Consider the following 72,089-nt stretch of genomic DNA (forward strand, 5'->3'; position numbering starts at 1 on the left):
GACTTTTTAGACAAGAATATTTATGTAAAGATAATTTGTCTAAAGATGGGAAAATTCTAAATAGTGAAAGAAGGTTTTGTAATAAAGCTACAGTACTGTGGTTAATGAGACAGGGGCGATACAGTCATGAAATACCATAACCTCAATAGAAGTAGGACATACAGCCATTTTTCTCAAACTAATTTTTTTCTAGGTGTTGTTTTAGTTCCATCTTCTCTTCCCAAAATACATTACGCACCCAAAAACGTTTTATCGTTTTTATCTTATAAAAATCTATATGGGGTGACCACATGGTGGGGCTTGGAACCTCCCATACGGAAAAAGATCTATTTTCACTGAGAACTGTCAGAAGAAATTTCCATAGAGAAAGAAAATAGACTAGAATTTTTCCTTATTTTTTATACAACGTTAATTTTCATATTAATTTCAATTCTTCATCTCAATTTAAGAAAATTTAATTTTTCTAATAAATAGGAAATTTTCCCTTCAATTCTAATCTTATGTCTAACAGTCAAGTACTATTGCAAACTAGGAGAAATGCGTGTATTTCGCTTAAATAGGATGATTTATCCTGAATAAGATAAAATCGATAGCTTAGTTAGGAGAAATAGCAGAAAAAGTTGATTTTCTGAACAAATTCAGAGATCTGCGTCAAGCTTTGCATAAATTTAAGAAATTTGGAGCCAGTATAGTATGCTTGTGAAGTCTGATCCATCAGGCAGCGTGCATTCAGAAGTTATTCAACTTTTGACAAACTTCAGATTTTATGCATCAAACTCTCTTAGTAAAAACTTTGCTCGTAACGATGTTTTGAAGAAATAGAAACTTAGATATAAATAAACTTATCCTATTGTAGTAGACACATTTGCGCAATTTATGTTGTGTGGTTTGTGTCAAGGAGAATGAACACTTTCTCGTCCTTCGACACTTTTCATTCACGCTCATATTTTTCATACGGCAAAGCGTGTAACAAAAGCATTATTTCTCCTAATTTGTATATTTTATCCAAAATAGGATAAACGTTTTATATTTTTTCACTCCGCGCTGATAAGAAGCTAACATTTGGCCTAACATGATCTTCTTTATGAGTATAATTGATTTAGAGAGTTAAAAAGACGCGGATCTCTGAAGTTGTTCAGAAAATCAACTTTTTCTGCTATTTCTCCTAACTAAGCTATCGATTTTATCTTATTTAGGATAAATCATCCTATTTAAGCGAAATACACGCATTTCTCCTAGTTTGCAATAGTACTTGACTGTCTAATCGACATCCTAAGAGGAAATTTTGCATAGTCCCTAAAACAGTGAAATTAGTCTAGGTAGGGCGATTTATATTATCATAAGTTTATCCATTATTTATGAGCAGGGTCGTGTTGAGAAAGAAATGACAATATTTTTACGTGCTATTATTACATCTCTGCAGTCAACCAAGGAAGTAAAATAAATGGATGGAAAAGAAAATTTCTGACTTCCTCTTCCAAACAAGCATGTTTTCTTTTGTCTTTCTATACAAACCAAATCAAACCGTATGTCATTTCATATTATTAATTGATGCGCCTTGAAAGCACACGCACCGGAATATATTTTTGTTCTTTTTGTAGTAAAAAAAGCCAAATCCAAAAAAACTATAAACATGCTTAAAGACTGGCTTCTTCTTGCAACGACCAACAAACAAAATAGTGCAACAGATGGTAATAATTTTGGAGAGCATTAGCCTGCTTTCCGTTCCCACCCGACTGGCGTGCCTATCTTGCCGACTTGACGACGGAAAGGTTTTTATACATCGGCGTTTATTAGGAGGAATAACCATGACACGATGAGGTTTAGAGAGCATCCCGGCCATTTTCCGTTTCCTTAGACAAAGGAAAGGACTGGTAATTAATTCAGCGATCTATATGTTTTTGAAGATAAACGACGGGCTCCCTGTAGATTTACCATATTCAAATTATCATCATTGGTAAAATCATTATCAAATTATTTTCGAATGGCGTTTGAAATAGACGCCAGGTTAGACGAAAACGAGGTTAAATGATCAATTATGCGTCGTATAAGATCAAGAAATGTCACAAAATGATAAAATATTTTAATCTATATATGAAAGGGAAAAGAAAATTAGATAATTTTTTCGCTATCTTTTCAGACTCATCATCACTTCTCAAATCAGATAAGCTGTCATTGATCAAATCAAAATATACTTGCGGTTTTTTCAACTGCACCACACTCTCCGTTGCGTTGGCGATTCTGAACATGACAATATATCCTCTCTCCACCACAATGATAAGTAGACCGGTCACCCCCCTAGCGGCCAATTTTTGGGGGCGCAAAAAGACGCCTTTGATTACTAATTTCCGCACCCCTTTGCTCTTTTACACCCCTACACCTGGCAATTTTCGACCAAAAAGAGAGAAAATACCCTAAAATTTTCATGCTCGCTAAAGACTTTTATACTTTTCATAGGGGACGCCAAAATCAAAAATCTTCTAACATTTTTCCCGAATTTTAGTCGAACTAGCACGCTACTGCTGTAAACCATGTAGGATTGGACAATGTGTATTGTTGTAACATTAAGGAGAAATGTATCAAACCATAATTAGAAAATAACATCGGGATACTTCAAAGGAAAAAAGCACGTTGTAAAAGTAATAAGCAAACCACAGTTTTAAAACTTTATGAAATTTCCATAGCTTCTCTTCCAATCTCTGTCAATCTAGAGAATTTAAAGAGGGGGCAAGGGGGTCCCAAGAGGCTTCCCCTATTAAAAAAAAGAATGATGCTCGAAGGGTTAATGGTGTTTTACGGCTAAACAAAATTCCTTTTAAAAACCTACACGATTCCGGGCATACCAGCTCTAAGATTTTTTTTTAATTGGGATAGTCAATGTTAATGCATGTAGCAGGAATTTCATTGCTTGCAGTTTTTCCAGTCTTTCAAAATACCTTTAAAGCACTTTTTAGTTTGCAAATTGTGTTTTTTTTTGGTTTAAAGAAAACTATTCATAATTTGGGTTCTTCAGTTAAAAAAAGTAAATTAGAAAAAAACAACAAAGTAAAGCGATTATAATTTCCGCTCAGCTGCATTTACGAATAAACTATATATTGTATCTCGATACAATATATTCTAATGATTGCTATTGGTCAGACCCTGAAATTACGCCACAAAATTGGTAATCTATTTTTTTCGATAGTGGATAATACTTTTTCATGTATGGAGTCTTTGAAACTTTGGCCCAAAACTCGCCTCAATTAAGTTTCCACCAAAATTTATTTTTTCCACCATCCGGCAAATGCAATTTGCGTCAAATTTATTTATTTCAACCATCTGCCAAATTAAATTTCTCGAAATTTTTGACCATTCATTTGCCAAATAAAATTCAAGCCAAAGTTTTGGTCCTTAGGGTATAAAATTTTGATTTCATTATTCACATCTTTTTTTTTAACAATGAAATCATATTAGTGTTCAAATTAAAATTTGCCCAAAATTTCGTTCCCGGAAATTCATATCCATTTGAAATTCAGTAAAAAAACTTTACTCCACAAAGGCCATCTCCAGTGGATTTTTGAGCTGAAAACATTTTATTCCCATTGTGGAAAAGTTAATTGGGGCCGTGAGACAGGTGTCTTCAAAATACTGACGCTTCATGACCTTTGCTTTTGTGCCGGAAGAAGTAGGAGCAATAAACAGATTCAACCAGCAATTATTTATCACACAAAACACTAGTTTTATCAGCCCTCCTCGCAAATGTTTTTAAAAGAGTTAATGGTAAAAGTTTCAACGCGTGCACATGTCTATGTAAGTAAAAAGTATCAGCTAAAAAGACAGTAAATCAAAAAATACCAGGAAGAGTGAAGAGGTATGGCTATAAAAGCCTCCCCCAGTCACCTTTCAAATCACGCAATTACGAAAAAAAATTCCAAATCACGTTATCACGAGTTAAATTTCCTTTCTATCACGATCACGTTGGTTCCTCCAGGGGAGTTCCTCCGATCACGCAATCACGCCATCACGAAACCGCTGGAGGGCCTTCTATAAACTGATACGTCGTAGTGGATACGTCACAAAAAGGAAAACAGAAAATAGAGAGGGAAAAGTTTCAGACACGGTGGTTGAGCGTTGGTGTGGCGGAAAATAATCATTTAACCATCCTTTAAATATCTCAAATAATTTCGAAATAGTTGACTATGATTAATTTTCGTAATGCATCTGTCATTTTGTTAAAAAGCAGATGCCTCATCATTTAACTAGTCATAGCTTTCACTAAATGCCCCCACATAAAGATCATGACATGCACTTATAAAGCTTTTTAATGCTTTAAAGATTAAAACATTAAAAAATAGCCAGGAATAATTGATTGATTGGTTGATTGATTGAGGCATTTGCTTGAAAAAAAATTATATTCCATTAACAAAATACTTGAAGAATTCGCAGCTTGATAATTTAATAAAATTTAAGGAAAAGCTGGAAAAGCTTCTCAAAAATATATTTAAAAAATTATGGTATCATTAGCTTACAGGTTTTGACATCTCCTGTTTGTTTTTTTCTCCTTAGTTTCTTTCTTACAACAATATATATCGTGATTATTATTCACTAAATAGACCTTTTCTGATAATGCCGCAGACATCTTAGATTGTAGGCAAAATATATAGTGGTGAATAAATCAACAAGGTAACCAATCAGAAATAGCTTGTTTTTTGCATTGGCTGCTATATTTCAACAATTCTCTATTGCAACTTTGCCTAATAAACAATAGTCAAGAGGATACTGTGTATGAAATTTATCAAAAAGTTCTGCGCCATCTTAAATAGGGTCAAATAGAAACCAATTCTAGTTAAGGCACTTGGGTACGCTGTGATTGCACTTATTCTCAAACAAAATCTTCTATTTTATTGGTCAAAAGAAAAATAAAGGAATGCCATTGTGGTCCATTCAGACGTACAGTCGAGAAAAGTTGAAATGCGCCTAAATTTTTTTTCAAGTGCATAGTACTTTTTCATGATGCAATCTTTTCTCCAAGCAGCGCAGACAATGAAGAGACGTGCCTTCAGGAAGCTTGACTTTTTGAGTTTATAGCTATATATTCTTTCACTTTATGGTGTTTCTGTATGACTGTCTGTGTACCTAGTCAAACCAGTGTTAAATGCCTTCGGGAAGGTCCATCCTAACTTGGAAAGCTAGAATTGGAGCTATTTCACCATTTTCACTGGAGCGTAAGATATTTAGGCTATCACAACTGCATGAAAAAGTTGAATGTGCGCATGTAGTGCAAGTGAGGTAAAACTATTTTGAAGACCAAAAGAAAAAGTTTGTTTACATTGATTGACATTCACAACATTCATTCAACCACTTTTGGATTCAACTTTACATATATGCATACATTCAACTTTTTTGTACTTTGCCGGTATCTTGTTTTACTAAGTTAAGAAGGACTTTCTCGAGTTACAACCATATGATGGTATTTAAAGCTCGAGATGTTATTTAATAAAATAAAAGACAAAGATAAATTAGAGTTTGAACAAAAATATATTGAAAACTTGAGCAAATTTCTTTAAAGATTCCGGAAAAAGAATTGAAATCATTGCTGAAGTGAACTTCTGACTAAATTACAGTAGTTAGTATTCAGTTTCAAAGACAAGAAACAAAATTTGACATACAAAACACTTTTTCCAGTCAATGAATCAGCTCATCATCATCATAACCAGTCTGCCATTTTGTTTGTTTTGATTTGCACAAGTAATATTGTAATTCGTGTTATATCATACACTGTTATGATTTGCATTTATAATACTTGCTTCAGCTTTTCAAAGCTAAATCAAAACTAAAATTGTAATATGTAATAATGGTAATAGCATATAATGTAATATGAATATGAAAATATGTATACTACCGTCCCGAAAAAAACCGAACATTTACGGAAGAGACTAACTACGGGGATGCTTGGGCGACGAAACAAACAACAAACGCAACAAAATTCCGAGATTCCAGTCCAATATCTATGCGTGAAACTATGAGTGCCTCCTCGTCGCTACGCTCCTGCGGGGGCAATAATGTTGTTGAAATTGATATTTGATAACAAAAGTACAAAAATGAGGACCTAATTCTAATAGTGTTGTAGACGATGTTATTGTTCATTACAATGATAGTAAAGGCGGGAAAATATGGCGGTATGGTGGTAGTGTTTTTGTTAGTGTTTTCCCCTTTCTATTTCAATGGAATTCACAAAGGTGGTGATGAATAGTTTTGAAACGAGGCAGTCGTTCCGGTCAAAATAATTTATGAAAAGGCCTACCTCTAAGTAACTTTTTGGCGGTATTTATCATATCTGACAGTACGTTAAATGTCTTAAATTACGATTTCTAAAATTGGAAAAAGTTTGAGTGTGTCTGCGAAAGAAAGCCCATTTTGTGGCACTCTGCTAAAGTACACTTAATTAGGGGAACATTATTCCAGCGGCAATTGAATAAACAAAAAATTGATACTTTTTTCTAATGAGAAGAGGTATATCAAGTTTGTGGTCTCCATTTTCCAAGTGGTTTTAAGATATAAAAAGCGTGGGTTTTTTAATAGCAAAATGTTATTGTTTAACTTTAAACATGTCAAAACAAGGAGTGACATAAAGCTTTTGTTAAACAAAACAAAAAAAATGTTATTTGTAACATTGACACTCGTCAGGCAGGAAATTCAAATGAAAATAAGCAACTTTGATTTTAGTATCTGCTTAAGAACATTACTTTGAGAAACAAGATAGCTATCAAAGCAAAAATTTAGCTCCCTTGGCTCAATAGGAGTCGAAGAGACATTAACATTCTTTCGAGACGGCCGCCTAAAATTTTTTTGAAGCGTCACCTTAATTACGCCCTTAATCATGGGATTTTAAAAGAGCCTATTCAAATATAAACAGAAAATATCTCGAGGTTTGAAAAAGTACCTATGCTGAGCAAAGCATTCGAAGTTTGAAATTTGAGGAAAACTCAAAATTACTGTAAGGCTAGACTATGCTATAGTCTAAGACGAGTTTCATCTAAGAGGAACAAACGTGAAGATTCAACCAGCAACGGGGATGGCTGTTGTCGTAAACACATAATAATATATTATACGGATGATAGCATCGTCTACTGTAAGGCTGGAGTTTATCCTCTAGTATTCTTTGTCATTCGGTGTTCTAAGGTGAAAAAAGTTAATTATTAAAATTAGTCAAAAAATGCAATGGTCAAACAATCTGCCTAAAGTTCTTGGACTAAGGCTGGAGTTTATCCTGTATTATTCTTTGTCAGTGAAGTCAACGGATTGAATTCTATTTCGGTGTTCTAAAGTGAAAAAAGGTAAAATTAGTCAAAAATGCAATAGTCAAACGATCTGCCTAAAGTTCTTGGACTTCAACGAACGATATCCATTTCTTATTCGTGATTTGATTGGTACGGCTTTCATCAAAGATCCTGGAAGATTGCACGTTGAATAAAATCGGGATTTGTCTTCACAGCATGATATGTAATATTCAACGCCGTGATATATATGCAGTCTAATATATTTTGGTACAACACAAATAACGAAATCCTTCTTGATCTCAAATCTGAAAGCTAGAGCTTAGAGAAACAAGTTTACAAGATAAGATATTCAGAAGACGGGTCAAAACCTGACTGAATTAAAATAACATAACGGGTTGACTTGTGTGGAATTATCACAAGGGACTAAATGATTATCAGGAATATCCAACGAAAATTTTTATCACAGATTTAAAGACTTTTGTAAAGGGGCTTCTAAAAGACCTTTTAAAGATTTTCGAGGATATTATAGTTGTTTTTCTTTCCTTATATTACTTGGGTAACATATCGTAACTAATTTCCACTATGTTTTCCTCATTGAAGTGCTCAATGTCCTCAATCAATAACGGTGTAAACTGGGTGAGCTATATGTGGACCCAAATGTTTTCTTTGACAAAGTCTCAACTGTAAAATTTGTTAGACACAACAAACTGATAGGGTGCTAGGAAAAACAAAAAAAGCAAAAAATCAGGGACATGTCGATGTCTCTAGGTCACTGTGAGGGATGATTGTTTGTTTTTAGAAAAACAAACGCATAGACACCATATAGCTTATTTTGTCAACCACACATGGTAAAAATAGTTCAGGGGGTTCGCAGAACAATTTTGAAAATTAAAAAATAGCCTTAAAGGGTTTCTATTGTAAAATGTTTTGAATGGTACAAATTAGGTCATAAAAATAAGCCAGGCATATTTTTCAGTCTTGTACAAGAAAAGAAGACCGATGAATAATTCAAGAGCTTTATTGGTGTCTACTTATGGGACCCTAACTGAGACTGTCTTTTACACTTTTAGACTAAAAGAAAGGACTAATTTTCCATCTTTTCCACAAAATAAGAGAAAAATAGACTCATCGTAGTCTACAAAACTAAATTCCCAATGAACAGCAGGGATCCAATGATAAATTGGTATAGAAATTTAATATAGAGAAAAAAAGAAGGTTCATTTAGATCTTGAATAGAAATAAAAGATCTACCTAGGGTTAGAGTGACTAATTAGTACTCATATGTACAAAAAGCCCAATATCGACGACCAGCATCTTTCTAGCGGTCTGCAAAATATTTTAATAGACTACTCATATTTCAAATTCCTTTAACAACCCTGTTTCACAGACCCGTTGGCACCCCCTTTCCACTATGCAAATTTTGGTAGAATTTTGTCCCCGGTGGAAAATTGACTTCTTTTTCACCCGTATTTAAAACTCAATGGCAAGAATGTTGCTCCGAAATCATCCTCACTGGATTTTTTCTACCTTGGAGCAATATAATTTACATATCCCTCTTGGGATTTTATTCTCACTGCGAGAAGAAGTTTCAACGGGTCTGTGAGACAAGGGGTGTGAATTTTGAGATATCGGAGATACCAATTGGGGGACATTTGCATTCTTTTTTCTGGCTGATGAGCTCGTCTAATCAATACAGGGGAATCGTAACAGGAGATTCTTTGAGAGCTTCAACTTTACATTGGACTGACAAGGGTCATAGATGACTTAAATTCTTCTGTAAAATTAAGAAATCATAAACTAATCTGGAAATTACAGGAGCATAAATTGGGAAAAACGGAAATTAAAGACAACAAACAAAGAAGTGTTTGAATCCGTTAAAGATTAGTGCGAGATTTTATTCCTTAGTTCAAAGTCAAAGGATTTACATTTGATAGATATTTAATCTTTTATATGAAGGTTTAGGATTATGATTGTTAATCTGCGCGTGCTTTATGATCTATACCGCACGCCTTGTGTGTAGACTTATCAAAGATTTTGTATGATTATAAGGTGCTATGTGGATCTAAATTGGAAAGAATTGTAGTCTTTTCTTCTCACTCTCTGAACCTTGATTTTACACGCTTTTTATAAGAACAATTTTACAAGAACACGAGGCTGAATCCTAAGAACAAATTAAGAACAATCCTAAGCCTCAGATTTCAGAAATTATTTAGAAAGTATTGGATTTAACAGATTTTAAACCTATTTTTAGTTGTTAAATAAAGAAACTAAGCGTATTAAGAACATTGCAAGAATATTTAAGCCTGAAATTTCCTTTCAAAAATTTAAGAAAAGCCCAGTCTGTACCCAAATTTACCAATTCTTATGATTCTTATCATTGTCACTGAAACTTCCACAGTATATTTTTTCATCAAATTTAGCTGAAAAAAGTATGATCACTTTTGTCACAAAATTAAACGGTGTTGAGCACTCTTGTGACCCATGTAATGAACATATTCACAGATAGTTAAAAGGTTGATAATCCTATCTGAGGAATCAAAAGTTTCAAAATAATTTTCACAATTTTGATCTTATATCATCCTTTCTTCTTTGGAAATAAATCTTCTAGATAGATAATAGTTATTTTTATTTCCATATTTGCCATAAAAATAATACTTTCTTTGGATTACAGGGGGCAGATATTTCCTATTCTATGATTAAAATTCAATTGCGATTTCAAAAAGGGACGTCCTATCGATGATTTGCAACTCATTTTAAGATTTTCAAGTCAATTAGCATTGTCGTTGCTGAAAAAAACTTGAATGAAATCGATTACACACACCTCTGCAAATAGTTTTTTGTCACTTCATCAACAAGATTGATGGCGCGCGTGCTGGCGAATTCCAGTTGTCGCAAACACAATAGACAAGCAAGTGGGAAAAAGTGCACTGTAAGGATGTAAAATTTGGGAAAAGACCAAATTTTGAGGCAAAATTTGAGAAATTTCAAAACATTTTGCCCTGAAAAGGGAAAAAAATTTCGATAAAATTGCACTATAAGGTTCGATTTTCAGTCAAATTTTTCCTACACTGTAAAGGTCCAATTTTAGAGACCTGATTTTTGGCCGAACGTACGGTCGAATGCCCCCCCCCCCGGGTAGACCCCCTTCTTACAGACCCGGCGGAAATATCGTCCCTAGTGGAAAATTATATTCCAATTGTTACCGCTGAAAATTATCAAATAAACAAATCCTCACAGTTTAATATTGTACTACTTTTTCCATCCCCACTGAACTTTCTTACTTGAAATCAATTGGATTTCAAGCGCCAGCCATGAAACGACTTCCAGATCGTTATTTTTACCCCACTGGCTGAAAAATAAGTATAATTTAAATATGGAAATGATTTTTTGACAAGTTTGTATGGGAAATATCTTTTTGGGGATGCGTTCAACTAAAATCCTTGACAAAATTTATAGAAAACAAGAAAGAAAATGAAAAACTCCTCATTAATATAAAATGACGTGCTAAAGATCTGTTTGAGGGGGGATTGTCTAAAAGAAAAAGGAGCTCCAAAAGTCACGTTGTCTGATTATTTAGTATTTCATCATTTAGCGCGAGTTTAATATTGAAAGGGTTTTATTAAGGGGTCTTAAAATTCAAGCAAAGTTTCAAAACGAACACAAAATCTACTTTCGAACAGACGTCACTAGACTACTATTAATACTGTCACAACGCACATTGAAACATCGCGACAGTTTGCTTTTATAAAAAACGTGTAAAAGTGTAAAAAAAGGCTAAATGATTGCAGCAAATTAATAACCAATGATAATGGCTCAAAATGAATTCCGTTTTAACTGAAAATAAATCAAATAAATCGCTAGCGGTCTTACTTTGGGGGTGTCAGTTTTGTCATCCCGTACAAATAAACACAATTAATCACATAGGTAAAAAATTTGTTGGCTTTATGTAATGAGGTAATTAAGGAGGTAGTTAATAGTTTTTCAATCAACTCTTTTTGAACAGGATAGTAATATGTGCTAAACATACGGCCGGATATTTGAAAAAACTTTCCGTTGGATTGGTGGATCTTGTACGTCTGAACTGAACTGAAAAATGTTCGTTTTCTAAAGTCAACAAAACTTTTGATAGTTGAGGTATTAGCTCGATTCAAGATTGTGGTGCATTTTGATATAAAATGTTCAACATCTTGGAATTCTGCGGATGTTCTTAACTTTCTAAATTCTGCGCCTAAAACTGTTCTTGAAATGTTCTTAACTTGTTCTTAATACCTTGGCAATAGTTTGTTCCTATAAAAAAACGTATACTGAAATGATAAAAATGAGAGTATAAAGGACATAAAGGGAATTACGACAGGAAGGCATGGTCACCCCTTAAATGGCACAATTATAATGTAAATTCACATTCTGTTTCAGAAACAGGTTGCGCAGTTTTCATAAAAGATGACTTTTTATGTGAGACAATGTCATGTCATTGACGAGGTCAATAGCAGAGCCGTCCTTAGTAAATGTTTCAAGGGAAAGGAACCTGCGGAGTGTAACCTGATAACAGATGTTCATAATTTTCTTATGCGCACGGTAAACCTCTGAAGGCGCTTGAAAATTATACATCTGAGGAAAATAGTCCTCCCAATGAAAATTCTACAACGAGAATCGTGTTGTGCGGCAGAAAGTCAAAAACTGATACGGCGTCCTATTCATAAACACAATCACGCAATTTTGTTGTCATTCCTAGTCCTTTTAGACGAACTCGGTCTTTACGATTTTGAGATTGCATATTCGTCAGATTGTTATGTTTTCACCCATCCCTTTAGAGCTTCAGCGTGGTGTGCAGAAAACAATCACAATCTGATCCCAGGTTAGCAGAGTGAGGTCTTTTAAAAGGTTTTGCAAAAAATCGCCGCAAAAGAACTATGCAGGAGCTAAAGAAAGGATCGAAAAAAGTCAATCGTCAATCAAAAGATATCAGCTGAATTTCATAATTGGCACCGTCGACCGCCAAAGGGGGCGCTAGACATTGACAGAATTTTGGTTTTTGTTTTCCTTATACAATAGAAATTTACCGAAAAACATAATTATTTAATGTCTATAAATAATCGCTTAAACACAAACAAACACAAAACATTCCTGAATTACGAAGACATGAGAAAAAGAAATTCAATGTAAAGGGTTTGGAACCTAAAAAAGATTCGGCCCGACAAAAAGGGAAAGAAAGAAAGAAGCAGTTGTAAAAAAAGTAAAGAAGGTTAACCAACAAAATTATAACCACCTATAAATCAAAGGTACACGTTTTACACCCCCTTCTCACAAACCCACTAGAACCCCTTCCCGTACTTGAAAAATTGGCCAAAATTTCGTCCCCATCGGAAAATTATACTGTAACATTTGCCCGGCCTGAAAATAATCAGATAAGTAAATCCTCATTTGCTAAATATTGTGCTATTTTTTCCATCCCCACTGAATTTTCTTGCTCGAAAACAATGGAATTTGAATCCCCAGCCATAAAAAGACATGGGAATATCGATCCCCATTGAGTTTTGGTCCGTTATCTTTGGTCCCACTAGCTAATAAAACTTCCACCAGGTTTTGTGAGAAGGGTGTGTTTTTAGTAGAGACAAAAAGGCCAGCCCTCCAAACAAAAAAGATTGAGGGATAACCAGATTCAGAAAAACGTCATAAAGATTTGAGGTCTGCAAAATGTTTATAGTAAATAAGAAAATCCTTTTCAACTTTCTTATCTTGAAGATAATCAATCGTGACAAGACCCTCCTGCCCTACCATTCGTTTCGTTTTTTCTGATTTCAATTTAACAATCGATCAATCTTATGAATTTGTTTTCCTGACATGTAATCATAAATCGTTCCCCGTCTTTTTGATGAATAAGAACATATTTTTAGCACAAGAATGAATTTTGAAATCTAGAAGATTGAGATCTCACCATCATTATTTTATCGTGGAGCACACCCCTTTTTGATTTATCTCTGAAACCTGTCGAAAAGACAACAAAGACTCTTGTTTTTCATAAAATAATTTTAAATAGATCCAGGCGGTAAGGGCACTGACCTTGACGGCCGACGGGGGTGTGCCACTGGAGTTCGATTGTTGACCCTGTCAGATATGAATTTTTGGTAAAACGGTGACCCTGTCAGAACGAAAAGTTGAGAATTTTGCAATTTTCACTTTGACTGAAAATTTTTCTATAATTTTTACCCTGAAAAATTGTCCAAATTATCATTATCATTATTATTATTAATTTATTTGTTAATGCAGGTACTATATCAGATATCTTCAGAGCCTAAAAAAGGAAAAAAGGGAACCTGACCAGCGGCACGTCCCATACCCAATTTTGCCTAAGTGCCCCCCCCCCCGGAGACAGCTATCTGAGCCGTCTTGAAAGGCAACACCGCAAGGATGTATTTGGGACTGATGAATTGCAAGTCTGAAAGTAAAAATCTGATGTATCTTTATAGTTTTGACTCGCACCCATTTTGTGGCATTTTGTTTCTTTTGTACATTGTGTAGACATGTCAGGATCATTTTAAGGTGGCTTCAGAGCAAAGTATGATATGTAATCAGACTACACTGTAAGCGTCAGGAACGTTCGGTATAATGCACTATAAGGGTACCTTTTCACTGCTCAAGGGCTGCGATTTAATCGAGCGCCCCGTTATGACGACGGCGTTATGCTCATAGTAAAAACATGTATGGGGTTATTTCTAGCTTTCCCCCACATGCCGAAGGCTCTTCCCTTAAAAAAGCGGTTGAATATTCAAATTTTTTGACTCAATGATGGCATTTCGAAATATGCAGTAAACTTAGCACTCCACGATTTTACTATATTGACTTTCCAATTGTGAAAAGGCTCTTGATGATAAATATGAACTTAATGAAACTTACACGTCTAATAATTTAAGACAAACATGATAAACTTTTGAAAATGAGATATAGAAACAGATAGAACTAATTACATAACTTCTACACATTACAACAATTAAAATAATTGTACATTGAATAATTTTAGTTGTCTTAATTGGCATAAGTTTTTCTAATGTTTCTAAGTTTCTCAATAGACTCAATCAACACATCAAAAAATTCAGTGGTTGATGTTTCCCCACCAATGTCCTGTGTTCTTGCTTTTCCAGAAGTTACAATTTTCTGGATGCACATATCTATCAAATGTGCATGTCTTGTAAGTCCTAAATGCCGTAACATAGCAGTCGATGCAAAAAGGACACTCATTGGGTTTGCAATATTAAGCTCAGCAATTCCTTTACCACTATTCCTTGTACCAGACTCAAAAACATTTATTTTTTCATTTGAATTTTGGCCTGATGGGATTCCTGGACCACCTACTAAGGCTGCAGCAATACTGGTAACAACATTTCCATAAAGATTTGGCATAACCATGACATCAAATTGCTCAGGTCGTGAAACCATTTGCATAGCACAATTATCAATGATCATATCTTGAAACTCGATTTCAGGGTACTCTTTGGAGACTTCTTTGCAACAGCTTAAGAATAGACCATCACTCATTTTCATGATATTTGCTTTATGTACTGCAGTAACTTTGCTTCGTTCATTTTGTCTGGCAAATTCAAAGGCATGTTTGGCAATTCTGGTAGAATGTTTCTCAGTGATAATTTTCATCATCTCAACAACACCAGAAATGTTTTCATGCTCAAGGTTACTATATTCACCTTCAGTATTTTCTCTAACAATCACCAAATCTACGTCACTGTGACGTGTTTTGACAGTTGGAAAAGATCGACAACGCACAATGTTAGCGTACAAATCCAAATCATGTCGAAGTGCAACATTAAAAGATTTTCCAGTGATTCTTCCAATGTCAGTGATCCAGTTACCTTTCAAGGCAACACCGTTACGTTGAATCGCCATCTTGACATCCTCAAAAGATGAGAGTATTTCTTCTGGTGTATCTCCAACCAAATCTACTTGTTCAAAGTCAACAGGTACACCTGCACTTTTGAAAACATCTTCAACTCCTGCAATCAGTCCTGGGTTAATGCCATGAGATGGAATGAGCGTAACAGTGTGCCTTCCACCATATGTAGCCGCAGGTAGATCACTGTGGTAACCAGAATGCTGAGAAACACTAGATGATAGAAGCGGTTGAAGGATCGGTCTCGCAAAATTTTTGCTGAAATTTCTTACTGCGGAGGCCGCCATCTTGAAAATTAAGATTAATGTTTTGAGAAGACACACCGTTCTGCAAAATAAACACACTTCTTTTTAGTTAAAAAAGCATACTTCAAAGGTACTTTCAAGCTTTTTGTACTTTGAATCGTTTGGGAAACGGCAAACTCAGAAGTTCATTGTGTGTACTTTTGGAAGGTGCTCAATAATTTTTGTAAACATCATGGCCGATTTCGAAAGTCAACTGCAAGGTTTGGTAAGTTTTTTTCCGAATTATTGTCCTATTTTGAAGTCCTCAATAACTCGCTTTGCTTGTTGAATGTAGTAGTGAATCTGCTAGATTGTATGAATTATGTTGAGGTGTACAAAGGCATCAAATTTTGAGCATGCATTATTTTGAAGATCTCCACCGTTTTGGGCTCTGCCTGCCGACGCACCGGACTTACAAACACCGGACACGCGAAAGTCCGGCGTAAATGAGAATTTTTTTTACCACCGGACAATCCTTACACCGGACTTAAGGAAGTCGGATGTCCGGTGTCGGAGAAGGATTATTTTACCACCGGACAATCAAAACACCGGACATGACCAGTCCGGTGCTTCTTAATTTTTGTTTCATAAATGTCCGGCGTCCAAAATTCTGTGTATTTAACACCGGACTGACACCGGACTTATTGCGTCCGGTGTAGCGAAAGGATACTTTTCACCACCGGACAAATACACCGGACAGTCCGGTGCGTCGGCAGGGTCCTCAAACAAACCCGTTTTTGCCTGCGTCTCCTTTTTTGGGACCTGTCCATATTCATTTGACAACACATAACATCAATTTGACGTTATCCTCTGAACCCCCACCCCCCCCCTCCCCCACAGATAACGTAAAGCCATATATGCCAAAAGTTGTCACCATTTTTCATTAAAGTTTTCCCGTTGTAAAGTCCGTAGTACGGAACAGGCAGTTAGTGACACTAGCGTCCTGCCAAAATGTGTATCAAAGATTAATGCTGCGAAAGGGCTATATCGTTTACTTGACTCTGAAGCAAAAAAATGCGCCGCAAAACTTCTAAAGGGATTCATGAAAAATAACCCGGCGCTTTTTACTGTAATGAAATTAACATTATCAAAAACTATGAGAAATTGCCTAAAATTTGAGCTATACCGTGAGAGGTCCTAAAGCCGACAGCCCAGCCTAATTCCGACCCCCCAAATAACTGTTATGAAAAAAAATTCTATGTTTACAAACATTCCCTCTCCAAGTTGAACGATAAACTATTGCTAGAACTCTCGAAACAAAACATCTAACAAGATAGCTGTAATGTCAAGATTTGTAAAAATAATTACCTTATAATTACCTTTTATTCTGGATCAGTTGCTCATGTTTAAAACGATAACAGTTTTGTAATAAAAGTGACTTGTGCGGGAAAAATACGAAACAACTTGGACTGGTTTCCATCAAGAAACAAACAGACTAAATTGTAAAAATGGCGCGAAGTTGAAAAAAGGGCGGATGCGGTAGCACTAATTTGAATAACAAACATCGAATCAATGAGGCGGCAACTATCAACGCCCTCTTTACCACCTATAAGTCCGGATGTTTATTTACGGAAGGCCCGCAATCGGACAGCTCTTCATTTAAGTGTACTCTTTGACGACATATATTATCTTTACTAGAATAGGAGCAAGGTGTCATGTAATACATAATAATTGTAATATACGTCGTCTATTTGTATTCTTATCATGTAATATATAATATAATGTAATATACGTCGTCTATATGTATCCTTACACAAAGTCCTGGCCCTGCAATCAAGCCAAGTGCCAGTGTAAATAGAAACCAGGCTTGATTACGTAACGTTTCAAAATGAGCACGCTCGTACACAGACCTCTTTTATATTCTCGTGTGCTTTGGAAAATCAAAACATCTCGTTACTTTTTATGATGCTTTTACTACTGTCATTTATGAAGTTGTGCATATTGGAATAAAAAAATATGTTTTGTTATAAGAAGCAATCATTGTTATTTGGTTCAATTGGTTCAATGTATCAAATCTCTCAGTTTAGTTGACACTTTGGTATCTTCGTTGCGTCACAGCGAAAGGTTTGTTTTTATTTTAGTTTGTATCTTTGAAAGACCCCATCGGCTTTAGGCTGGGCTGTCGGCTTTAGGACCTCTCACGGTAGTTGAACTAATTTGAGCCAAGCCAACCTTGGAAACTAATTTGAAGATCAACTTCCCAAGAAAAAGATCTACGGGGGAGACGGAACCCACTTAGATCCGCGCACCGCCGGATAGGCTATTTCTCGGAAATCTTGCCGGACCTCAAACAATGACCCATTTACATGCGCTGTCTCTGGAATTGAATGACAAAATTTGGTTGGTTGATATTTGGCTGCTGCACGTTCGCAATCTATTTTCTTTTGTCTCATTTTAAGTTTTTAAGTTTTAGTTGATTGTCTTGCATAGCTGTCAACTCTCCCGCATTGAGCGGGAGACTCCCGCATGTCAACGATTTCTCCCGCGTGAAGAAAATTCTGCCAAATCTCCCGCATTTTTGGAATTTTCTCCCGCATCTCCCGCATTTCCAAAAATTTTCTGATTTTGGAAAAACAAAACGGCGAAATTTCTGGATTTTGAAAGATCGGAACGAAAAATTCCCCAATTTCCCGAAAAAAATTTCCAATAAAATCCGATTTTACGAGAAAATTTCCTTGATTTCCCGATTTTCCGATTTTGAAAAATCGGATTATCGGGGAAAATTTTTCCGACTTGGAGCTCTCCCGCATTTTCGTGAGGCGAAGTTGACAGCTATGGTCTTGGGATCTTGAACTTAATTCAGGTAACTTTCATCCTTGTTGTTGAAATGTATCCTGTAGATGACTGATGTTGTTTTTTCTGAAAGCTAGATTTCCTAGTGTGACTAACTGACAGGGGGGTCTATGTACAATAAAGCAGCATATATCAGTCAAGAAAAAGTTCAAATTAGGATACCTTCAGCAATTTCTCCTACTTAGGAGAGTATCTTAAATTGGATACAAAAAAGTATCCAAAATAGCAATCAACATCCTAATTAGGATACTAAAAACCAAAAAACCTGTATTTTTCACCAACCAGAGGCATCCACGTCATCTTACCACTTCCAAGATGTAAATAATAAACAAATGAGATTGTGTACTGAATTTCATCGAGTTTGGCTGGCGGAAAATGCAAAACTATAGCCCAAAACCACTCAAAATGTGCTAACTAGCATACGCAAAAGCTTTTTTCGCGCGAAAATCACCAGGCCCCTTCTTTCTCTACGGCTACAATTTTGAAATTCGGACCGTAGCGGGCTGTTCCGTAAAAAGAAAAACAAATCTTTAGCTCGTGTTCGCAAAATTAGGCTCTGAACGGCAGATTATTAAGGATGTTAATTTTCAAGGAACCCGCCAGAGAAATTACTTGAAATTTTGGTCAGTGGTGCAAATCTCGATGAAGAAAAGGTTTGCATAGTTTTCCAAACAGATCAAAGCAGTAACCTCAAAAATTCAGGTCAAAGTGTCTGTTCTCCTATTTAGGATACCTAAATCTCCAAATTAGGCTACAACTCTTCTAAGTAGGAGAGATTGCCGACAGGTATCCTGATTTGCACTTGTTCCTGACTGTATATCATGGGGCGGGTGGGTGTTTTGAAAAAAATTTTGCTGCTTGGTATTTTTGTACTATACAGGGGGTGTTAGGGTCTAAATTCGTATTATCTGCTTAGCATCTGTGTAATATACATGGGGTTTTGGGGTATATTTAAGAGTTTGCTGGATAGTATTTTGTACTAAACAGTGGGTACAGTATTGGGGTATATTTGGGAGTTTGCTGGATAGTATATTGCAGTTTTTGTACTATAGGGGTGGGGTGGTGTCTAAAATCGAAATTTGCTACAATGTACTGATACATGCCATTGTTTTGTACATGGACCCCCCTGTATGGAAGTTGATAAAAATTGACCGTCAGTCGAACATGGTTTTTTTTCCTATCTACGATTTTGTGTTTTCGGGGGTTTTGTTGTTTGGAATTGATTAACTAACAGGTAGGGTCAGGGTTGCTAGTAACGGCTTGTCACTGTGTCAGGTGCATACTCAGCGCCTTGGGTCCTGCAGGGTTGCTAGTAAGGTCGTGGCTTCTTTATAAAGACGAAAGACAGATCTGAAAATTAGGGAAACTTTTTCTCCAAAATCAGAAAATCAGGGAAATTTTTCTCAAAAATCCAAAATGCATGAAAAAGTCAAACTTTTCAAAAATTGTGTGAGAGAAAGTGGAAATGCGTGAGAGTCTCACATCAAATCCAATGCTTGAGAGTTGGTACCTCTGGATTTAATAGTCTATATTCAGTCAGGGCCTCCTTGGTCTTTTATAACATTAGTTCGGATAGAATAAAAACATACCTGATCAACACAACCACACCGTCTGTCTTGCGTTTACTCTTTCCTTCCCAACAACTTTCGTTTTGGTTATGTAGGTTTTAAAATTCACAAGTAATGAACCTCTTATAGTTTTATCTCGTGGTGAACCGGTTTCCCCGATTTCCCGATAATTAAAAATTGGAACTTTCCCGTGGGTGCGATTGGGCGTACCGCCATTATGAAATATTTTTCGTGAAAATTTACCGTATTCTAACGCTAATATAATCTAGATAGGAAACAAATATTAAATTTGATTTTTTTTTGTTCGTATTTCTAAATTTCACGGTAAAAAGAACTTTTTACAAATGATTTTCTTTAACGGGCGTTGAATCGACATTGACATATTTAATGATGTCATAATCATTGCCGTGCATATTTTGTCAACATCATTTTCATTGGATAAATACCACAAAAATATACAAGATAAGTAAACATAAATTCATCGCCTGCTAGCGCAGCTTAGCCAAGCGCACTTGACACTTTTAAAAAAATTGATCCAGTAAAAAAAGGTTATTCCAATGTAAATTGCGTTCAGTTCTAAGGCGCAGGCAAAAATTTTTCAGATTCATGAGCCTCAATTTGAGTAATTGAAGCCAACTATTAAGCTGAATTATTTTAGCCCCCACGTTAAGTGATGAGATTTTAGCTCCCCCCAAGCAGGGGGGGGGTCGGTAGTAAAATCTCAGACATAATGACGTTTACTACCGTGGTGGTGTGACAAAAAATGGGAAAAATATTTTACTACCAAGGGTAGTAAAATACCAAAATAGGTGGTATCTATGTGTACATTTTTGAAAAACTTTTACTACCTGGGTAGTAAAACCAGATAAAATTAGCAAATTTTAGCTATTTTTTGTATTCTTTTTAATTTTTGGGATAACTTTTCTGAAAAAATCTGAAAATTTTTATAATTTGAAAAAAAATTCTGTTGGAAAATTGTTTACTGCAAACAAAAAATTCTCAATTTATTCTCAATTTTTTTTTCAATATGAAAAAGACTAATTCTAAGGGCAAAACATTAATTTTCGCACTAGGTGAAAAATGTGCCGCAGAAATAACAATTTTTTAAAGCTTTCTTGTAAAAGCTGTCCGAAAAGCAACCAAAAAATAGGTGGTCTCTATGTCAAATTGTCCCAAAAAATTTTACTACCAGGGTAGTAAAATACCTCTTCCAAGAATTTGGGTGGTGGTATGTAAAAATTCGTAAAAATCCTTTTACTACTCATATATGTCTGAGATTTTACTACAGACCCCCCCCTGCCCCAAGTACATAGGTCCCCCCAAAAAAGTGGTGTACTTCCAGCCCCCTCCTCTTTTAGGAAAAATTTAGGGTGTAGCCCCCCCCAACCACCAGGGGGGGGCTGACGCTATGATTATCGCGCGAGCTGATAGCGGACTAAGGTTATATGAAGATATTTTCAGTTATTATCCAAGGTAGGACAAACTATACATAGTTACCTGTATTTTTTAGTGCTCTTTACGATGATCAATATTTTTTTTAAATTCTATGTTTAAATTTTTCTACCCAGCCCTGTTGCTACCGTGAGTGGTCCTAAATCTGACAGCCCTGCCTAAATCCGACCCCCCCCCCAAATAACTGTTGTGTTATGAAAATAAATTCTATGTTTACAAACATTCCCTCTCCAAGTTGAACAATAAACCATTGCAAGAACTCTTGAAACAGGTCTAACAATATGACAATGTCAAGATGTCAATTAGATAAAAAATGTGTGAGTGTTGTAAAAATAATTACTTCTATTCTGTATTCTGAATCCGTTGCTTGTGTTTAACGCTAAACAATTCAGACAATTTTGTAATAAAAAATTATGTTTTGTATAAAAGCAATATTCTTATTGTTATTTGGTTCAATTGGTTCAATGTATCAAATCTCTCAGTTTAGTTGACACTTTGGTATCATTGTTGCGTCACAGCGAAAGGTTTGTTTTATTTTATTTTGTATCTTCGAAAGACCCCATCAGATTTAGGCAGGCTGTCGGATTTAGGACCACTCACAGTATCTCCGCGTGCCATATTGCTAAGACCTTTGCTTGAAATCAAAAGTGAAACCGAAATAATTTAGCGCACACCGTTCACGTAATATCGACAAAGTGAAAGGAAGCCGTGGCTGATATTATTGTAGATTCATCTAACCTCGACATGCGTCTTGTTATCTCAACATTGCTGTACGCTGGTCTTTTAAGCAAAAAATCAAACATTAACAAATACACACTAAAGTTACCAATCAATCAGTAAATTGTACTATCCCTATCACGTCACAGATTATTGATATGAAAAATGTTAGTGTTTGAAAACTTTAGCAATGTAGTTATTATCACTAAAAAACTAATTAGTATGCTTTCAACGAAGATATCCAAATCAAAACAACATTTTTTTCATGTGAGGAATTTTTAGTAGACCTTTTTACTGTGAATCAAAAATAATAAAAAGAACTCGGTTTCCTTTTGAATTTAATGACCGCCTTACTGCCAACCCAACTCTGCTCTGCCATCACGGCGATTGAAATGAAAAACAGGGAGTCGTATGTGCGTGCAGCCTCTTAGCGCCTAGAGCGTGTGTTTGTGATGAATAAGGACAAGGAAACCAGGCTGCCTTAGCGCGCAAATTATTTTTATCATGTGACTTGAAGCGTATTAAAGTTGTAAAATTTTAATGATGGACACAAGACTGCACAAGAACATTTGCATTCGTTTCATGTGTTGTGTAAAATTGCTTCTCTCATTTGGCTGTTTTTTTTCATGAAAGAATTGCAATGTTAACTGAACTTCTTGTTTGATAGATGAACTTGTTCAATGAGAATAAAACTAAGAATTTCATTAAAGGTTTGTTTTAACTATTTTGCTGATCCGGTGTCGAGGTTAGACGAATCTGACACCTGATCTGCAAAATAGTCAAAACAAACCTTTAATGAAATTCTTAGTATTATTCTTATGATGTCGTAATATTTGAGAAAAAAAGGAAATCCACCGGGAAGTTTTGAAACCACAATCGATTTGTAAGTGCTCTAAAGTAGGCTGGAAGGGTAGAGTTTTAACTCTGAGTTTTAACATGAGACTTAAGACTTAAGACTAGGATCTGAGCATCCAAAAGTTCAAAAAATGGTCCAATAAGGCTCATAATATAGCATAGAGGTCTATAAACCCGAGCCAAATTGAAATATCCGATTGAATATGAGAGATGGCCCAAAATCAACTTTCTCGCCCGAACTCCAAATTTCAAAAAACAAGGAAATAAGCTTAATTCTCAATAGATTTCGACCATGATTGTAGAAGTTCAGTAAACATTGCAAAATTCTTTCAATAAAAAAACTAGCCTCGATACCCAAGCTGTAAAGTTTTTTATATTTTATGTTCTGGTTTACGACCTGGTCTTCCAACAACAAAGGGCATATAGAATTGCCTTCATGCTAGAGTCAATTCTTGTAGAGGAAAAATTAAACAGATGAAATTTAATGTGTGATGATAATCTAACTAGTCAAAAGGCAAAATCGCAGATATAGTATTTCACTTGAGGGATCGAAAATATGTTTTGTCCTTGGTCTCTTTTGGTTGATTACCATTCAAATTCATTTGATTGTCCACAGGTGTCGCCCATATATTAGCGAGTTTATGTATTTGCACTTTTGAGGACGGTAGAGTGACTGAAGCGATTTGGAAAAACCCGCAATTCCGCCCCGCCAAATCAAGAACGGTAAAAGTGCTGATTTACCGTCGTCCTCAGTTGGTCATGATCTAGTCAAATTAGAACCTTACCGTCTCCGTCGCTGAAAAACACACATACATAAACTCGGTATTACTAGAACTTAAAAGAAAAACCAGAATAGTTTACCATGTAAACCAGTTATTAAAGCAAAGACAAAAATCTATCTATTTCCACATATTTTCCTGGTTTAGGGTTCTGCTGGTGCACTGCAAGTAGGAGCTGCCCTTCAAGAAGATGCATCAAATTATACCAATACGGTAAGGCTAGCAATACTAAAAATTTTTGTAACCTTCTGTTCAGCTAAAATCTCTATTCTCTATCTCTATTCTCTCCAAAAATAATACTGTAGATTTTATTGTCATTTGTTATTGGCATGGTGACAACTTTCTCATCATTCACAACAATGAGCTAAAAAGAAGAACTTATCAAAGACTTCTCCATCATTTTTATTGATTACGCTTTCACATTTTAGTCGCAAGTAGAGCAATTTTGGGCCCTGAAAACACACAAATATGCAGAAGTTTATATGAAGGTATGAAAGAACAACCTGTAATCAGCATCTTTTACTGTCATGTCACTTTGACAAACTAAATCACAAAGCTTCTGCCTGTAGCATTGTTTTCTAACCTTTTTCAAAGTTTTAATGAATTTTACTATGGTATTTGTACTGTTTGCATGAATAGTGACTGTTTAAAGATGTTTCTAGCCAAAAGAGCAATTAAACAATTTTTTTGAAGATTCTCTAAGAATAGTTTTATTTCAATCAATTTAGACCTCTTTCTTTATCACCTTTAGCTAATTGAGACGGTGGATCCAAAGCTGATAAAACTGACCAAGTAAGGTTAAGTATCTATAAAGATATTCAAGTGACCAAGCGTTTTTTGAATTTAAAAGTAGAGTTTAAAAACAACATGCATGATATGTAATATTGAATTGTATTACATTATATAACATGTAATGACGTTGTCTTTTTCGTTTAAACTTTCTCACTCTCGTTTTTATCTTTTTTTCCTAGGTTCGATGGCATAATCTATCGACAATTCAAAAGATATTTTAAAAGTTTAAAGGTGAAGTTGAAGATAAATTTTCTTCTCTGAAAAAAGCCTTATTTTATTGATTGTGTTTTCTTGTCTAGTACAAATACCGGGTTACTCAAAGCCACTTTTCCAAATAGGTTTCTTTGACAAAAAACCTGGAGATGAAAAGCATTTTGCTCAACCATGTTGTTTTTAAATTGTAAATTTTGTTGACAATGGATTATTTGTCTGTAGGCAGCAACTATTTTATGAGTAATGACTACTGCTAATTCTCGACATCTAAAGATAGTAAAAATATCGAGGAGATCATGTTCAAAAATAGTGTGACATTTAGGGAACTCAAAAATTGATAAAAATATAGTATTTCTTGAATAACCTTGGGAAATATTTCAAATAAAACGTTGAAATTTTATATGATGATCGGTATTTACACAAAGAACATATTTTGATGAAAAAAAATGGTAAAATGAGTAAAATGTGTGGCTCCAGGTCCAAATATGTCCAAATATATGTTTTGTCAGCCACCTCAAAGGAGGAAATGGTTTGTTTGAAAATGACACTTGAGTTGAATCGGTAACTAGAGGTATCATATTATCTCAAAACAGATAAAAGAGCAACATTTTGAAACTGGTTGGTTTCAAAAAGCCACCAGTGTTGTCAGCCACATAAACGACTCATAGCTTATCTTGAAATATCTTGTAACCTAGTGAGCCACTTAATTTCGCTCCAAAACAATTGGAAAGGTTAATCGTTCTACTTATGCTTGGTGAAAAAATAAACTGTTAGCCACCAAAAATACTCATTTTATTAAAAAAATTGTCAGCCACTTTGAAAATGTCACAAAACAGGCCTTTATTTTTGAACACGATCAGGAACTGTAGGGATTTCGTTCTTTTTTGGTGCGCGATGAAACTTTTAAAGTATGATTATAAAAATAATTATATCTTGTATCCATTAGATTGATGTTCTCAATGTTGATGACTTTAAGAGTGACGAATCCAAAAAGGTACATGACTTGCTTTTGAATTAAATAATTCTCTGAAGAAGAAGAGACTCGTTGAAGAAATAATTATTTTAAAAACTAAAGAAACATTAATCAAATTTATGGCATCCTTCTTTCCTAGTACTCGTTTGTGTTAAAAATTATGCGTAAGTGCGTTAAGTGTACCTAAGTGCGTTTATCAGGTAGGCTCACTTAATATAAACTCCATTTTAAGTACCCACTCTACAAGGTAAAATAAGAGAAAAAAGTTCGGCGTAGTTAAACGCGAAAGAAAAATTCCCCTGTTTTAAAATTCAATAATAATTGAATAGTGTTTACACCCATAGTCTTTGATGATCGTTTCGAATTGTCAAAATTTATGATACCTGTGTTTAAGTGGAAGGCACCTACCGTTTGAGTAAAGGTCTTATCTGATATATTCCCTTACTCTCTTAATCGAGTAGTAATGTAATTTTACGAGTGTCTTTTCAGATTTGGAGAAAGTTTTGTGAATCATTCAAAGGAAAAGTCGAGAATTACAACTTTGGATCACTATTGAGGTAATATTTCATAATGGTTTTACATTTCAATATTCTCAAAAAATATACATTCAAGTAGTTGGAGATTGGAAATGATTTAGGACTCAAGCTAACCGTAGATTTCCATAAAAATCTAATGGTTTTTTAGTCTGATAGAATTAGCTCAAAAATGGCCTAATCTTCAAAATAATAAATTTGGCAAAAGCTTTTGTTTGGATCCTAGAGAACCGCCAGAAGAAGCAAAGCCAATTCGAAAATTTTTAGATCCATTTCGGGGCATTTACAAAACGCCCTTCTAAAAATTCGTTTCGCCGACTTAATTACATAGTCACGCCCATCAATACACTGGGCTTACAAAGAATTCGCAGGCCTATAATCTATAATTCCCTGGACTTAATTTTTCATTCGCCAGCTTATCAAAAACAAGCAAAACCCCTGATTTTGGGGATCTATTGTATAATGTTGCGAAATGACCATGCATCCGCTATTTTCCTTGTGACGTCACCAACTGGCCAGTGAGATTTACATTTTCAAACCAGGCTTTTACTAATTTAAAATTTAAGGCTCAAAGGGCTTTGATGGCTATAATTTTACCGAGTCAGCATCTTTCATCAAAACTTGTTATCTAGCCATTGAAACCTTATGAACGATGCCATTTTTAATTATAACGTTTCAGCCTAGTTTGAAAAAATAGATCTTGGCATCTGATGACGTCACCTGTAAGGATGGTGGTTTCTGGCACTTTCAGGGGTCAATTATTGACAAACCTTTTTTAAGGACACTTTTCCATGATCTTCAGAAAAAGGGTTAAAATTTATTTTTGAAAACCTTTTTTTTAAATTTTGTTTACCAGGGTTTGTACTGGAAATTGACGTCTCAAAAGATATTTCAAAAAAGGGTTCAAATTTTTCAAGTGAACTATAGGCTTTAGTTCTATAAAAGGGACCTTTGTGCAAAGTTTCAGCCAGAGATTTTTATTTCAATGTAAAAAAAACATGATTATACTAGACAATTTTTTCTCGCGGCAGATAAGGCCATAATTTCGAGCCCATTTTTTGTGATTTTTATGTCAAGAAATGAAATAAAAATAAGTGTAAAAGGATCTATTTGTTGTGGAGGTCTCCACAAATCTTTTTTGTGAAAATTCGGTTCATTTCTTCCTGTGATTAGCTTAACAAAATTATTAAATAATACTGGATTTTTTAAGATCTGCAGTTCATCTGTAAATGATGAATTTATGGCACCTGTTGTAAAATGCACTGATGATTGTGATTGGACTTTCACACTATTTCGTTATAGAATCGACTGTAATAAAGATTTTTCAGAAGATAATACGTTATTAGGTAAGCAGGTTTCATTTCAGCGGTTCATTTTAAGTTCTACCCCGGAGAAAAATATACACAAATTGTTCGATTTGTAGCTGATTTTTTTAATTATTTACATATTCATAAAAAAAGTTGATTAAATTGATGGATATAGATGGTTTGATTTTTAAGTTGTTTTTTACATAATTTTCCTTTTTCATATTACCAGTGACACGTATTCAATTTTACGCCATCGAACTTGCACGAAATAAACGAGGCTTGAATAAATTCTTTACAAGAAATGCAAATAAAAACCAAGAGGAAAAACTGCTGACTCAGCAAATGAACGAGCTGAAAACTGAAGAAGAAAGTTGCAGGTAGCAAAGACTGGGACTAGTCTTTTTGAAATTTTGTTTTTACTTCAGTATAAGTCGCTTTTGTATATTTTTGTATCACTTTGTTTTGATAAAGGGAAAAGATTTGGTTGTTCTAAAATGAATTTATGAAAGCAAATAAATCTCCTTTCCAATAAGCAATATAGGTGTTATTTATAGCCTCAATGGTTTTTCTCAAAGGGCTTTTTGGATCCTAATGGTATACTTCCATACAATCTATGTTTACAAATTAAAATATTTAGAGGTTTGTCAAGAAATTTGAAAGTTACCAAGTGTTTTTTATATCCATGAAGAAAAGAGTAATATTTTCTTCTGTTTTAAAACAAGAATTTTCCCATGCTTAACACTTTCTTCAACTGTTCTTCTTTTGTCTGTTTTTGCATTTTGATTGCTCGTACCCACGATTTTTTTGTTTTGTTTTACCACTTATAGAGTAGTGCTAATGCTGTTTTTGCATTTTGATTGCCCGTACCCACGACTTTTTTGTTTTGCATTATCACTTATAGAGTAGTGCTAATGCTGTTTTTGCATTTTGATTGCCTGTACCCACGATTTTTTTGTTTTGCATTACCACTTATAGAGTAGTGCTAATGCATTTTTAATGGATGGCAAGTTGAAATTTTTGTTTTGTAGAAATATTATTTTTCCTTCTTGTTTTTCTGATGAAAGTGAAAAATTCCCACCGGAGTTCAATAGAGTTCCTTTTAAGCATAGAATAATGTTACCAAACTATACCAAACTGTTTTTGCAAGTTTCTCTATCATATTTAACCAGTAACTCAGATAATTATTCCGGTGAATATTATTCGTCAGGTAAGGTTTGTAAGACATTTTCTTGTATTGAAGGTTTTACAATCTTTGAACCGCTGTTATGTTTTCTTCATTTGATGAAATGCTCTTTTCCTGGATAACTGATTTTGAATTGTTCCCTTCTTTGCTCTCCATATCAAATCTGTGTCGAACTACTCTTATACTATTCACATTGGTAATATTTGTGGATGTTTCGGAGTTCTGAATTCTTCTTCTCAGCATATCTTTTTTGTGGCTGTAAAGAAAGACAGCTGCCTTGATGCTTATCGTGAAGATATAAATTCGACCTATATACATCAGGATCTTTATTGTCGACTGAGAAATCAACCTCGAAACCACAAAGTACATTACAATGTGGATTAACATTGGAATTGATGTCAAAGCGGTGAGAAAGAGTGTCGTTTTTTGTAGCTTTTTGACGGTGATCATAGTTCGCCTTGACGAAGAAGTTAGGGAATCATCGGTTGATGCGGCATAAACATTGACCTTGTAGGCTTTGTAAGCAAGTACCAATGACCATATATTCATTGTTATAGAAAATAACATACCAAAGCCAATGATGATCTTAGATTCAAGCGCCATTGCTAATACAGGTTCTAATATAGACAGCAGAATCAATAAGACTAATGTACCAATGACCTTTCTGTTTTGTTTCTTTTTCGAAGCCGGTGTCTCGATTACTCGTATTCCCTTAATTTTCATCATGTTCAACTTCATAATAACCATTAGAGATGCAACAGAGAGTTTTGTTGTAATACTATGGAAAATGTAATTCATTTTGATAAACGAGCATCGACTTCCAGCAATTTTTTTATCCTCTGTCAATGCAGTGAAGATGAAACCCACTAGTAAACCACAATTTGCCAAGAAGAAAACTATAAATAGTTTAGCAGTGATTTTTTTATATTTCTTTCTGTAAATCAACAGAGCAATTGTAAGTACTTGCGCCAAAAGTGAAACAATGTAATACAATAAGAAGATAATATTGTCGTCCCATCCTTCGTCAAATTTTATGAAGCATTGTTCTTTCAATGTGATAGTGCTTGTGTTATTTCTGGTAACCATAACTCTTCTTGTTTTTGTGTTACCGGTTTCCTCAGAAATCTCTTTTTTCGGGATAGCTCAACAGTGAATTCCTGAACTTTTCGGAAATTAACACTATCGTCTTTGATACTCCGCAGAATTCGTCCAAATTTATTTTTGAAATTTATTGTCTATCTTTACTGTTTATCATTCCACTTTATTTCATACGTAAAATTCACCAACACAGGAGTTGGCACTTATTTGATATAGTGCTGATATCAACCTAACTTTTCTGTTATCTCCCCACCTTTTAACTCTTCTCTTTACTGGGTTTTCCACAATCGTTCCATTGTTGCCTTAACAATAGATTTTGAAAGATCTCGAGCCACTTACTGCATACTGTACCTCAATTTTTCTCACTAGAAAATTAAATTGAAATTTATTCAAAGGTAAACTAGAGTTAAAAACAAAAACAAGACGAGTGCTCTAAATTTTGCTTTCCCTATTTTTGTTTCTACCCTTATTTTTAATTATTTCAGCTGCGTTCATGAAGCACATCCTTTTTTTCATACCTCGACAATATTTAATCAATTTTTTTTCGAAAAACAAAATACCTTAAAACTCTGAGCTTTCTACAATCCTTAAATGACAAAATTCTTAATGTGTAGTTTTAGCCAGTGGTTACAATTAGCGGGAGTGAAATGGAAACCACGGGGTGAAATTCACTTCACAATAAAAGTCATAATATTTGAGAAAAAAGGAAAATTCCTACGAAATCTTATAACCACAAACGCTTGGGAAGCGCTCTAAATTAGGTAGGAAGGGTAGAGTTATAACTAGTAAGTAAGTAATGAATTTATTTGTCTTAATAAGCGAGACGAGCTACCACACTCATAGACATAAAGTTAAACTAAGGAGCCCCCCCCCCGGGGGGGGGGCACTCGATTTCGAAACGACGGTATATGCCGCGCAAAATCTGCTTTTTAAAATCGCACCCTTACAGTGCAGTTCAATATGGCTGAAAAGGTACCCTTTCAGTGCATTTTCTCTTGATTCACTAAACCCATATAGTGCGCTATATTTCTCAGCTGTAAATCTGCGTGAAAGAAGAAGATTGGGAAATTTTCTGTTTCAAAGAAAAACTGAGAAAATTATTCTTGTCAGCTGTAATTGTCAGACAATAGAAACTTTTTCAAACAAACGAGAAGTAAAAACCTTTCTTTTTAACAATTATTTCGAATTTGTTTTAAAATTCGATCCTTGTAGTGCAATCTCACAGAAACACACCCTTACAGTGCATTTTTGGATGCTGTAAAACCCCACCCTTAAAGGGGCTCCTCGCTTAAAAATGATAACAAGACACTCACTTCATAATCATATGAAAAGCAACTTCCCAAATTATTAGCACGCAAAACTCTTTCTTCGCTCCATAATTACAAATTATAAATTTTGATGTTCACTCAACTTTCAGAAATTTCAAATGGCTTCTGAAGGCCTTCGAATTTTCTCGCGCTTTTGTCGCACCAAGTTGTCGACACAAATGCACCGGAAAATTACAGTACGAGTGTAGAGGCCAGCTCTGGTTTGAACAGTCTAGAATCCGCGCTCTTCTCCTAAGAAAAACCCTTTGCTTGGAGTTGAGTTGCAGGTTTATGGAGAATCGGTATCGGCTTCAGAGCTCCCAATGAGCCCCGGTTGTGTTGGTTTCAGTCAGACGGAGACGCCATACTGTTTTCAGAGGAATTTTTCGATATCTCTACAGGAACTAGCAGTAAGTTTTATGTTCTTTGAATATGCTGTTAGGGGTTTTTGGACCAATATAAAGTCTGTCCAGATATAATTGGCAGTGGAAACAAGAATGCCTGTAACTTTTGATAGTTAAATATAATTATGGAAATTTTTTTTGCTTGTTTTAGAGAATCAAAAGCGCTATATTTGAATGTATTTTTGTTTGAAAAATTCGCGATTTGTAGTGGTTAAATTTGCGATTGTAAAAATTGAGCTTTTTTTCTACTTATGCTATAACGTTCATTTTTACACCAGTGGTAGTTCAACCTTGGGTTAAGAAGTTTGATAAATTTCAAGGCAAACAGAAAAGTCCTTCGGAAGATATGGGACCCGAAATACCCCTTGGTAGCAATTTTCTGTGAAATATCAAATCTCCAGGTTATTACTAAAAACGGGGGTAGTGATATGATTGATAAAACAGTTTTTCGATCATAACACATTTTACGATATTTTTAATGACCTCATAGCCAAACTATGTTTAGTGTTTTGGGAATTAGCAAAGTTCTTTAATGACTTAAAAATAACGAAGGCAATATAAATTCATGCTTATCTTTTCAATAAAAACAATTATACTGTGATTTCACTTCGTTTCGAAATAATCAATGGTCGTGTTCACACTACAGACCTTCCTTAATAAAAATGTAGTTAGGAGAATCTTTTGTTGACTACAATACAGAACGTGCATTTAACAAAGAGTCGAACACGTAGTATTGTAATTTTTAATCGATCTTCCTTAATTAAGAGTCGTAAGCTCTATTGTCTTAAGGGTAGGGTAGAGGCTTCCCTTAAAACAAAAGATTTTATTAAGGAAGCATAAACAAAGAATGCGTGCAGTGAACAAAAAGTTTTACGATTTCAAAAACGAATGAACTGAGGAAAAAATTAGAAATAGTGCAAACGGTGTTGTTGATGTGTAAGATGAATGCAGTTAATGAGTAAAACCATTAGAACAAATATGTTTCCGGATTTCAAGTGATGTATGGATACCAATATCGACCAATCACAGGTGAAATCGAAACTCTCAATAAAAAATCAACCAATGAGAAGCCTAAAGCAAAATCAATTACCGTGTTATAATAGATCTCGTGAACCTACAAAGAACTGTAATAAACCAGTGTATTCATCCATCATAAATCTCTTTGTTTAACTTTGATAGATTTAATTAAGTAAACTTTCCAGTGTGAACGCGCCCAATGATACCAATAATACCAATGCACCAACACTTAACATTTTCCAACTTTTAATTGCACTGTTCAAAAAAGATAACATAACCCCCGTTTTTAGTAATAAGTTAGAGATTTCATATTTCACAGAAAAGTGCTACCAAGGGGTATTTCGGGTCCCATATCTTCCGAAGGACTTTTCTGTTTGCCTTGAAATTTAACAAACTTCTTAACCTAAGGTTGAACTACCACTGGTGTAAAAATGAACGTTATAGCATATAAGTAGAAAAAAAGCTCAATTTTTACAATCGCAAATTTAACCACTAAAAATCGCGAAATTTTCAAACAAAAATACATTCAAATATAGCGCTTTTGATTCTCTAAAACAAGCAAAAAAAAATTTCCATAATTATATTTAACTATCAAAAGTTACAGGCATTCTTGTTTCCACTGCCAATTATATCTGGACAGACTTTAATACCAACTTTTTTTTCGATACCAATTTTTTTTTCAATACCAACTTTTTTTTAACACCAATATTTTTATTACAATTCCAAAGTTGTAAAATACAAATTTTTGCCTCGATGAGTAACCATTCAAGTGTAAAGGGACCCTTAATAAAATACAAGAACGAGAGAGATGGTGCGGAAGCACATACGTGGAATTCCTGGAGCATCAAGAGCTGCTGGGATTATTTTTTCCTATCCGATAAGATCGGCATCTTTTATTTCAAAAAAAGTATTTGAGTAAAAAAGAAAACTCCCGCGAAATCTTGTAGCTACAATTTAGATTTCCAGAATACCTGACAGAATTTAGTTTAATACCCCACGGATAGTAAAACCACAAAACTATAAAACCACAATTTCCCTATGTTGTTGACAATTTTACCATGTGAATGAATTCACCGATCAAATACACGCGCAATGCATTTTTGCGCATGCGTGTTATAAGCCTCGAGTAATCGAGACAAAAAAAAGTTAATATCGAAAAAAAAAGTTAATATTAAAAAAAGAAAAAATTTAAAAGTTGATATCGAAAAAAGTTGGTATTGAAAAAAAAATTGGTATCGAAAAAAAAAAAGTTGACATCAAGAAAAAAGTTGGTATCGAAAAAAAAAGTTGACATCAAGAAAAAAGTTGGTATCGAGGGCCAGGGCAAACCAGTCCAACATTTCATCCAACGTGATTTTCCAAAGTTGGATGAAATGTTTGATGGAAAAACTTGCGTTGGATGAAGCGAAAATCAAGGCCGGGGCAAACCGATCCAACATTTCATCCGACATGACTTGGAAAAAAATGAAAATTCAAAAAAATAAAGAAAAAAGTACCACCAAACCAATCCAACACGAAAAATTACACAATTCAATGAGAGAGCTTCTTTGATATCGCCGCAAATGTTGGATGAAATGTTTGATGGCGATCAAACTTCATCCAACACCGTCCAACACGATTTTTTTCTTCTTTTTTTGAATCTTTTTCTAAAAATTTGAATTGACGCAAACCGGTTCAACATTTCATCCAACATCAGGAAAACGACATGTTGGATGAAATGTTGGATCGGTTTGCCCTGGGAATGAAAATAAGTTAAAATCTTCACTCTGGGTTGGAGAAAAAGTAACCGACGTGTATCCCAAAATGATTTTACCCCGGGTTGAATCGTTCTTACGTTTCACCCCAGTAACGTGTAACATCCAAGACTTTAGTCGCTGTGTCACTGTGGAAATTTGAGTTTTATCGTTTCTTCATCATCCACAATATGAAATTAAATTCCGTAAAAATTTCTTCCCTTAACGAATGTTTTCTTGCCGATATGAGTGCCTTGAGTGTTTTCTGGAGATTTTTTTTCGGAAAAACACTCAAGGAAAAATGAAAAATCAAAAACAATTGTACACCAAAGTTGATGAGATAAAAACGAGGCTCGGAAATCCCGAGTCAATAAACCGAGTTTGTCATTTTGAAATATCATGACATCATTCTCAATTTTGTAACTCAGTTTTTTTTCATGCTTATAATTTTCCCTTTTTTCTTTGATAACTTTGATGTTTCGAGTTATTTCTCGTTTCAAGTTAATTTTAGTCACCCCTTGTCTCACAGCTCTGGTGGAAATTTTCCCGACAGTGGAAATATTTTGTGTCATTTTAATCATCAGTACCCTCTTCGCCAATTTTTCCTCCTTCTCAACACAGCTCCTATTTATGCAACCACCAACATCAAATATCTCTTATAAAATGCATCCTTCAACCGGTAATTTCTTATTCTTTCTCAGGGGTGAAAAAGTTTAATTTCGTACCAATTATGCAATTTTACAACGGAATTCAGGCTGTTAAAAAGCAAGTGAGACTAATTATTTCTATTTTCGTTTTTCACCCTTTCCCTTTTTTACCTCTTTCCTTACTTTGAGAAAAACAAATATCAAAATATTTTAGAAAATTATATACCTACACACTATAGCGCTTCGAAGAAGCTCATTTTTCCTTCTTTTTTTTCTTGAACGAATATAAGGGCGTTTGAATATCTTTCCAACGACACCAAACTTTTTACTATATACAACAAACGCTTGAAAAGTTATCAAATCAAAAATAAAAACGCTTGACACCTTTTTGATAAAGACTTTATAGTAGATCTGATGATCTGATGGAGTGATGAAAGACTCTTAAATCGGTTTAGGGTACAAAATTTTTTACTATACATTGAAATTTCATATCACTACAGAATACTCAATATTATATGCAAAATATTACAGAAATTAATATTATTATAAATAGCATAATAGAGGTCCCCCAGCAGACCCAAATTTCACACATTCACGCAACTTTTTTCCGAAATTCACGCATTCACGCAAATTTTTCACGAGTTTCCGAAAAACTTCGGGAAATTTGCACATAACCGGCGGAAAAAGAAAAAAGAGAAAATTCACAAATTTATACAAAAATAGCGCAGATTCGCACATTATCGCAATAAAGTGCATTTTCACGTTCACGCAAGTTTTTTCAATTCGCGCGTTTTTTTTTTCAATTTTAACGCATTCACGTCCAGCCGAAAAAGCGCATTAATACGCAAACCGCTGGAGGGCCCCATATTACAAATCAAGGCAATATAATAAAACTAGCCGTCCCGGCGTCGTCCGAGACGACTTCTTACTCCTTTTAATACGCTCGCTTCGCTCGCTTTTCTATTTTTCAGAAACTTGTAGGGATTTGTATACAAATGTACTTATTTTGCGAGAAGAAATGTTCTTAAATTTAGGCCTTTTTCGTAAAAATTGATGTTTAAAATTTTTAAGGGGACACTAAAATTAATGCACATTAAAAAATATGGTGAAAGTATTTTTAGTTGAATTTTGATTTTTCTTCTCCTTATTAAATTGTATAAATTTGTTATAATTTCTTTTGTTGAAAACCTTCAAACAATAATGTTCTTGACTCGCTAAAAATAATGCTCATGCAAATATTGGTGAAAATTGAGTTAAAAATTTCTCGCGAGAAATCGGTCATACTTTAAACGTGCTTTTTTTTGGGTTTTTGGGAGAGGAAAGACTATTATTTTCCTCACGCAAGGATGAAGATAAAAAACAAATAGAAATTCAAATTCAGTATTAGAGGTACTTGGCAACACCGATCACTCCAAAGACCACAGTGCTTTACGGTGGAATATAAAGAGTGCCTTTTTCAATACCTCTTAACAGAGTCAACAATTATTTAACAATTAAACTCAATGCGTAAGTAAAAGCGTTTTCATTTTGCTATCTCAATAGAACAAAAAATAGCAAACATTGATTAAAAAATTTCATAATTGAATTGGGAATAAGTCATCAACTTTTCTCATATTGTCAAGTCCATTAAATTGAAATGTTTTTATCAGAGTATCAAATAGAAGGGAAATGTCATCGGAGCTTTATTAATCTCAAGGGTAATCATAAATATGATGTCTTTTTGAAAACTCAAATTTTATCTTCGACGTATTCCCATGTGAATCAAAATTATTTCATAACCGACATAAACTTTTTTTTAAAAAACTATAAATTATGCTGATAGTGCTATTGCACAGTCAGTTGTGTTTCTCCATCAAGGAGAAATGTGCTCTCTTGAATGGAAGTGCACTTGGCGAATAGAATTGAATATACAATCAAAAAGGCGCGAAAAAAATTGCCGTGTATTTAAAAATCGCTAGCGAAAAAGCCTCATGCGAGAATGGGAGAGTTCCGATTTAAGCGTATTATAATATAGATGTTAAAAGAAACATTTTCAAAGATGAAACCAGCCTGATTTTGTAAATCCCTTCTCCAAACTTCAAACAGTCGTATTTTGAAAAAAACTGAAGCTTTTAAAGAACCAAAAAAGCCACTCGAAGAATTTTTCGAGGATAACTCTATCCTGGGTAATTGAAGATTGATGTAATAAGACAATTGATGAATGACAACAATAGTATGAAAATGCAGAAGAGTACAAGAACAACTCGATAAATTCAAGAAATTCGGCGATTCTCGGCTGTTCTGGCGATTTTTAGAAAGTTCCTGTACCAAAATCAGTTTCATTGAAAATTGAACCATGCTTGATCGTGGACAAAGACATAAATAAAACGAAAAAATCTAATGAAAATCTGCAAAAACGGCAATTTCCGGCATTTTCGGCCGGAAAAAAAATTTCTCAAAAAATCGAAGTCGGTCATGTTTTGAGCATTGCGAATACGCATCTTTCTGCAAAAAATCAGAAAAAACTAAGTATGAAAATTCGAGAAAATGTCAAAAAACCGGTTTTTCCGGCATATTTCCAGCATTTTCGGCCGGAGAATTTTTTTTCGAAAATCGGGCTCCGTCACGTTTTAGGTATTGTCATTTTGCATCAGTGTGCAAAATTTTATAAAAAAATATAAAGTACAGCTCGAGAAATTCAAGAAATACTGTCTTTCCGGCGATTTTTAAATAGTTCCGGCTTCAAAAATCAATATTATTGAAAATTGAAACATGCTTGATGGCGGGCATTGCTAGTAATAATGTTTTTGAATGAAAAAAACAACTAATTATAAGGAAAAAGTCCAATGAAAATCCAGAAAAAAAACCGGCGATTTCTGGCATTTTCGGCCGGAAAAAAAAATTTCTCAAACAACGGACTCGGCCATGTTTTGGGCATTGTTAATACGCATCTTCGAGCAAAAAATCAGAAAAAACTAATGATAAAATCTCGAGAAAATGTTTTTCCGGCATATTTCCGGCATTTTCGGCCGGAAAAAAGTGTTTTTCGAAAATCGGGCTGCTTCACAATTTAGGTATTGTCACTTTGCATCAGTGTGTAAAATTTCATAAAAAAGTATAAAGTACAGCTCGAGAAAAGCTGGTAACAGACGAACGGACAAACGGACGGACGGACCACCAGTCCACGACCTCTATAGGTCGGTCCAAAAAAGGCAACAATCGTTTTTGTAAGTGCTGAAACAACTGAGTTCACTTTTTCTCGGGAAGTTTGAGATCCATTATGATGGGCTTGTTGGAAGGCTTATAACGTAAAGTACATATTGAAGCATTGATATATGTCGTTGTGCTGTCCGTCCAAATACCATATGCTACAAGAAAAATATGAAAATACATTCCAACCACAGCCTACGTCTATCTTATCAGTCCTAATTACGTTATTTATGTGTTAACAATAATCAGTTTAATACTTTCTGCATGAGGATTAGTATAAGACTGGTAAGATTCAAAATCGATTATGAAGAGCTCTCCTACCCTTACAGTGCTCTCTCTACATAATCGTTTTTAGTTGTTCTGGGAAAGTTTAGCTCTACACGATTTTTTTTATAAGAAGAAATTATACAAAAAATATGTCTCGAAGCCAAAATATTAAGAACAAGTTAAGAACTAGACTGCTTGCATCATCTAACGAATTCGTGCTTCTTATACTATCTGCGGTTTTTAGAGGTCTGCGATTCAGACTAGTTAAGAACATTTTTAAAGGCTTTGCAGACTCTTAAAGCCATTGACATTTTACATAGTTATAATGTATGTTGATTCAGCAGATTGAAATAAATAGAATCTTTTGTAATGAATAAAGAAAAATGTGGAGCAAGATTTTTTTCTTCCTTTTATTTACAAATTTGAAAGGACTCTTTTATTAAAATTTTGCTGACATCAGTTTCAGACGAGTCGGGTGTATATAACACCGTATAATTCCTTTAAGAAGCCCGATCTCTTCAAGGAAAATGGACAAAAATACAAAAATACAAAAATACAAAAACGTTGAAAATGAGAACATGAAAATGAGCTCAAAAAGTCAAGACTTCAAAAATGTTCGATGTTCTTGTAAAAGAAAATGTGTGGTTTCGAAAAGGGATTAGGAACAGGTATTACCTTCATGAATATGTCCGAAAACATGGATCATTGGTTTTACCCTATTTTGAATGGTCGATAAAAGTTCTGCGCATCCCGCCCTCATTTGACTCGAACAGTGATCACCATAGCCAAGGGGCGGTCCGTGGGTGACAAGTATATCTGTATCATCAGGGATGAGATCCCATTTTTCTAAACAATCAGCACCACGTTTCAAATTATACGCCCATCCACCGAATTCTGGTTGCCTTTATGAAAATCAGAAAATAAATATCAAGATATTCATGAGGTAATGTTTTATAAGGAGGCACCCAAAAGAGCCCGGACGTGGGCACTAGGTCTATTGGTTATATATTCATTAATGAGTAGCAAGTGTTTGTACAAAAAAAACTAATGAACAGATTTTTCACATAGTCCAATTGGCATTTTTGGGCCCAAATCGGCTCAAAAAATAAGGAAAATCTAATGAATGAACTTTTCACAAAGTTTAAAAAACCCTAATTTGAGCATTTTTGGCCCCAAATTGCTCCCAAATTATTTTTCTTCAAAAATCAGGCTGCTTCACATTTTGGCCACCACCATTTTGCACCTTTGTACCAAAAATCAAAGAATTCCTTTGATTCAATCCTGAGAAAAGTTGGTAACAGACGGAACAGAACGAACGGACGAACGAACGAACAACGAAATTAGTAGGTCCAAAAAGTGACCGGAAATTAGTGACAGAAATCTAACTACACAACTGACTCTACCTTCTAAGAACCAAAATAAGGTATGAAGCTCCATAGACAAACGAAGTCTGCGAAAAACACTAAGTATTTCAATACACCTTTTCATCCGTAGTCGCGCGTGTCACTCCATTATTTAACTTGCCACTTAAACTCGATCCAATCCTTTTTTACACTTATTTCTATTGTCTAGGTGGGAAAAAAGACTGGGACGACTTTAGGGTAGTAAAACGGACAAAAAATGCCCGCGGCAATTGGCGGCTACGGTCGAAAAGATGTATTAAATACTAAAGTTATAGTCATCTCTTTCACAACTAAAACTCAAGCTAAATTCCTAGAAAAACTACCTTACGCTTCTATCTTGTGAAATGTTTGAACTGTAAACGTAGCATTTTACATATTCATGAGATAAATATAAGGAAACATCGGATATTTGAACCCAAAGATTAGAAAATGGTGGCAAATCTAATTTTAGATGTTTACAAAAACTATACTAACCAGGGCGATCCATAGATTTTGAATCCCATGACCTCAACAGCTTGGTCTTCAATAAATGTACAATTTGTTAATTTCTTTTTCATCTCTTTATGATCCAAACCTAAGCAGTCTTTTGGTAGCAAATAACCGGCCGATTCTGCACCAAAAGGATCAAAGGTTAATTCGTGGTTTCCAGCAATGACTATTAGGTGTTTATATTTCGGTTGTATACGACCAAGAAATTCATTAAATTTATCAATTTCTCCTGGTTTTCCAACATTAGAGAAATCTCCAGCGTGTATTAAAATATCCCCTTCTGGCATTTCTAGATTGTCCGTTTGACTGTGAGTATCTGATACAAAAACAAATCGGACATGTCCCGGTTTTTGTTCTTTAGGTAGTTTGACATAGTCTTTAACATCTAATTTCTTCTGTTTTTTATTTTGTCCTTTGACTTTGATTTTATCCCACAGTTGTGTTGGTTTTTGTGTCATGGGATGGACTTTAATTTTACCACTTTCTTCTGCCATCTTTATTTTGTTAGTATACTAAATCTAGAAAAGAAAGAAATATATAATCAGTCATTTACATGAGCCATGTATGTAAGTAGAGTCAAACTTGTTAAAATTTGATCTAACTGTCCTACATTGGCTACATTGTGTAGCAAATAAAAATAGATTGAGATCTTTTTTAAAGGATGTTAGATGAATTAAAAATGAGAGAGTTTGCGATTAAAAACCAATTAAAGGACATATCACTTAACGTATTCCCTAAAACTTGCATACACGGCATTTTTAAACAAAAGAAAAAGTCAAAGTACTCCTCTCCCACGGCGCGCGAGCACAAAATTTGAGAAATCATTTTGTTCATTCTGTTTTGTCAGCATAAGAGGCGAGCCTCCTTTCTTTATCATAACAAAAAGATTATCTTTAGACCTACATGTCAAGCAAGACAGAGTTTAAGAATATTGTACACATACATATTCACTAGAACTAAAATTTTCAGAAGTTTAATAAGAAAAATAACATTTCAGAAAATGACATTCTATATGATGAAGGAAAGTATTGCATACGTAAGGCGTAATATTATCAAAATATGCTGACGTGTTTTGTTACATTGTGCAAAAATATAAAGTACATAAAAATAGTTTACAAACTTCTTATGTGTATATATGCTGACGAAATCAACAATAAGGAAATATGTGCTTAGCTCAATATTTCTGAGGCCTACTAAGAGCATACTTGAAATTTCACATTTTATAACATAAAACCTACCATATTTTAAAACCTACCATATTTGGTTTTATTTTGGTCTTAATCTTAAGATTAACTTTACACTATAGACTATTATCATACAAAAATATTTAAAAAAAGACTGTTATTATCATAATATATTCCTAATTACAAATTTTAAATTAAATTACAGTTTTAAATGGAATGGGAAGCAGTAAATATTTGGCTTAATTCGTATAAATTTTAGACGTAAATGTTTTAAATTAAAAGAAAGAGAAGAGAGAAGAGAAATTTAAATTTAATGTCGCCCGTATGGACGACAATCATCAATTAATTTGAACAAGTTCTGATAACATCGAGCACTCTCGGCAGAAAAGAAAATTGACTTGTATGATGTAAATGTTTTAAATATATTTAGTTTCCTTAAAGGGGATTAAATTTCACGTGGATTAAATTTCACGATTTTCGCGAATTTTTGCTATTTTCTCGAATAATAGTTCTCGCAAAAAAAGTAAAATCCCTAGGAAAATGAAAGAAATTAGGTGAATAAGAGGCCGATTCGTGAAAATTTGTCCAAGCGAAGATCTTAGATTCTCAATTCAGGTCTTAAAATGCGACTCTGGTTTTGGCAAAATTTCAGTCTTACACACATTATTCCTATACAAAGGTTGATATGACAGTGTTACGGTTGATCGTGGAAAATAATTGCAAAATAATAAATTATAAAATAAATAATAATGAAATCAATTCATTTAAAAAAATATTCAATATTTACTCTAAAATTAATAAAAATGGGTAACTTCTGATCGCTTGAAATGCTAATGCACGGAAATCACGTTTCCATAAAGTTTGTTCAATTTTCATAGAGTTTTTTCTTGTCTAAGTGAAGGGATTCGAAAATCTCTTTAAAATGCATTATCATCACTTGTTACTCATTAATCTGTGTACTCATATATGCATCCGTTACATCCTCGCGAACCAGGGCCGTTAAACGATTTTGCGACCTAAAGAGGTCAGTGCCGAAAAACTGGAAGAATCATTTACAGCCCCCCCCCCGTCAACGCGTCCATCAGAATTATCAATAGCGTAAGGGGGGTTGTCAGGTGAGGCCTAGAGTCGAGGGTACATCGGTTATCGCTCTGTGTAAATCTATATTATAAATCCACTGAAATGACCATTCCAATAAAACTTAACTCTTATCAATCAGCCTATGCAATCCAGCTCAAATCTATGACGTCATTGAACAAAATCAACCAATCAGCATTTGATTCTTAAGTGGACTTTTGAATTTTTAACGGTAAACTACAGTTATACACTCTCTTTTTTATAAGCATACGGGAAAATCGGGTCGAGGCTCAGTATGCTTAGCAGAATCTCATCTTCAGCCTTAATTTATGCTTATTTATATGCTTAGACTTGTTGATTTTTTCTGGCCCATGGAAATTTCGACTTTTTAAGTCGGAAGATGGATTCGGCTCAACAAATTACAGTCATTTGTAGTCATTTAACGCTGCAGGCGAAAATCTTTGGTCGAAGAAAGCTAAAGCAACTTTAAAAGATTAAAAGTAACCCTAAAAAAAGTCAGTGTTTTAGAAAAGCAGCCAAATCTGTTTTTTTTTGCATTTCAGGAGGTATGCTTAGTATTATGCTTATTTTTTTACCGAATTTGAGCCTAATTATGCTCATAAATGTTATGCTTACAAGAAAAAGAGTGTAATTGAGGTTGCACACACCAATAATATCCAATAAATGAGTTAATCGACTTCGTATTGGATGCTGAAACATGGTCACCATTGGGATATTTATATTTTTTTGACAAATCTCCAATATTAGATAAGAGAATCAACATCACCTGATTTAAATCGTTTCAATCCCATCCAGAACATTCGGTAAGAAATCGACAGTTTTTTTCTCGATAGGCTTCAAATCGATGACAAACGGTAAATTGTCTGACCGATAACGGCGTGTACAAATCGATGCGTTGAGATACGTTGTCGTTTTATCCTTGGCAATGCCGTATGCTATGAAAGAAAGGGAAAAACCAAGAACGATTTAAGAAAGCCTAAGTGCAAAGGCAACATAGAATGGTAACCTGGATGAGAAAAAGGAGGCAACTGCCCTTCCCCTACGGCAGATCTTTCGGGGCGCAAATAGGCAAGAGGTACCTCGTTAGTAAAATTCTTTTGCCGGACGAATATTTTACAAAATTAAAGAAAATTGCATCATTTGCTCAGTCTATTGGCGTTTCGCGGCCTTATGATTTCTCTAAAAAGCTGACTTAAGATTTTTTAATTGCCGATGACGTTATTTTTTAGCTATTTCCCTTTATAACTTTTCAAATATTGATTTGTGTGCTCTACTAGTATCAGGTGTTCCCATTTCTTTTTGTTTTGCTTTTTGTCCTGAATAAGCCAGAAGGGGACACGAGCATTTAATTTTCCGTTTTAATTTCCACTGCGTTTACTGTGCTAATCGGCTAATTCGAAACCTTTTTCGTTTAATTTTTCGTTTTATTGTTTTCGACGATTATTCCCCGCGGGATTTTTTTCATCAATTTTATTGTACTGTTTTAACGTTGTAAATATTATCGCTACGCACCTATTTTTATTAAATCTTTTTAACATTTTCTTTGGTTTATTCCCTATAGAATTTTTTCCTTTGTTCATTAGAATTTTTTATTTCTCGCTTTTGATTTACGCATCACTGATTTTGTAGCATTTAAAAATGTGTTAACGCTTGTGCAGTATCATACCTGATGAAGTTCTGAAAATAGAACGAAATATCGTAAACAAACTGTGTTGATTTTACTTTTTGTTCACTGATTTTTAGGTATATGTTGTGATATTTTTCATCCTTGGATAAATATCTTTCATTTGAGCCATATTTAAGCTTTTGATTTTCACTTTCATTTTCAAGCCCCAGCGAAAGTGATGACGTCACTAGGGGATCAGCAAAATGGTCAAAATTTTCTCACCACTCGTTTTTGTGATCTTATGGACCTAATTGATCATTTAAAAAAGTTAATTTGCTTTTAACAAGTCTGTGCAAAGGAAGAACATTGTATCTCTCACTAAGAATTTAGGGCTGCTTCTTTGTGGTCTCAAACGATTTCACTTTTTGGCTGCTTAAATCAAAATGGAGGACCTTTTATAAAGAGATTCCTGAACAAAAATCTAAGGTTAGTAAGTATGAAATCAAGATTTAGAATTTCTTCTTTAATATGGTTGTCATATAGTAGAGTAAGATGTCAACCCAAAAGATTTGGCTTTTTTTGGATGGGCTCAATTTCAAATAAAGGGATTCCTTTGACAAACATTAACGATATGTACCCTCGGGTACCTAATAGCGGCGGGTTTAGAACATACAGAGTGGGTGGTAAAATTCTCAAAACTTAATAATCCGCCGGGGGGTTGAAATAAAAAATGTCATGGGTGTAAAATCTTTGAAAAAGAGGCTAATACAGCAGAATTAGGGCAAAAGAGGGAACTTTCAAAAACATTTGCCCAAAAATTAATAAGCAGGGGGGAGTTGGAAGGACTGTTAGCAGGAGGGAGCGCTTATTAATAAGTAATAATAATTTATAACTTAAAAAAATGCTTTTTATATGGAAAATAGCTGTTTTATATTAACAGATAATTATTTTCATTCTAAATCATTTTATATTATCTAATATAATCCAAAAATGAGTAGATGATAATTTGCTATCATGCTAGACAATTAACACAAACAGCAATAAAAAATGCAATAATCATTAAAAGAGCTAAAATACCCAACAAAATTGTCCAAATCCAAAGCCCAAAAACTCCAACATACATTGATATTTGCAAAAGAAACGTAACACCTCCTTTAATCTGTCCTCCATAGAGATCCATCAAAGCATCAGGTAAATAAACCCATCCAGCTAGTGTCACATAAACGGGAGCATAACAGATAGAACATGCGATAAATATGACGATTGGTGTGTACATGATAGCTAAAAACAAATAAAAACAAGGTTTCTCTTTCTTTAGAGCAATGTTGTAAAGTACAAAATCAATTAATGATGTGACAAAGAAGTTCACCATGAACTCGAAATGTACCATCATATCCTGAACATGGTCTTTCCATTCGATTTTCGGAATCTCCTTCAAAGCGTAACCTTGTGAAACTAACATTGGCATTTCAAAGAAAAATGCAATTAAAACATTTGCAGCCAACATAACAAAAGCACTTTCTTCCATTTTGTCTTTACAAAACATATATATGAAATAATACATAAAGCAGTTTCAATAAGGTTACAAGAGTAAAGAAAACGGTGAATGATATCAAAGCTGGCTTCATCTCATCATTACTGTCAGCAAACAAGTGAACGATAGATGCAATTGTGTTACAAAAATAAAACAAGTACAGAAATAATTTCAATGTAATGTACCAATATCTACAAGCTAAGCTACATACATCAGGAAATCGAGTCTGACACTTGAAGCTTGATATTGCCTTCCTGAATCTTTGGGTTGTCCCTCTCGGTAGAAACTTATTTGTATGTCCTGTACCATAGGCTAGAAAACTGGTTATTTCTCTAACTTTAGAATCAATGGTTGGTTTATCTGCTGTTTGGTTCATATCTTTGACAATGTTTAAAGTCTCTTTCCAACGATATCCATCAGCTTTTTCGACAGTCTCATCACCGATGCTTATACCATATATAACACATCTCTTTTCATCTTTCAAACAATATTCAGGGAAAGCATATGAAATAACCCATCCACCTTGTAAGCTGCTCCATGGAGGGTGAATTGAAGTTGCAGAATCATAATTTCCTTGCCAGGTGCATCCAGAATTGTTCCCTAAGTCTACGGTTCTTCCCAAGTTCACTCGACAATGCAAAACAACACCTATACCACCACCGAGATCTTTAGAAACTTTATTTTTTGAGATACTTTTAGCTTCATCTAAATCTTTAACAAAATAAATTCCAGGACCTAGACGTAAGCGTCCACCTTTACTTGGTTCAAGACCCCAATTCGTAATAGGTCCAAGACAGTTTTCAGCTGTGCCATGATACAGTGTAAGGCTTTCTGGACATTGATTACAAAAATGATCAGAATCTTTATCCTTGCAAAGCTTGCAGTAATGTCGTGTATGTTTTTCTTTACATTGTTGTACTTTACATCCCATATTTCTTCCATGAAAATATCAAATGTATTCTAGTTCTATCAGAATTCTAAAGAAACAGTCAACAAATTCACAAGATTGTTACACAAACCACTCATAAACGAGCTTTTCATGTACTAAAAAATGTCTAAAACTTATTATTGTCTACATTAACAGTAAAGTATTTTCTCGGAAAACCATAATGTACATCACAAATGACAACTGGTCATTTTATAAGAACTTGAGTTTATCGATAAGCATTATTTTATCAGAGCATTATTTATTTTTTCAAATCAAAGCCAAACATTTTAATCAAGATATAGTTGTTTATAATGAGTTTATAATAACTTTCAATGACCAAACAATGCATTATTTTAATAAAAACTAGATAATCTCTACTAAGTGCTTATAAAAAGCATTGTACTGATTAGTGTGTGTTGTTGACACTTAATGATAAATATTATCCTTATTAAGACGTATTGGTTAAGAATTTTTTGAGTTGATGGTCCTCGGCACACGATGAAATATACGTATTGTCTGTTTCTCGTATCTTTTTTTATAAAAATGCACCTCCTTCTCACAGATCCACTGGGACCCGCCCCTTCCTTCCCACAGGGAAAATCAGCCAATATTAGCCTAGGTGGAAAATTATCCTCCAATTTTTGTCCCCACTGAAAATATCAAATAAACCAATCCTCTCTGCAAAATATAATGCTATTTTCACATCCCAACTGAATTTTATGCTTTCCGAAGTGCACAGTAAGGGTCAAAATCAGCAAGATGAGAAAAACTGCACTCTAAGGGTGTAAAATTTCGAAAATCTGACCATATCTTGCCTGAAAATGGTCAAAGATTTTTAAGAAAATGTACCGTAACAGGGTCGATTTTTCGCTCAGATTTGCTCAAATTTTTCAAAATTTTCTTTGCACAGTAAGAGTCCGATTTCAAAGGCTTGATTTAAGGCATCACGTATGGTCGTTTTTGAATCGAGTGCCCCCCCCCCGGATTGAAAACAAAAGAATTTAAATCCCTAGCCATAAAAAAACATGGAAATATCAATCCCCATTGAGTTTCAGTCAGTTATATTTACCCTCAATTGGGGTGTAAGAATAAAGGAGGTTTAAGAATAACAAATACATTAAGATTTTCCAGTTTATAATACTGAAGAAATATGATAAAAGTGGCAAGGAAAAAGAGATTAACAAAATTGAACCATACAAAAACCATACCTTCATGAATGTGTCCAAATGCATGGATTCTCGGTTTGACTTTCTCTTGAACAATATACAACAATTCTGGACATCCAGCATGCTTAATATGGTGACCTTCATCACAAACACCATAAGGCGGTGTATGGGTCATGAGGACATCAGTGTCGAAAGGTATTTTTTCCCATTTAGATAGACATTCTTCACCACACTTGACTGAAAAAGCATCTCCTACACGGTGCTCTGGATGCCTGAGAATAAGACATTGATATTAAATACTTAAAATATTTTACACGGGAATTTTCATATCAAACACATGTTTCATATCAGGACAGTGTCTTCCTATTATTATATCGTGCTGATAAAAGCAAAACAATATTTTTCTTTTCCTTTTTCTGACCAATCTTGCTTCACATCCATGTCAATTCAATGTGAAAAAACTTGTAAATTGAAATTGATGAGTAACCTAACGATAACACTCTTATTTAAAAACAAAACCTTTAAGCTACAGTACAGAAATTTCCAAGAATTTACCTATTTTTTGCAGAATCAAACAAGTTTTTTTGAAGAGACTTTGATCTGTTTATTAAAGCAGTATCTTACATGAAAATATTCCACCCTTAAGTTAGGAGATCTAGAACGGCTTTAGTTTTAAGGACCTTAGAATGAAAACAACGAAGGGGAAAGTTTTTAGCCGAGTGTTATGTGCTATTTTTACTATTTTCTTATAGAAGATTACAATTTCATAGTTGAATGAGAAACAAATATTTGATACTTTTAAAAAAAATAAACAAGCATGATTATTAGAAATACCTACCATGGTGTTCCATAAAACTTGATTCCCATCAATTCAATTCCTTCATCTTCTAAATAAGTACAATTACTTAAAATTCGTTGACATTCTTCTGGTCTAGAACCATTCAAAGATGGATCCATCATAAGTTCGTGGTTCCCAGCAATGACCAAAATATGTTTGAACTTATGTTTTATACTACCCAATATTTCATTGAATGATTCAACTTCTACTAAGCGTCCATGTAATGTGAAGTCACCACAATGTATTAAAATGTCACCATCAGGTACAATCTCAGGGATTTTCTTTGTACCATGAGTATCAGAAATGATAACAATTCGAACAGAGTCTGAATCTTTAGGATCCTTTGGTTTAGAGTATTCACCCAAATCTGACACCCTGTGATTTTTATCTGTGTCTAATTTTTGAAAATGCCTGCGCACACTTCCCAATGCCTTTTTCATCTTATTAGCTACAAAAGTAATAATAAATAGAATGATTTTTTTTCCCATACAAATGGGTTAAGGCAGTAGCCATTTAATTTCAACTATTCTATTTTAAATTGAATTAGTTTTTTAAATGAGATACTTACCTTACCCACTAAAGTAAACATAAACAGGATCTTTCAAACCTAGCCAAGGTGAGACAGTGTGCTAGCAATTTCAAAAAGTTACACATCAAGCGCCTAAGAAACAGTCCCCCAGTCTTTTTCCAGTCCAAATCTCTCCCATCCTATTAGAACCCACAATTTAGTCATTTTTATAATAGTTTACTTTGATGGGATTAATTTATCGGGGAATAAATTTCGTGAATGACAACATAAAAAAAGTCCCAGTGGAAATTTAAAGGTCTTATCCACGAAATTTTTTCGAATTAAATTCAAAAAAATGTCAAAAGACCACTTTCAACATGTTTAACGCCATATTTCACAACATACATGAATAGTTTGGCAGTAGAATGGCACAAAACTGTTAAAATATTATCTCATATTTGAGTCATCTGAGAAATTTAATCCCATTTAAGTAGCTCAGTGACAAAATACTCGGCACAAAAGGGAAATTCACCGGGGTGTTTTGAAACCACAATCGATTTGTAAGTGCTCTAAAGTAGTTTCGAAGGGTAGAGTTTTAACTCTGAGTTTTAACGCTAGACTTATTAAGACTTAAGACTGAGGATCCAAAAGTTCAAAAATGGTCCAGTAAGGCTTGAAATATAGCCTAGAAATCAATAAATCCCTCCCAGATCGAAATAAGCGATGAAATCAAGTTGAAGGCCTGAAATTGACATTCTAGCTCGAACGTCAATTTTCGAAAAATGGTAAATTAGCCAAAAGTGCCAATATATTATGGCAAAAAAAAAATCCGATTTCCCGATCGATCTCACTTTGATTTCTAAACTTTCTTCCGATCGGGTTAACTTTTTGGGTACTTTTAGCGTGCGTTGTTTTTACAGATCATAATGTGGTGTTTCAAGATGGCGGCTCAAGCGATAAGTCAGATGTGATAAGTCAGTGTTGTACCAAAGTATTTCCAGTGTAAATCTTTTGCAAGCTTCAATTTCTGTCATTTATTTTTTTAACTCGGCAAATCAAACACATGATTTTCATCAAGGGGATTCTTTTTCTACTTCTTTTGATAAAGCCTGGATGCAATCGTGCTTTTTTGGACTTGGTTTGGACGTGTTTGATAAGGCGAATCGCAAAAAATTGTTTGGTTCCCGTCATTTCTACTTTAAAAAGTGGGGGTCATTCGGTCGGTCGGTTGGTCGAAAATATTTTTCTTTTAAGAAGCAGCTACATCTTGTTGAAAGGGAATCCGTGTGGACTGATCCGAATTAAGAAATTGAGAAACCGTGGATAAACTGGTTTTCGGTTTACTCTCCATTAGCATGCGGCTCGCTACTTTGATTTGAAAACTTGTAAACACAGAGCGTGCAGAGGTCGACAGTGGAAATCCAGCAAAGCAGTGGAAAAGCTTTCCGACTCTCCAACTCTACCTGCTGACCGTAAATCAGGGTCGGTCAGATGACGGGAACCAAATGATGACATCACATCTCCTATTATTGGACTTGCAAAATTATGGCAAATGGTCTTTGAAATTTGATCAATTATATTAATATTAATGTATACAGTTCTTGTTGAAATTGATCTAACTATTTTTCACGCAGTTCCGGATGCAGATTGTGTTTTTCTAAACTTTTCTAACCTTGGCGCACGTTTTGACTGAATGATGGAATGGAATGAATGGCGATAACAGTTTATACATATCTCTTATCAAACTTGCAGAAAGCGGACTGCAGAAAGTTATGAAAAATGGTTTCTAGAATTTAATGAATTATACCGTTACACAACATGCACACTCTCGTCACAACTTGCACAGTCATAACAAACAGATCCATCTTGTCTTCATTTAACATTGTTTTAAAGTTTAAAAAACACTGCCAGTGCTTGGCACAGAAGAGAGGACTCCCAGTTGAAATTAATTGCTACTCCGCTGCCCTGTTGAATTTATTTATTATGGTCGTGTGTTTATTCCGCCAAGGCGGTAAAGCGATCGCCCAAATTCATAGACCAATCAAAAGGGAGTTTAAAGCAAAATGGGGGAAAAATGAGCTTCCCCGCATAGTTATGAATTTTCAGTTTTGCTTTCGATTATCATTTGCGACCAGCAAAGTCTTCAAGATGGTTGTGTGCATGTTGTGTAACTTGACGGTACTAAACTACAAAATTTATTTACGAAGACTGGATGTAAATTATGTTTTTCTGACCTTGCCAAATTTTGGCTTTGACTGAATAGCAGTCAGTTTTTACGTACCTCATTGGCCTTGCAGACAACTGACAAATGGTTTCTGTAATTTGACCAAGTCTACCAAAATACAGTTCCTGTTGAAATGTTATAAATATGAACTACGTTTTGCAAAGATTTTGATGCAAATTGTGTTTTTCTGGAGTTTGCGCTTTGTGACTTAAAGTTTGTAGCTTGTTAGTTTAAAGTGTTATTGGAGTTTTATCAAGTAAAACAAAAAGTACAGTTTCTATGTATATTTGATGGATATCTTCATTTTGGTTCTGACGTTTTGGCAATTTTCTAATTTATTTCTTGATAACACTTTGGTCAGATATGGATATTGTCTACATCCAACAGAAAAAATGTATCATAACTGACTGGAATGAAATTAACAAAAAATTTTAATTACACTATGTTTCTCTTTTATTTTATAGTAATGAACTATAGCTTAATTGTTTGATGTCGTAGAAAAAGTGCTACAATGCTAAAGAGAAGTATACTTTGATCTTCTCGTGGGGGGGGGGGGGTTGGAGGAGCTCTCAGGCTTGTTTTAAATAATTTTAAATCAAGTTATCAAATGTTTCACATTTTGTACATTATTCAACATTTTTAGTCTACTCTGTTTCAGTACATCTCTTACATCTGTTAACCCACTTATTAAAGCTATCTAGCTAAGCTCTATTGGCTGACCTTCCAGCCTCCGCTGGTTTATTTTAACTAGATTCAACTTATTTTTGGGTTTTAGAGTATCCAACCGACCAATTAAAGTCACATTTACGAACAAAGAGGACAAGAACACAGTGTTGCAAGCAATAACAAAAGAAAAAGGCTTTCCTTACGGAGTGACAGAGGATTTGACCAAAAATGAAAGACAGATAATTAAAGAATGGTGTAAGGAAGCCGAAAAAATGAATGCTAAAATCAAGGAAGACAACACAAAATGGAAAGTCCGGGGGAGCCCGCGAAAAAAACTCTATTTCAAAAAGATCATTGTAAAAAGTACGAGCGGTTTATAGAGGCCCATGTGTCTTCACGGTGGCCTGCAAACCTGTAAAGCTTTATTATTATTATAATTATAACCCTGTACCCGCAGCAAGAACCAACCCCCCCCCGTTTATTAAAACTTAACCATTTTTCGATTCCTTTTATTTCAGTAAGTCTGAGTATGGTAATACAAGATATGTTTATGTATGAGAGAGTCAAATGTCAAATCTATAAAAATTTGAAATTTGATTTTCACCGTTTTAAACTTTTATCACCTTAAAATTAAGGAGCAACCTTTTTTGGATCAAGTGAGCTCCACTCGTGCTTTGAACCTAGATCTCTGGGTTAACCTTTTGAGTATCTTTGCACCACCCCCAAAAAAGCACTAAACTTTTGGTAACTTTTGAAATTTTTATTAAAATTACTTTAAATTTTGCATCAAATTATTTCGTAACGTCATCATTCTTTGAAAATGCCGAAAATAGGACCCTCCTTCCTCGACATTTTTTTATTTTCTTCTTTTTTATATAGGTATGTTTTCTCAAATTTTGTGAGGCAACTCCATGTGACATGTATTTTTTATCACAGGATCAATTTTTAGCCACCTGCTGGTATCATGTATTTTACAGACGGGCCCAGTAGGGGGGGGGGGTTTCATGGTTGGCGGAGGAGCGGAATCGGCCCTTTTTTCGGACGGAGTGGCGGAATTTGGCGAAAATTTAGACGGAATTACGGAAATTGGGTTCTCTGACGGAGACGGAAAATTAGACAATTTTAGTGCGGAAAAACGGAATTTAGCAAAAAAATTTGCGGAATTTCGGAATTGGTAAAAGATATTCAAAATTTGCGGAATTTTCGACAAAAATATTGAATTTCAAAGGAATTTTCGGTTACGGAATTTTGGTTCAATTTAAGACGGTTTGACGGAAATTGGAGAAAAAATTGACGGAATTGCGGAATCGGGTACCCCCTGAAACCCCCCCCCCAGTAGTCAGTTACTTAGATCCTTTCCCTAAGGTCAAAGATCCAGTTATATCTGGATTTGGTTCAGGTCACTGTGCTCCCAATGGTGTTGAGGTTTGCCAGGTAACCTCCTTATATAAATACCACTTGTTCAACGGTATTAGGCTTTTGATTCCGTCATCAAAACAGGGGTAAACAGGACGCCTGTCATTAAAACAGGTCAAATACACTCAGTTGTAATCTTAATGCATACCCATGGGATGCATGTTCAATCATATATTTTTGCCAATAATTTTTTTTACATTTCGAAATGTCCTGTTTTCGTCATCGCACACATATGTCTCCATTCAGTTAGTCACACTAGGAGATCAAGCTTTCAGAAAAACAACATCAGTCATCTACATGATGAATTTGCATCAACAAGGATGAGAGTTACCTGAATCAAGTTCAAGTTCCCAAGACGATTAATTAAAACTTGAAAACTTTAAATGAGACAAAATGATCAATTGCGAACGTGCAGCAGCCAGAATATCAACCAACCAAATTTTGTCATTCAATTCCAGAGACAGCGCTTCGCTTTAAGCCTTGTTTATATGCTAAAAAGTAAAAATCATTCCGCACATGTAAATGGGTCAGTGTTTGAAGTCGCCTGAAATAGCCTATCTGGTCGGAAGTTGATCTTCAAAATAGTTTTCAAGGTTGGCTTGGCTCAAATTTTTTCATTTATATCTCAAATTTTAGGTAATTTCTCATAGTTTTTGAAAATGTTAATTTCATTAAAAAGCACCAGGTTATTTTTTCATGGATCCCTTTCAAAGTTTTGCAGCGCATTTTTTTGCCTGCAAGTCAAGTCAGCCTAAAGAATTATGTTAACTTTTTTGCAAAGTTAAAATTTGCCGTGAGATAATGACTATACACTCGATGTCCCAAATCAACAAATCTATTAAGAAGGCTGCAAGTACCGTAGAATCGTCCAATATCGACATGCGTCTTGTTATTTCGACATAGCTGTAGGCTGGTCTTCGAAATAAAAAATCAAACATAAACAAATACATACCAAAGTTACCAATCAATCACTAAATTGTACTCTCCCGCCTAGAGCGTGTGTTTGTGATAAATAAGGAAACCAGGCCGCAAATTATTCTTATCACGTGACTTGAAGCGGAATAAAGTTGTAAAATTTTAATGATGGGCATGAGAAAGATTATTAAAGTTTGCGTTTTATGTTTCATGTTTCATATGCATATGTTGTGTAAAATTGCTCATATAAGTTGGCTGCTTTTTTTATTGAAAGAATTGCAATGTTTACTGAACTTCTAGTTTGATGGATGAACTTGTTTGATAAGAATGATACCAAGAATTTCATTCAAGGTTTGTTTTGATTATTTTACAGATATTAGACGATTCTACGGTAAACGATATAGTGCTTTCCCAACATTAATTTTTGGTACGCATTTTGGCGGGACGCTAGTGTGACTAACTGCCTTTTACACCCTCTTTTGCTCATATCCTTAGTGTCAAGATCACTGTATTAAAAAGTCTATTCAAAAACCTCTCATATAAACCTTCCCCTACTTAGTCCCCCTCCCAGGTTCTCTTACTTTGTCCATTGTCTAATTTGAGACATTGGAATTGATCATATCTTTTTAACGCACAGATTTAAAATATTTTTTCTATTTTTTGTTAAAATTTCTTTAAATAAAGAAAAGATTTAACGGTAAAAAGCACTTTTGATTAGCCACACATCATGACCATAATTTTTAAACAATTTGATTAATACATAATATGTAATGACCACCAGTTAAGCTGTAGCTGGACGCACTAAAACTTTTAGTACGTTCAGCTACAGCTTAACTGGTGGTCATTACATATTATGTATTAATACTATTTAATATTATGTATACAACTATAATAAAAGTCCTTTGACCTTTGGATGTTGTGTTATAGTTGTCTTTACACACAGAAAACAGAAAAAAATAACTTACAGAACAGGAGAACAGACTACTGCTATTAACATATAGATAAACTCAGCCTACCCCTAGGGGTAGGGCGTGTTGTACGGTTAAGTTGTAGGGTCCTAAGCTACAGTTGTCCTATCTGCCTGGGCTGCCTATTTTGATGCAAAAATCAGTTATATAAGTAAACCATCCAGGATCCTGCCATTCTATAAGCCAGCAAAAACTAAATGACACTTGTAAACTTAAGTTTCTTACTGTTTCCCATCGAAAACAACCAAAAACATTGCTACTTCCTTTAAAGCCGGAGACCAAAACAAATTATCTTCCAAGATTATGGCGCCTTTTTGGATCTATTGTTAAGGCCATCTAAAATCAGTTAGGGAAACCATCCAGGATCCTGCCATTCTATAAGCCAGCAAAAACTAAATGACACTTGTAAACTTAAGTTTCTTACCATTTTCCATCGAAAACAACCAAAAACATTGCTACTTCCCAAAGCCGGAGACCAAAACAAATTATCTTCCAAGATTATGGCGCCCTTTTGGATCTATTGTTAAGGCCATCTAAAATGGTGGAAAGAGTTGCGGAAAGACAGAGGCGCCCGCTGCTTCGAGGGTGGTAACGCCAAAACGCTGAGTATGATCTTCCAACAGAAGGCGAGTTAGTTGCCGCGCAAGTTATGTCACACACTCCACCTCAGCGCACAACGAACGGTGTTTCAGTGAATATCAATAATTATAAGAATATCTTAAGTGCTTTAACTTCAGTAAACTTTGAGTGCTTCAATGAAGATGAAGAAGGTAAGAAGATAAAAAATGCGCTGGATAATTTTCATTATATAACAGTTTGTCCGACGTGAAAAAATATTTCAGCCAATTCAAAGTACAGTCACAGTGTGCTTATACTTACTTTGTTTAGGCTAAAAAAAAGTGAGAAAAGACACAAACATCATTTTTTAAGTGTTGTTATGATTTTTTTGATTGCGGTCGCGTATACAGAAACTCGCCAAATGGGCTCTTCTAGTTAAAATCTGTTACCAGGGGGTGGATGACAAAAATTTCATACATCAAAATTGTCTCGGAAATGAATTTTTTTTTTCACAAGTTACGGAAATCCGCTGCCAATTTTTAACTCGCCCTCAGAAATCCGCTGCCAACTTTTAACTCGCCCCTCGGAAATCCGGTTCTAAAAAATGTCGTGGTTGACGACGGAAATGTGATTCGAAAAAATTGTATCGGAAATCCGCACCTAACAATCATCCGACCCCTCGGAAATCCGCACCTAACAATCATCCGACCCCTCGGAAATCCGCACCTAACAATCATCCGACCCCTCGGAGATCTGCACCTAACAATCATCTCTACCCCTCAGAAACCCATACTCTATTAGTTGATTAGCCTAACTAGATGTCACAGTTTTTTGTTACGCAGTAAACCAACTGATTAAGTTTAGGCCGTCATTTTGAGAATTAGTTGGATCAGTGCTGGCAGTGTAGACCTAAAGCTCCAAAACAGCATCTAATAACATGAAAACCAGAATATGATTCTTCAATGGGAATAAAAACTATAAAGTGCACTTACAAACATCAATTTGTCAGATCTAACAAAATTAATAACCGCACTGTCATCATTGACAATAAAATAAACGATTTTCTGTCAAGAGCCTTGTAAACATTCCAACAACTTCCATCGAAATGATCTATCACAGCTCAGTCTACCATTTTTAGCGCGGTCCGAGGATTGAGCCGAGAACGCTCCGCGAACTCCTGCGCGGGTGAAAAAATTCAATCTGTCAATCATTTTCTCAAGCGAAGAGTACGCGAAGCGATTCTAGCTTTACGATAGTGCCGTGGGTCATCAATGGATAGTATTCAATTATCATTATCCCTTTATTTTCATTCCTAGAACTTTTGCAAAGAAAAGGAAAAATAGAAAAGTTGTATTTTTTACTGCTCTATTCACATACTGAATTTGAAAGATCTTCTATGTGGCGTTTTTTTGCAAACTTCAAAAAACTGATTTTTGTCCTGCCTTTGCGGGACTTTGGCTTAAGTGCTTGAGTGCAGCATAGGGTACAAAGTCCAAACATGCGTTTCCCGTAATGTTTGTGTGAAGAGTTAGGTCTATACTGGCTGGTCGGATCTGACCGTTCATTTTGCCTTTGCCAATCTGGAAAGTAAGGCATGTACTCCGGATATCTCCGGCGCAGACTTTGGATTTCATAGGCTTACACAAAGGCTACGCCAAGAAATCTCTGGCGTAAATATTCTCTTCTTTCCAGACTGGTGCCTTTATCGTTCAAAGAATGCTACGGTGTTGTGGGTAAATCAAACTAGTGTTTACTAAACCAATAAATGATCGAAATCGCAGAAGCTACCCCCTACAGGAACTTTGTTGAAGGGACAATAACTGAAAATAGACCTTTTTTCAAAGAGGCAACCCTGTTGAATAATTATGTAGTCCAGCCATACAAACAATGATACAGCAATGCATAATTACTGTTTCATGCATATTGTAATAATTATGCATGGGTGTATCATTGTTTTTCTGCTGGAATACATAATTATTCAACAGGGTGGCCTCTTTGAAAAAAGGTCTATAAAACCACCCTATGCAATGAAATAAAATTTCCAAATTTGCACAGAAAATGGTATAATTGTTAAACCTAACGAAATTAGCTCGAAATTGTTGATAAAAAAAATTTACGTAGAGAAACTGACAACCGAGAGAAAAAGAAATTGACTGCTCTACCTGCTTCTTTCACCTTCTTTACCAAAATGAAGCCAGCGTCAGCTTCGCAGCGTCAGCGTCAGCGTCAGCGTCAACGCGAATCAGATTCAAATCGAAAGTGGTCATAAAAAGTGTTCTAGCCAACTTGGATCGAACGGTATGGCTCCCATCGAAAGCATCCACCGAAGGAGGACTTCAAAATATCTGTTCTGAAGGCACGTTCCAGCTGGATATGGCGGTCTGTTCTTACCGAACTAAAGAAAAAAGTCTGCTGGAAAAAAGTGGTCTGTTCTACTGAAGATTGGGACCAGCTGGAAAAATATGGTCTGTTCTACTGAAGATTGGGACCAGCTGGAAAAATATGATCTGTTCTATACTGAAGATTGGGACCAGCTGGAAAAATATCATCTGTTCTTATGAAAAAATAGTCTGATATCTTATATTTATAAATAACGTGTCTAAGAATTTCCTATCTGTTCTGAGGGATTTTAAAAAAAGTCCTGAATGTATGGTTGCCTGGAGTGGCAGCTGAAAATTCTCCATCTGTTCTACAAAACATCTGGAAATTGTGGATCTGTTCGAACTGTTAGCTGGAAATTAAGTTTCTGTTCTTAAAAGTCCTTCAATGTCAAGCTGGAATTTAGCGATCTGTTCTTATAAGATTTTGTCAGCCCTGGTAGATAAGAACAGTTAACTTGCGTAAAATCAATCGCCTGGTAATTTCGTATCTGTTCTGAAAGTATTTTTACCTCCTAGCTGGAAAAATATAACTGTTCTGAAGTAAAAATTTCTCGCCTGGAAAACGAGGAACTGTTCTTAATTTCGTGGAAATCCTTCCAGCTGGCAAATCAGAACAGATATTTGCAAATTTTAGGTCGGTGGCTGCTTCTGTCCCATTTATAAATATGATGCAACCTACACCCATTAGTGACCTTTTACAAAAAAAATGAAGTTCATAGCTCCTTCCAATTTTTCAGTTAGTCGAGGAACGTGTCCCTAACTGACTTTAACCAAAATGTGAAAAAGTGAAATTCGGGCTTTCTGGCCAACTTGGATCGAACGGTATGGCTCCCATTTATAGATATGATGCAACCTACACCCATTAGTGACCTTTTACAAAAGAAATGAAGTTCATAGCTCCTTCCAATTTTTCAGTTAGTCGAGGAACGTGGTCCCTAACTGACTTTAACCAAAATGTGAAAAAGGGAAATTCGGGCTTTCTGGCCAACTTGGATCGAACGGTATGGCTCCCATTTATAGATATGATGCAACCTACACCCATTAGTGACCTTTTACAAAAAAAATGAAGTTCATAGCTCCTTCCAATTTTTCAGTTAGTCGAGGAACGTGTCCCTAACTGACTTTAACTAAAATGTGAAAAAGTGAAATTCGGGCTTTCTGGCCAACTTGGATCGAACGGTATGGCTCTCATTTATAGATATGATGCAACATACACCCATTAGTGACCTTTTACAAAAGAAATGAAGTTCATAGCTCCTTCCAATTTTTCAGTTAGTCGAGGAACGTGTCCCTAACTGACTTTAACCAAAATGTGAAAAAGTGAAATTCGGGCTTTCTGGCCAACTTGGATCGAACGGTATGGCTCCCATTTATAAATATGATGCAACCTACACCCATTAGTGACCTTTTACAAAAGAAATGAAGTTCATAGCTCCTTCCAATTTTTCAGTTAGTCGAGAAACGTGTCCCTAACTGACTTTAACCAAAATGTGAACAAGTGAAATTCGGGCTTTTTGGCCAACTTGGATCGAACAGTATGGCTCTCATTTATAGATATGATGCAACCTACACCCATTAGTGACCTTTTACAAAAGAAATGAAGTTCATAGCTCCTTCCAATTTTTCAGTTAGTCGAGGAACGTGTCCCTAACTGACTTTAACCAAAATGTGAAAAAGGGAAATTCGGGCTTTCTGGCCAACTTGAATCGAACGGTATGGCTCCCATTTATAGATATGATGCAACCTACACCCATTAGTGACCTTTTACAAAAGAAATGAAGTTCATAGCTCCTTCCAATTTTTCAGTTAGTCGAGGAACGTGTCCCTAACTGACTTTAACCAAAATGTGAAAAAGGGAAATTCGGGCTTTCTGGCCAATTTGGATCGAACGGTATGGCTCCCATTTATAGATATGATGCAACCTACACCCATTAGTGACCTTTTACAAAAAAAATGAAGTTCATAGCTCCTTCAAATTTTTCAGTTAGTCGAGGAACGTGTCCCTAACTGACTTTAACTAAAATGTGAAAAAGTGAAATTCGGGCTTTCTGGCCAACTTGGATCGAACGGTATGGCTCTCATTTATAGATATGATGCAACCTACACCCATTAGTGACCTTTTACAAAAGAAATGAAGTTCATAGCTCCTTCCAATTTTTCAGTTAGTCGAGGAACGTGTCCCTAACTGACTTTAACCAAAATGTGAAAAAGTGAAATTCGGGCTTTCTGGCCAACTTGGATCGAACGGTATGGCTCCCATTTATAAATATGATGCAACCTACACCCATTAGTGACCTTTTACAAAAGAAATGAAGTTCATAGCTCCTTCCAATTTTTCAGTTAGTCGAGAAACGTGTCCCTAACTGACTTTAACCAAAATGTGAACAAGTGAAATTCGGGCTTTCTGGCCAACTTGGATCGAACAGTATGGCTCTCATTTATAGATATGATGCAACCTACACCCATTAGTGACCTTTTACAAATAAAATGAAGTTCATAGCTCCTTCCAACTTTTCAGTTAGTCGAGGAACGTGTCCCTAACTGACTTTAACCAAAATGTGAAAAAGTGAAATTCGGGCTTTCTGGCCAACTTGGATCGAACGGTATGGCTCCCATTTATAGATATGATGCAACCTTCACCCATTAGTGACCTTTTACAAAAAAAATCAAGTTCATAGCTCCTTCCAATTTTTCAGTTAGTCGAGGAACATGTCCCTAACTGACTTTAACCAAAATGTGAAAAAGTGAAATTCGGGCTTTCTGGCCAACTTGGATCGAACGGTATGGCTCCTATTTATAGATATGATGCAACCTACACCCATTAGTGACCTTTTACAAAAAAAATGAAGTTCATAGCTCCTTCCAATTTTTCAGTTAGTCGAGGAACATGTCCCTAACTGACTTTAACCAAAATGTGAAAAAGTGAAATTCGGGCTTTCTGGCCAACTTGGATCGAACGGTATGGCTCCCATTTATAGATATGATGCAACCTACACCCATTAGTGACCTTTTACAAAATAAATGAAGTTCATAGCTCCTTTCAATTTTTCAGTTAGTCGAGGAACGTGTCCCTAACTGACTTTAACCAAAATGTGAACAAGTGAAATTCGGGCTTTCTGGCCAACTTGGATCGAACAGTATGGCTCTCCTTTATAGATATGATGCAACCTACATCCATTAGTGACCTTTTACAAATAAAATGAAGTTCATAGCTCCTTCCAACTTTTCAGTTAGTCGAGGAACGTGTCCCTAACTGACTTTAACCAAAATGTGAAAAAGTGAAATTCGGGCTTTCTGGCCAACTTGGATCGAACGGTATGGCTCCCATTTATAGATATGATGCAACCTACACCCATTAGTGACCTTTTACAAAGAAATGAAGTTCATAGCTCCTTCCAATTTTTCAGTTAGTCGAGGAACGTGTCCCTAACTGACTTTAACCAAAATGTGAAAAAGTGAAATTCGGGCTTTCTGGCCAACTTGGATCGAACGGTATGGCTCCCATTTATAGATATGATGCAACCTACACCCATTAGTGACCTATTACAAAAAAAATGAAGTTCATAGCTCCTTCCAATTTTTCAGTTAGTCGAGGAACGTGTCCCTAACTGACTTTAACCAAAATATCGAAAAGTGGATTTTTTTTGGATAAGATTAACACTTCATTGGAAAGTTGTTTTTCAGTTTTTATGACGTTTCAAACTATAAAGGAATTTGAAATTGAAGACTAAAACTTTTTAATTTTTTTCCGAAATTCTTATTACCATTGATTTCAAAGGCACTCAACTCCCGTAAGGCAGGATGTTTTGGTTTCTCGGGCGCGATGATTGCGAGTTTTTTGTATCAGACATGTGACCACGGTTAAGGGCTCGGCTCTGACCATAGTCCAAAAATTGATTTTGGTATTTGAGCATAAAAGTTATATTTCATGTTCCTTAACACTTTTAACAAAGAATTGCCTTTATAAATTGCTTTTTAATCGAATCCCGTAAGAGTAATTAAGAATTTAATTGCAAAAATGACGTTATGAACTTTAAAAAGATGCTAATAATATGTTGCATCACCCTCTTTTACAAAAGTGCTTATAGTTTTAATGGGTAATTAACTTTTTTGTTTCAAAATTTCTTTACACTGTCCGCAAAAGAATTGATTTATTTTAAATTTTGCGGAAAATTTTTCTAAAAAGATGTGTCAAAAGTTAGGACTGTTTTTTTAAGCAAAATCCAGATGAAAAATTGATGAAAAACCACTATTTTGAAGATTTCGAGACAAAGAAGCGTTTACAAAAATTTTCCGCAAAAATTTCTATTTTTCGGTAAAAGATACACTATGTACTGCGAAAAAATTTTCAAAATGTTTTATCTTCGCCGAAACTAAGCTCTTTAAAGTTGAAATACTCTTCCTCGCAAAAGTCTTCATTTTCTTCTTCATCAAATTTTTTCAATGCAATTTTTAAATTTTCAGATTAGTTTGTCTAACAGAAAATGTTTAACATGCCATAGTTTTGTTGGTTACATCAGTCAGAAAACACATTTTAAACACGGCAATTATGAAAAATTCACTATGGTCAGTGCCCTTAAAAGAATTTTCTTCACTTCAAATCAAGTCTATAAATTCATAGCACCATTTCACGGATTTGATTGAATTTTCAATATGAAACAAGTTTTATTGCTTCATTACACTCTAAAATTCATTATTTAGCTATAGAAGATCACGGATTTGAATAACCGGAAAAATGGTAAATGCATTTTGGCTTTTTCAATTTTAAATGGGAAATTACAGACCCAATGCGTTACACGCCTTGAGCATCCTACATTTTAAAGGTAAATATTTACAGCCTTTAAAAAGAAGGTGCGTGTAGCGGGATTAACTTTTTCGCGGATTAAATTTCACGGATTTTCCGATTTAATTCTTTATCGTTATCATCTGCTAAATAACTTCAATGATAGTTTTTGAAAGTCTGATTAGCGAAATCACGTCCTTTAGAAAATCTCTTAGATATAAAGTGTAACAAATGAATGAATTCGAGGCAACCTTAATTCTCTTTGAAGTTGCCAAAGATAAAAAGTGACTTCATCACCAGAAACCTCGTTTTTGATGTTTTTAGGAACAATCGTTCGCTGTATGGGTTTAGTGCAGGCTAGTTTTGGTAGAAACAAGACACAAAAGCAGAAGGATATTGTCTCCAGATGGTGCCAGCCGCAACCGTGAAATTCAAATCTTGCAAAAGATTATCCCATTAAATGCGCTTATTGGCTGCGTTTAGACCAGCCTGGCATTTGTAATTGCTTGCAGTATTCTTTTGAATTCTATTGTTCCGCGCAATTGTTCGGTTTGTCAAATGCATAATGATGCCAGCGTGTTGGCATTTCGTTGGCATTTGAAATGCCATTTTGAGCAAAGGAATCACCTTTTCTGGCATTTCAAATCAAACAAAGGAACCAAAACAAAGAGAAAAAATGACATTTTTGATATTTTAAAGTATTTGCACGTTTTTTATTCAGTTTTTTCTATAGATTGTAAAATTTGCAAGATTTGCCATAGCCTAGCCCTACGGCAAAAAGTTTCTGTCTTAATGACTGCAGTTTTTGAGAAATTCCATGCTTTTCATTGTTTGATCTGTCAAAGTTGAACTTGAGGGAATCACCTTTTCAGTAATGACTCTAAAAAGACGATTCCTTAAATGCCATGACAAAAAATACAATGGAAAGGCTATTAAAATCGAATCCCTCATGAGTAAATGCCAAATTACAAATGCCAGTTGGTCTAAACACAGCCATTATTAGCAATTTCGACCATAATCGCACGATGAGTTATCTATAATCGTTAATCGCTTCCTGTAGAGAGCAATTAGTATATGTAATCACATGATAACGAGTGCAATTCGAGAATAATTGCACGAGTGATTTTTTTGTTATTAATTTTCCGAGTCCGAAAGGACGAGGAAAATTCGAAACAAAAAAATCACGAATGCAATTTTCGAATTGTACGAGTTATTATGTGATTACGAGCTAATCGCACAATGGCTTTCACTACTTTTTCCCAGTCAGGAAAAGTAAATTACAGAGATTACACTTATATTTTTCTCTTCTCTTTATGTCTTTCTTTTATTGTTGTTTATTGATTTTCGTTCTCACAAAATAAATTTTGAATGCAATTAAAACGTTCGATGCAAAAAAAATGTAAGAAAAAACATTAAAATCAATTTTGTAAACATTGGCGCCGCATTGGAGAGTGTGATTAACGATTAATTGCTCTCTACAGGATGCAATTAACGATTAATTGCTCTCTTTGAGGGCGTGCCAAATAAGAAAAAATAACCCATCGTGCGATTAATCGTTAAATTGAATAACTGTGTTCTTAATCAAGTTAATGCCTGAGTTAATGCTATTGGGAATAAATATAAGCTGAACAGCTGATTTGAGAAGCTGAAAGGCTGAGAGTAAAAATTTGAAAAGTAGAATCGATGATTGGCCGAAAAATACCTCTCATGGTTAACGCGCCAATGTTTACAAAATTGATTTTAATGTTTGTTCTTACATTTTTTTTTTCATCGAAGAAAAAAATATAAAACTTTCAGTGTAATTTACTTTCCTAACGGCGAAAAAGCAGTGAAACCGATTGTGCGATTAGCTCGTAATCACATGATAACTCGTACAATTCGAAATTGCCCTCGTGATTTTTTTGTTTTGAATTTTCCTCGTCCTTTCATTCGGAAAATTAATAACAAAAAAATCACTCGTGCAATTATTCTCGAATTGCACTCGTTATCATGTGACTACATATACTAATTTAACAGTGAAAGTACACAAAAATTATAAATGTAATCATTTGAAGTTTTTCTTTTGAGTTTGATAATATTCATTTCACAAGCTTTTCAAAATTTCCGTATACGGCACCAAGTTTTTTTCGGTCCCCGTTAAAATGGACCAGTCTCAAGTTGGAAAAGTTCTTTTGTTTTAAAGAATTTAAATACTGCTCTGCAACCGTTTTCTTCTTTATTCCCGGAATAGAGAAGAATAAATCCCTTGAACTCAATGACTAATATCGTAAGGCTTCTGCATTTCAAATCTTCTGCCAACTGGAACAGCTTATGTGAAGCCTTTCGAAAAACGAATTCATCCCTTTTACAATCTATAAAGTAATTCAACCAGAATTTGGTCACTTTTGTTGCTATCAAATGGTGCATAGATCGCGGCTTTCCTAGGTCCCTACTCTGCGTATCTTACTTACTTTTTGATATTTTTTGAAGGCTTCTTTGTTCGTCTCAACAATCATTGGTCCAGTGCGCAGCAGAATGGACCTTTAAAAAGCAACTGATTGAAAAGATTTTGTCTTTGTCGGGGCCTGTGCGCGCAATAAATTAACAAGTCCAGGCTAAACTAGAGTTTTTGCTTCGCCTACCCGCGCGATGTTTGACCTATGTTTTGGATTGAATTGGTAGTAGAGTCAAATTTCCCGGTTAGATTAAAGGGTTGTTTCAGGTAGGATGAGGTAGGGTTAGGGCTAGGGTTGGGGATGGGAGTTAACTCCGGGTTAGGGTTTTAGCCCCCGGGTAGAGTTTGGAGTAAATATCATGTTTATAAGGAATTTTGAACTCCTTAATGCAGTTGTGACTCGATGGCCGAGTGGTTAAGGCGCTGGCGTTCATAGGTGCTTTGTATATAGTGGGTACGAATCCCATCAGCGGCCAAAGTTTCGAAATTTCGGGAAATGCTTCAAAAACTTTCAAAACTTAGCAACACAAAGAAAGTGTCAAAGAATAGAAGCTCAGAGTGGAGGATGGGAAGGAAATTGGACACTTAAGTAACCCGGTACGAACGACATTCAGTTATTGCCACGTCAGCTGGACCTTCACGCCGCTCCGGCTTCTTGTTCAATTTGAGAAATCCGACGATGGACCATAACTTTGATGCTATTTGAATCAGCTCTCCTAAGAGGAGGGTAATTCGGCAGCAGCGGCTCGTCCGGTAGTGAATTGAGAAAATGGTCCAATTGATGTTTAAAATTAGTTTTGGAGAAGTTTTTGAGGTTACGGATGGATTGTGGGAGGGCATTAAATAGTCTGGGACACGTTAGTCAGTTAGGGACACGTTCCTCGACTAACTGAAAAATTGGAAGGAGCTATGAACTTCATTTCTTTTGTAAAAGGTCACTTATGGGTGAAGGTTGCATCATATCTATAAATGGGAGCCATACCGTTCGATCCAAGTTGGCCAGAAAGCCCGAATTTCACTTTTTCACATTTTGGTTAAAGTCAGTTAGGGACAAGTTCCTCGACTAACTGAAAAATTGGAAGGAGCTATGAACTTCATTTTTTTTGTAAAAGGTCACTAATGGGTGTAGGTTGCATCATATCTATAAATGGGAGCCATACCGTTCGATCCAAGTTGGCCAGAAAGCCCGAATTTCCCTTTTTCACATTTTGGTTAAAGTCAGTTAGGGACACGTTCCCTCGACTACTGAAAAATTGGAAGGAGCTATGAACTTCATTTTTTTTGTAAAAGGTCACTAATGGGTGTAGGTTGCATCATATCTATAAATGGGAGCCATACCGTTCGATCCAAGTTGGCCAGAAAGCCGAATTCCCTTTTTCACATTTTGGTTAAAGTCAGTTAGGGAACGTTCCTCGACTAACTGAAAAATTGGAAGGAGCTATGAACTTCATTTTTTTGTAAAGGTCACTAATGGGTGTAGGTTGCATCATATCTATAAATGGGAGCCATACCGTTCGATCCAAGTTGGCCAGAAAGCCCGAATTTCACTTTTTCACATTTTGGTTAAAGTCAGTTAGGGACACGTTCCTCAACTAACTGAAAAATTGGAAGAAGCTATGAACTTCATTTCTTTTGTAAAAGGTCACTAATGGGTGTAGGTTGCATCATATTTATAAATGGGAGCCATACCGTTCGATCCAAGTTGGCCAGAAAGCCCGAATTTCACTTTTTCACATTTTGGTTAAAGTCAGTTAGGGGACACGTTTCCTCGACTAACTGAAAAATTGGAAGGAGCTATGAACTTCATATTTTTTGTAAAAGGTCACTAATGGGTGTAGGTTGCATCATATCTATAAATGGGAGCATACCGTTCGATCCAAGTTGGCCAGAAAGCCCGAATTCCCCTTTTCACATTTTGGGTTAAAGTCAGTTAGGGACACGTTCCTCGACCTAACTGAAAAATGGAAGGAGCTATGAACTTCATTTCTTTTGTAAAAGGTCACTAATGGGTGTAGGTTGCATCATATCTATAAATGGGAGCCATACCGTTCGATCCAAGTTGGCCAGAAAGCCCGAATTTCACTTTTTCACATTTTGGTTAAAGTCAGTTAGGGACACGTTCCTCAACTAACTGAAAAATTGGAAGGAGCTATGAACTTCATTTCTTTTGTAAAAGGTCACTAATGGGTGTAGGTTGCATCATATTATAAATGGGAGCCTACCGTTCGATCCAAGTTGGCCAGAAAGCCCGAATTTCACTTTTTCACATTTTGGTTAAAGTCAGTTAGGGACACGTTCCTCGACTAACTGAAAAATTGGAAGGAGCTATGAACTTCATTTTTTTTGTAAAAGGTCACTAATGGGTGTAGGTTGCATCATATCTATAAATGGGAGCCATACCGTTCGATCCAAGTTGGCCAGAAAGCCCGAATTTCACTTTTTCACATTTTGGTTAAAGTCAGTTAGGGACACGTTCCTCGACTAACTGAAAAATGGAAGGAGCTATGAACTTCATTTTTTTTTGTAAAAGGTCACTAATGGGTGTAGGTTGCATCATATCTATAAATGGGAGCCATACCGTTCGATCCAAGTTGGCCAGAAAGCCCGAATTTCCCTTTTTCACATTTTGGTTAAAGTCAGTTAGGGACAATTCTCCTCGACTAACTGAAAAAATTGGAAGGAGCTATGAACTTCATTTTTTTTGTAAAAGGTCACTAATGGGTGTAGGTTGCATCATATCTATAAATGGGAGCCATACCGTTCGATCCAAGTTGGCCAGAAAGCCGAATTTCACTTTTTCACATTTTGGTTAAAGTCAGTTAGGGACACGTTCCTCGACTAACTGAAAAATTGGAAGGAGCGTGACTTCATTTTTTTTTGTAAAAGGTCACTAATGGGTGTAGGTTGCATCATATCTATAAATGGGAGCCATACCGTTCGATCCAAGTTGGCCAGAAAGCCCGAATTTCCCTCTTTCACATTTTGGTTAAAGTCAGTTAGGGACACGTTCCTCGACTAACTGAAAAATTGGAAGGAGCTATGAACTTCATTTCTGTTGTAAAAGGTCACTAATGGGTGCAGGTTGCATCATATCTATAAATGGGAGCCATACCGTTCGATCCAAGTTGGCCAGAAAGCCCGAATTTCACTTTTTCACATTTTGGTTAAAGTCAGTTAGGGACACGTTCCTCGACTAACTGAAAAATTGGAAGGAGCTATGAACTTCATTTTTTTGTAAAAGGTCACTAATGGGTGTAGGGGTGCATAATATCTATAAAGGGAGCCATACCGTTCGATTCAAGTTGGCCAGAAAGCCCGAATTTCCCTTTTTCACATTTTGGTTAAAGTCAGTTAGGGACACGTTCCTCGACTAACTAAATTGGAAGGAGCTATGAACTTCATTTTTTTTGTAAAAGGTCACTAATGGGTGTAGGTTGCATCATATCTATAAATGGGAGCCATACCGTTCGATCCAAGTTGGCCAGAAAGCCCGAATTTCCCTTTTTCACATTTTGGTTAAAGTCAGTTAGGGACACGTTCCTCGACTAACTGAAAAATTGGAAGGAGCTATGAACTTCATTTCTTTTGTAAAAGTCACTAATGGGTGTAGGTTGCATCATATCTATAAATGGGAGCCATACCGTTCGATCCAAGTTGGCCAGAAAGCCCGAATTTCACTTTTTCACATTTTGGTTAAAGTCAGTTAGGGACACGTTCCTCGACTAACTGAAAAATTGGAAGGAGCTATGAACTTCATTTTTTTGTAAAAGGTCACTAATGGGTGTAGGTTGCATCATATCTATAAATGGGAGCCATACCGTTCGATCCAAGTTGGCCAGAAAGCCCGAATTTCCTTTTTCACATTTTGGTTAAAGTCAGTTTAGGGACACGTTCCTCGACTAACTGAAAAATTGGAAGGAGCTATGAACTTCATTTCTTTTGTAAAAGGTCACTAATGGGTGTAGGTTGCATCATATCTATAAATGGGAGCCATACCGTTCGATCCAAGTTGGCCAGAAAGCCCGAATTTCACTTTTTCACATTTTGGTTTAAAGTCAGTTTGGGACACGTTCCTCGACTAACTGAAAAATTGGAAGGAGCTATGAACTTCATTTTTTTTGTAAAAGGTCACTAATGGGTGTAGGTTGCATCATATCTATAAATGGGAGCCATACCGTTCGATCCAAGTTGGCTAGAACACTTTTTATGACCACTTTCGATTTGAATCTGATTCGCGTTGACGCTGACGCTGACGCTGACGCTGCGAAACTGACGCTGGCTTCATTTTGGTACCTTCTTTCTGTCTTTCTTGGTTAGAGGACTTTCCAGTTTTCTGCTGAATTTGCAGTTTAAACATTAAAATCGAAAGTGAAAGTCCGGTAAACAAACAATTTCGTGTAAGCTTGCACGGAATAGGTGTTGAATTGGTGCACTTTACACGAAAAGCGAAAACAAGCAAGATGGCGGAAATCTTGTAGAAATTTTTTCATAATTTTTCTTAAATCTCATTATATATTGACATTGATTACTCATCTGCTCATGCCTACTTTATTCTGCTTTTGCAGGTTGGGAGCTCGATGGTAAGATCAATTTCCATTTTTAGATTCATTCAATTTTTTAGATAACAGGCTTTGTAGGTAAAAGGTTTTACATTTTAGTACTAGACTACCAGACTACTATATTATTTTTTAGGTTTATTTTACCCCTATAAAGTTCTAAAAACGACTCACGCTTCTGGGCTACTTTGCAATTTTGAACTTGAAAAGGTCCTTACCATGACCCAAACAAGCTGGGGAATGTTAGAGGTGTGTCCAGACCAGGTTTCAGTGAGGCTGGAACATCGATTTTTGAGGATTACGATTTTACCAGCTTTTTACCTATTTTTGCCTCGCTAACCCAAATCTCGCAACCTCTTCATCTTAAAGGATGATCGAAATTACAGTTTTTCAGCGTTCCGAAAAAAACACAAAGCAGAAATTTTTTCATCTTCACAGGATCGATTGTCAACAACAAAATACATCTTTTGGTCTTTGGGTTTGGTTCTGACGTTTTTCCTTCAAAGAATATCGGTCACTTTCCTTTTCCCCTTGAGCGCGCGAGAAAAAAATGATTAGCTCGCATTCTCGCGCGGGCGAATAAAGATGAGGCGGCAATCTTGCACTGAGGGTGCTACTTAGTTTCCGCCCTATTTTGCGCCCACCATAGAATGGTCCAGATACGGGGGTATTCCAAATGATAAATGATGTCGTTCTGTAAGTGTTTTATTTTCTGATAGATACAAATAGAATATTGAATACTATTAACTTATTTATTTAAATATTTTTGAGCCCAAATTTAAATATCTGGTCTAATAAAAAACAAATGACAGCAGTTCTGTTTTTCCCTCAAACCCCGGGGAAAAGTTTTTTTGCCGACTCAACTATTTTACAAATTTCGGAAAAGAACTCCCATAGGAATTCCGATTCATAACCCGATTGGTTCATTTCAGAACAGCTTCAAAAAAGTCATAATGGCAGATAATTTTAAAAGTTTCTCTGAGTAAATGTGTGTAATTTATTGATGTTGATGGCTTGCTGATTCTTTAAAGAAAAAAGATAACAGGTATAGCTTTTTCTAATCCTGGAATATCGAGGGTCCAGCTACACTGGGTTTTGGGGGCTAAAATCTAAAATTTTATGGCTCAAACTTGGTCAATAATGTTAATGATCACACAAGTGTTACGCGTAAGCCAAATCGCGTATTACAAACAACCTTTAAATTGCTGAGTACAGGAGAAAAAAATCGAAATTCAAAATGGCGGCCAAGCACCAAGCCCACGCTGATAACTATCAAAAATCTTAGTTTTTCAATCAGCTATTGCAACTTATTATAAATCAATGAAATAATTTGAAATAAAAAGTAAACAAACCTTGAACCTTTCATGAATCCAAATGAATAAAAGTATTCATCTAAAGTGAAGATTACATTTCAAATAAAACGATTTCCAAACCAACCTAAAGTCAGTCTGCCAACTAAAAATTTCTCTACGGGGTCACTGGCGCGCGGCAAGGACTTTAGATTCCAATTCTTGTATAGGCTGCAACTACACTGCCAAATGATCTGTATTACAAATACTTCCAAATGGGTCCATAAGTTAAGAAAATGAAATTATCATTTAACACAGGGGTTTTGTTTTTAAAAACAAACTTCAAAATAAAATTGTTAACGAACTTGTTACTTAAAATATCTCTTACTTGCATAATTATTTATGATATAACACCCCTTTCTTAAATAAATGGCCTCTTAAAAAAAAAAATAAAAAAAATGTAGACACAACTTTAATCCGACGAAATGAAGCGTTTTCATTGGTCTAAAATCACGGATGGTCACGTTACCAGAATTTTTATCCAGGGAAATGCTGTGGCGGCTATTTTTTGCTTTAGTGAGGTCGACCATTTTGTTATTTTGGTTTGAGCGGGCAAAATTTCTGTACAAACCAAAATATGGCTTTGTTGGAATACCGGTTGAAACACTTGTGATCAGGCCGAAAGACTATAAAACTTTTGCTATTTGTGATATATACCATTTTATTTATCTATGATTCAACACGATAGCCTAATAGTAGATTAATTTGCACGCATTTAATTTTTATCTTACTGTGTTTTTGTTTATCTTACTGTGTTTTTGTTTATCTTTTTGTGTTTTTTTACCCTTTTTGGTTTCCAAGGGTCATTTTTAAGG

The 72,089-nt window shown here is 35.2% G+C and overlaps 4 protein-coding genes across 5 annotated transcripts; 1 reads left to right on the forward strand and 3 right to left on the reverse strand.

Moving 5' to 3' along the window:
• Positions 1-14,164: 14,164 nt before the first annotated feature.
• LOC136821265 (isocitrate dehydrogenase [NAD] subunit gamma, mitochondrial-like) lies at positions 14,165-15,470 on the reverse strand. Its single transcript, XM_067077491.1, has one exon. It carries the CDS (start codon positions 15,444-15,446, stop codon positions 14,283-14,285), a length of 1,164 nt encoding a protein of 387 aa, XP_066933592.1. The 5' UTR covers positions 15,447-15,470; the 3' UTR covers positions 14,165-14,282.
• Positions 15,471-27,924, forward strand: LOC136821266 (protein PBDC1-like). 2 transcript variants are annotated; one of them, XM_067077493.1, is made up of 9 exons: positions 15,471-15,669; positions 23,755-23,820; positions 24,036-24,095; positions 24,359-24,399; positions 24,579-24,630; positions 25,559-25,606; positions 26,075-26,142; positions 27,421-27,464; positions 27,655-27,924. In XM_067077493.1, exons 1-9 carry the CDS (start codon positions 15,637-15,639, stop codon positions 27,804-27,806), a joined length of 564 nt encoding a protein of 187 aa, XP_066933594.1. In that variant the 5' UTR covers positions 15,471-15,636; the 3' UTR covers positions 27,807-27,924. The 2 variants fall into 2 exon arrangements, with proteins under 2 accessions (XP_066933594.1, XP_066933595.1); XM_067077494.1 differs by lacking the exons at positions 27,421-27,464; positions 27,655-27,924 and adding an exon at positions 27,329-27,362 and having other exon boundaries at positions 15,548-15,669.
• Positions 27,925-37,955: 10,031 nt separating this feature from the next.
• LOC136821187 (metallophosphoesterase domain-containing protein 1-like) lies at positions 37,956-40,682 on the reverse strand. Its single transcript, XM_067077418.1, has 3 exons — positions 40,148-40,682; positions 38,946-39,172; positions 37,956-38,161 (listed from the first exon to the last, which is right to left on the reverse strand). Exons 1-3 carry the CDS (start codon positions 40,654-40,656, stop codon positions 38,043-38,045), a joined length of 855 nt encoding a protein of 284 aa, XP_066933519.1. The 5' UTR covers positions 40,657-40,682; the 3' UTR covers positions 37,956-38,042.
• Positions 40,683-41,168: 486 nt separating this feature from the next.
• LOC136821167 (metallophosphoesterase domain-containing protein 1-like) lies at positions 41,169-48,984 on the reverse strand. The gene is made up of 3 exons (XM_067077399.1): positions 48,517-48,984; positions 47,721-47,950; positions 41,169-43,379 (listed from the first exon to the last, which is right to left on the reverse strand). Exons 1-3 carry the CDS (start codon positions 48,954-48,956, stop codon positions 43,216-43,218), a joined length of 834 nt encoding a protein of 277 aa, XP_066933500.1. The 5' UTR covers positions 48,957-48,984; the 3' UTR covers positions 41,169-43,215.
• Between the last annotated feature and the right edge of the window lie 23,105 nt (positions 48,985-72,089).

Source organism: Clytia hemisphaerica, unplaced genomic scaffold (assembly GCF_902728285.1).
Source record: "Clytia hemisphaerica strain Z4C2 unplaced genomic scaffold, Clytia hemisphaerica genome assembly, whole genome shotgun sequence".
NCBI lineage: Eukaryota > Metazoa > Cnidaria > Hydrozoa > Leptothecata > Clytiidae > Clytia > Clytia hemisphaerica.

Coding starts and splice junctions, on each gene's coding strand:
- LOC136821187 (XM_067077418.1), bottom strand. CDS start 40,656: ATGGCAGAAGAAAGTGGTAAAATTAAAGTCCATCCCATGACACAAAAA. Junction 39,173..40,147: donor AAAATCTATGGATCGCCCTG/GTTAGTATAGTT, acceptor ATTTTCATAAAG/GCAACCAGAATTCGGTGGAT. Junction 38,162..38,945: donor TTTCGGACATATTCATGAAG/GTAATACCTGTT, acceptor TTTTTCTTGTAG/CATATGGTATTTGGACGGAC.
- LOC136821266 (XM_067077493.1), top strand. CDS start 15,637: ATGGCCGATTTCGAAAGTCAACTGCAAGGTTTG. Junction 24,096..24,358: donor ATGCAGAAGTTTATATGAAG/GTATGAAAGAAC, acceptor TATCACCTTTAG/CTAATTGAGACGGTGGATCC. Junction 25,607..26,074: donor AGAGTGACGAATCCAAAAAG/GTACATGACTTG, acceptor GTGTCTTTTCAG/ATTTGGAGAAAGTTTTGTGA.
- LOC136821167 (XM_067077399.1), bottom strand. CDS start 48,956: ATGAAAAAGGCATTGGGAAGTGTGCGCAGGCATTTTCAAAAATTAGAC. Junction 47,951..48,516: donor AAGTTTTATGGAACACCATG/GTAGGTATTTCT, acceptor TCTTATTCTCAG/GCATCCAGAGCACCGTGTAG. Junction 43,380..47,720: donor ATTTGGACACATTCATGAAG/GTATGGTTTTTG, acceptor TTTCTTTCATAG/CATACGGCATTGCCAAGGAT.
- LOC136821265 (XM_067077491.1), bottom strand. CDS start 15,446: ATGGCGGCCTCCGCAGTAAGAAATTTCAGCAAAAATTTTGCGAGACCG.